The 60,974-nt window shown below is 36.9% G+C and overlaps 1 protein-coding gene across 2 annotated transcripts; it reads right to left on the minus strand.

Annotated features, from left to right (window-relative positions):
* Window positions 1-21,705: 21,705 nt before the first annotated feature.
* On the minus strand, window positions 21,706-59,326 carry IL33 (interleukin 33). 2 transcript variants are annotated; one of them, XM_026001362.2, is made up of 9 exons: window positions 59,210-59,326; window positions 58,752-58,854; window positions 34,940-35,047; window positions 28,908-29,033; window positions 28,222-28,347; window positions 26,819-26,926; window positions 25,958-26,008; window positions 24,991-25,088; window positions 21,706-23,602 (listed from the first exon to the last, which is right to left on the minus strand). In XM_026001362.2, exons 3-9 carry the CDS (start codon window positions 35,022-35,024, stop codon window positions 23,405-23,407), a joined length of 792 nt encoding a protein of 263 aa, XP_025857147.2. In that variant the 5' UTR covers window positions 35,025-35,047; window positions 58,752-58,854; window positions 59,210-59,326; the 3' UTR covers window positions 21,706-23,404. The 2 variants fall into 2 exon arrangements, with proteins under 2 accessions (XP_025857147.2, XP_072584503.1); XM_072728402.1 differs by lacking the exons at window positions 58,752-58,854; window positions 59,210-59,326 and adding an exon at window positions 37,932-38,067.
* Between the last annotated feature and the right edge of the window lie 1,648 nt (window positions 59,327-60,974).

A 60,974-nucleotide genomic window follows, 5' to 3' on the forward strand; every position in this document is an offset into this window, starting at 1 on the left:
TTATTTATTTATTTATTATTTATTTTATTTATTTTATTTTTTATTGGAGTTCAATTTGCCAACATATAGCATAACACCCAGTGCTCACCATCAAGTGCCCCCTCAGTGCCCGTCACCCAGTCACCCCATCCCCCACCCACCTCCCCTTCTGCTACCCCTTGTTCGTTTCCCAGAGTTAGGAGTCTCTCATGTTCTTTCTCCCTCTCTGATATTTCCCACTCATTTTCTCTCCTTTCCCCTTTATTCCCTTTCACTATTTTTTATATTCCCCAAATGAATGAGAACATATAATGTTTGTCCTTCTCTGATTGACTTATTTCACTCAGCATAATACCCTCCAGTTCCTTCCACATCGAAGCTCTAATTGTGATCATCTTTACATTCTTTCCCAAGTGTGCCTTTTCTGGCTCAGCAGTACTAAGGCAGGGCCTATAGTAGAGCTAGCATCAGCCAGGCAATTAAATGTCAATCTCCTCTGGCTGGCTCCAAAAATTTATTAGTGATTTTATGGGAAATGTTTACTTTTGGTTTCCAGGAGATGAAGGGAGTGGATTGTTTTTCTTCACAAGCTTAACGTGAAACAGATGACTTCCATCTCTTCTCAGTTCTCTTCTGCATTAAAGAGAAAGGGTGAGATTACTTGTTCAAATAGCTGAATTTCAAATATTGGGTAATTACCTGTTTTGTTTCCAGCAATGGGGACTTGGTAATAATCCAGGGGAAAATAGAAAAAGTCCTGTTAAATAAGTTACACTTGTGTGGAACTGAATACTGAATTAGTTCATACTATTATCCTTAAAATTCTATACTATAGTTAAGACTTCTCACTGAGAAAGACTGTGTCACAGAGGTAATGTGTCAGTGGAGGCTTATTCTAAAATTCCCAAGTGTTTGCTTAGATAATATTCAATCATTCTTTTAATAGGAGCAAAAGCCGGTATGATACAATAGTAGTATGTTATCAGCAGCAAAAAGCAGAAACATATTTAGTTTTCTTCTTGTCTATGTTTAATTTTACAAAGTACTTCTATAGGACGATCCCATTCAACTGCAATGTTTTGACCTGATTTAACCAGTTTTGTTTTCCTTGAGTGTGATTTTTTTTTTTTTTGAAAAGCAGGCCTTCCTGGAGGAGAAAAAAAGTTCTACTGGGCATCAAATTATAAATGCATGTGGAAGGGAGAGATAGGATTAACTTTTGTTGATCTCAGTATAGTCCAGACACTGTGCTAGGTGCTTACAACCATTTCTTTAATTGATCTTATCAAGATCCCTATCTGGGATATACATTAGTCATATTTTACAAATTATGACACTGAGCTATAGAGCAGCATGAGGTCCCATAGAAGGCAGAAATTAAGATTAGAACCAGGATCTTTTTAGAGCCAAAATTCATGCTCTTTGCTGTCCATCATGCTTCCATTACTATGGAGGTCTGACACAAAGGTAACCCACAATCCACTGCAGTTTTTATTGATTAATTTTGTGGTTTCTGGAATGTTATGCAATTGTGGTTGGCACAGAATGATATCTTTCTTTTTAGATTCACTGTTTTAGGAAAGCTTTGATCACACATTGTACCTTAAGCAGAAAATCGATATTTTGGTCTTTGATAAATTTGGCATTATATAATACTGACATCTCTTTGGACTTCAACCTTTATAAATGTTAGGTTTAATGTGAGGACTGAACAGAGAGCAGCTTAAGGCCTTTGATCTAGGCAAGGAGGGAGAATTAGGAAAGTTCAAAGTGTAGCAAGGTTGATTGGCCAGTAGAAATGAGAAATCTGGTAGACAGACAATTCAGGTATCAGAATTCAAGGCAAAACAGTTATCAGAGACCCAATTCTTTCTTGCTATAAGAAAGAACAATCATGCAGAGAAAAAAATCCCAAAAATAGGTCATCAATGACCATGCACTTGTATGAATTGGAAAATTGATTTTAAGATATGATTTTCTGACTAGCAACATTGCCATCACAATTAATTTGTTAGAAATACAACTTCATGAGTTCCACTTTGATTTATTGAATCAGAATCTCTGACTGGGGCTCAAGAATTCCTGCTTTAACAAAATTCCCAAATGATCCATATGCATGTTAATACATGGGAACCTCTGAACTAGAGGTACAGAGCAATAAGTAGCAGGAAGGAGCAAACCAAGTCATGGAAGCTTGACTCACTCCTTCATGTACTTAATAAAGAATTATTAGAAATAGAAGACATCTGGCTGGCTAACAGCCATAGGAAAAGATGCTCAACATTACTCATCATCAGGGAAATACAAATCAAAACTTCAATGAGATATCGCCTCATTCCTGTCAGAATGGCTATAATTAACAACACAAGAAACAGGTACGGGCAAGGATGTATAGAAAGGAGAATCCTCTTGCACTATTGGTGGGAATGCGAACAGGTGCAGCCATGGAATGGAGAATGGCTGGAAGAATGGCATGGAAGTTCCTCCAAAAGTTAAAAATAGAACTACCCTATGATCCATCATTTGTATTGCTGGGCATTTACCCAAAGCATACAAAAATACAGATTTGGAGGGGTACATGTACCCTGATGTTTATAACAGCATTATAAACAACAGCCAGACTATGGAGAGAGCCCAAATGCCCATTGACTGATGAATGGATAAAGAAGTGTGTATTATGCTAAGTGAAATAAGTCAGAGAAAGACAAATACCATATGATCTCATCATACGTGGAATTTAAGGAAGAGAACAGATGAACATATGGGAAGGGAGAAAAGGAAAAAAGGAGAGAAAAAACCATAAGAGACTCTTAAGGATAATGAACAAACAGTGTTGATGAATGGAGGTGGATGGGGGGAGGGTAATGGCTATTAAAGAGGGCACTTGTGATGAGCAGTGAGTATTGTATGTAAGTGATGAACTCCAGAATTGATGTTGCACTGTATATTCACTAACTGAAATTTAAATAAAAAATATTGGAAGTGCCAGGCATTGTGTTACATGCTGGTAAAGCAGAGATGAAGGGATAAGAGTGCCTTTGTTGCTGAGATAGAGGAAAATGATACATTTGGTTGTGTTGAGTTTGAAGAATCTAAGGCACATCTAGTGTCCCATAGGCAGTAGGAAGCACAGTTGGCCTGTACTCAGAAAAATATATGGTCTAAAGAGTTATCAGTCCATAAAAGAATAGCTAAACCCTTGGGTTTAGCTAAATCCTAATGGTTTTGGGTGGGGTGGGGTTGAGTTGGGGGGTGGCAATATGGAGTGAAGAATGAAAGGGTCAAATGCCCGAAATTCCTTGAGGTCTTGATAACCATTCCCTTCCCAACCAGCTACAGGCTGCCAGGTGTTCTGACTACCTTCTAGTTACTCTGTTATTGAAAGGGGGGTGGTGATCCTTTGCCTAAGGTAGTATAAAATAGTTGAATACACAACACCTGATGTGACTGGATGAGATTGGCAGCTGTTTATTAGTCACATATGCTTATAGCTTGGGGAAAGCAGGACACCATATACCAGGCAGGACCCACAGGGGTTTCTCTTGGGAGCAGAGTGAACCAGCAGGGGCTATGGGAGGCAGGATTTATAACGATGAGAGGGTGAGGTGACCCTTTAACCCTGTTGGAGGATGTGGTTTGTTTGAATAATAACTCAGGCTGGCAAAGAGATGAAACCAATTAGGTTGAGGACCATGTAGGGTGTTGTTAGCTGGGTTGATAGGTGAGATATCTGGGTGGGGAGCAAGGGAACTCATGATAAGCCTTTGGAACTCTCTCAAGGCAGCACATGGAATTTTAGATTTTATGATTTATCGGCACATGTGGGAAGTCCCACTTCATCAATAATTTTCTTCTTAGGGAGCTTCTCTGGACTAAAGCCCTCTTATTCTCTTTTGCTTTTCATCTCACAGCCTGTTATCTCCCTTGCACCCACCTCTCTCTCTCTCTCTCTCTCTCTCTCTCTCCCTCCACACACACACATCCTTCTATTGACAATGGGTTTGGACAATCATCCTGGCTGTAAATTCAGCTGGCAGTCAGATTACCATCCCATTCTTGTAGAGAAAAGTGCCCTGTGTTTCTTAAATGATTCAGATACCCAGACTTGGCATTCTAAGCCTGGGTCTAGAGATCTCAGCCTTTGTTTATCTGAGAAAGTGGACCAAATATGTGTATATAGGACACAAATACTTGAGATGGCAGAGAGAAAAAGGGCATAGAGGCAGCCAAGAAGAGTTGTAATAGAAATTGGAACAAAACCAAGGGAAATATATCATAGGAGCCCAAGTAAAAAAAGACTATGCAATAGAAAGAAACTGAAAAGTGAATATTGGATTTGTCATTTTGGAGGTATTTTATGTTACCTTGTTAGAATAGTGTTAATGGAATGTGTGTGTATAGATATGTGTGGAGAAGGGTTATAGGAGGGGTTGGAGAAAGAAAGATGAAACCATGGAACAATGAATTCAGAAAGAACAGATACTAAAGTATTCACAGGAGAAATGATGTCCTTTAATACTCCAGCAACATCAACATTTTAATGGAGTTGGATTGGGGAATCAACTAAATAAGAACAGAGGTCTAAAAATATGTGTTGTATGATCTCAGTCTTTGTACTGGTTGAGGTCTGATTTGTGACCAAGTATGTGGTCTATTCTGGAGAACATTCCGTGTGCATTTGAAAAGAATGTGTATTCTGCTGCTTTCAGATGAAGTGTTCTGTATATATCCGTGAAGTCCATCTGGTTCAATGTGTCATTCAAAGCCCTTGTTTCCTTGTTGATCTTCTGCTTAAATGATCTGTCCATTGCTGTGAGTGGGGTATTAACATCCTCTATTATTATTGTATTATTATCAATGAATTTTTTTAAGTTTGTTATTAATTGGTTAATATATTTGGCTGCTTCCAAGTTGAGGTCATAAATATTTAAAGTTGTTAGGTCTCCTTGTTGGATAGACTCTTTATTATGATATGGTGACCTTCTTAATTTTTTTTTTATTATAGTCTTGGTTTAAAATCTAGTTTGTCTGATATAAGGATGGTTACTCCAGCTTACTGGAGGTATTTTTGGGTCTAAAATGAGTCTCTTGTAAGCAGCATATCAATGGGTCTTGTTTCTTACCCATTCTGATACCTATGTCTTTTGATTGAAGCATCTAGTCCCATTTACATTCAGAGTAATTATTGATAGATATGAATTTAGTGTCATTGTATTACCCATGAAGTCACTGTTCCTATGGATTGTCTCCATTCCTTTCTAGTCTTGCTTTTGGTTTCTCTTTCCCACTCAAAGGGAATATTTAATATTATTTCTTGCAGAGCTGGTTTAGTGTTCATGAAATCCTTTAGTTTTTGCTTGTCATGGAAGCTTTTATCTTTCCTTTTATTCTAAATGACAGCCTTGCTGGATAAAGTATTCTTGATTGCATATTTTTCCTAGTTAGCATGTTGAATATATCCTGCTATTCTCTTCTGGCCTGCCAAGTTTCTGTGGAGAGGCCTGCTGCTAATCTTATGTGTCTACCCTTGTAGGTTAAGGATTTTTTTGTTCCTAGCTGCTTTTAGAATTCTCTCTTTGTATTTTGCAGGTTTCACTGTGTCTTGGTGTTGACCTATTTTTATTGATTTTGAGTTCCCTGTACCTTTTGGACTTGAATGCCTATTTCCTTCCCCAGAGTAGGGAAGTTCTCAGCTACAATTTATTCAAATAAACATTCTGCCCCCCCTTTCCTGCTCTTCTTCTTCTGGAATTCCTATGATACATATGTTATTGTGTTTTATGGAGTTGCTGAGTTCCTTAAGTCTATATTCATAATCTGATAGAGTTTTCTTTCTCTCTTAGTTAGCAAGGATTTCTCTGCAGCCTGGGTTTCTCTGATGTCTTCTATGCCTTTTTTATTTATTTATTTTTTTTAAGTTTTTTTTATTTTTATTTATTTATGATAGTCACACAGAGAGAGAGAGAGAGAGGCAGAGACACAGGCAGAGGGAGAAGCAGGCTCCATGCACCGGGAGCCTGATGTGGGATTTGATCCCGGGTCTCCAGGATCGCGCCCTGGGCCAAAGGCAGGCGCCAAACCGCTGCGCCACCCAGGGATCCCGTTCTATGCCTTTTTTAAAGCCCAATTAGTATTCTTATGACTGCTGTTCTAAATTCTTATTCAGATATATTGTTAATATCTGTTTAGAGCAATTCTCTTCTCTGTGGTTTCTTCTTGATCTTTCTGTTGGGGAGAATTCCTCTGTCTTGTCGTTTTGTCTAGGTTTCTGTCTTTTACATGTTATGAAAGCTTGTTATGTTTCCTGCTCCTGACAGTAATATTAAGAAGGGGTCATATACTCTCCAGGACCTAGCACTTCAGGAAGCGTTTCTGGTGTATGCTGTGTGCACTCTGCTGTTGTGTTTTGGTTGCTTTTTCCCAACAGGTCAGTCATCTGCAGAGTTCCTCCTTGCTTGCAGTGGGAAGTGTTTGGATCCTTAGCAAGATGTGCTTTGATTTGTTTGTTAAGGGATCCCTGGGTGGCACAGCGGTTTGGCGCCTGCCTTTGGCCCAGGGCGCGATCCTGGAGACCCGGGATCAAATCCCACATCAGGCTCCCGGTGCATGGAGCCTGCTTCTCCCTCTGCCTGTGTCTCTGCCTCTCTCTCTCTCTCTCTGTGACTATCATAAGTAAATAAAAATAAAAAAAAAAAAAAAGATTTGTTTGTTAAAATAAGCCCGGGGGGGCGGGAAGCCTGATCCAAAAAAAGAAAAAAGGAAAAGGAACAAAAGCTTCAAACAGACAAACAAAAAACTATAAGCCTGATTTCAAAGAAAAAGAAGGAAAGAAAGAAAAAATGAGAGAAAAGCGAAGCCTGATCAAAAAAAAAAAAAGTGAGAGAGAAAAGGAAATTAAAAAACAAACCAACAAATGAACAAGAAACTATAAGCCTGATTCTAAAGGGGAAAAAAACAAAACAAAACAAAAAAAATAGTCCTATTTCCATCAGAACTAAAGCTGATACTTTAGTGAACATAGAGTGATGGAGCACTCTATGTTCAGTAGACTTGATGCTTCAGGCTGGGGGCTGGAGGAGGGGGAAGTGTCTGGTGCTGGTCCTCTAGGGGAGAGGCCAGTTTTCCTGTCTCACAGACCTCTATAAATGATGCCCTCCTGGGTACAGGGGAGCAGGGTATGGTGTAAGTGTCTCCAGCCTCCACTGGGGGCGCTGTGTTGTAACTGAAGTCTGACTGTGCTAGTGGGTGGGAGGAAGATGATGTCCCAGGGAGGGGAGATCCACCTACTGCTGTTCAGGAAGCACTCACAGAAAAGAGAACATCTCCTCTCTTGTGTCCCAAGCCTCTGTCAGATGCCTGCTTTCAACCTGCCTGTGCCCAGGCCAATGGCATGCCTAGGGCCACAGTTCTCCTGTGTTTTATCTTTGGTCCTGGGCTGGGATTCAACACTCCAAATCTTAAAGGACCCAGCAAAGTGTGGACCTGTTCCCCTTCTCTAGAGGATAGCCTCCCAGCGCTGTATCTGATGCCATTTTGTCCCAGAAAGGCCGTTGCATGGCTATGCATGTGCTTGGAGTTTAGGGTAAAGTACAGTGAAAAACTGCAACCAGGTTATCGGCCCTCTGTGCATGCTTCTGTCTCTTGCTGATGAATGGCTGCTCGTTTGCGCCCAGGGGGTCTTTTGTCCTTGGAGAGGGAACATACCCTCTCCCAAATGTGCTCCAAGAAGGAGAATGTTCTCTCCCAATGTGACCCATGGGATCCCTACAACACGTTGTTTGCTCTCTGCTCCTGGGGCTCCATCCTCCCTCTCCCAGGGAACACCACTGCCTGCCTGGCTTGACTCCAGGGAATGGTGTGAACTTCTAAAACCTCAAAATTTGAGCTCCACTGTTTGTAAAAACTTGCAATAGTCAGTTCCTCTTGATTCCCCAGTCAATAGTTTTGAGAGAGTGTCTTTCTAGGGTGAACCTGAGGAACTGCTGTTCTCTCTCCCCTTCTCTCTTTTACTCTATCCTCTCTCCATGAAAAAGGGCTCCCTCCCCTCCACAGTACTGCAGTTTTTCTCTCTGATTCATGTCTCCACACCTTGTACCTCCTATATTCTCTCCCTCTAATTGTGCAGATTGTTCTCTTAATCCCCAGATCAATTTCCTAGGTGTTTAAAATAACTCGATGTTGATCTAGCTATGTTTGAGGGATGAGGCAAGCCTGGGGTCCTCCTACTACTCTGCTACCTTAACTACTCCCCCAAAGTGTCAAGAACAGAGGATAATTGGCAATTGTTGAACTATCTGATGGAGTCTCATTATTCTATTCCTAGATCATTTTCTAAAACTTATGATGTGTTCAGAATGATCCATAATAAATGTCAGTGTTTCTTATGGACCAGAAGGTGTCATGCAGGAAAGAAAGTCTCAAGGGTACATTTGGGAGAGGGTAAGGAGACCCCAGTGGAAAGAGGATGAAGGTGTATCAGCTAATGATGGGGGGCTGAGGAAGAAATTGTAATATGTTACAACTCTTATAACCCTCTAGCCTTTTCAGGAGAGCAGCAAGAGAGAGGAGCCAACAGGGGATTTTTAAAGCTGCCCTTTGAAAGAAAGCATCAACTTTAATCATATGCCAGTTTGGTTCAGGGATATCAGCTTTAATTGCCTGCTAAACCTGACAAGCTCAAAGCCACCCAACTATAAAGAATTGTTTTATATCTCTACCTTTCCTCTCTTCTGCATTCCCTTGGTTCTCCATTTCCTCACCAAACTTTAATCCTTAGGGAGAGCAAATCTTCAGGTGGCAAGAGAAGGAGAATTTGAGCAGAAGACCCAAGCCCCTTTCCTCTAGACAGGATTCTAGCCTGAAGCAGGATTTGGGTTTGGGGTAGGAAGAGTAGGGGTGGGAAGAAGATGTGATGCTAATAAGTTCAGAGATTTGACAATTTTGCTGAACTGGACATTCTAATTACTGAATTGAGACTGTGTTTGAACCTTAATATGACAGTAGGACTGTCTATTAAGAATGAATAGAGGGATGCCTGGGTGGCTCAGTGGGTCCCAGAAAGGCATATAGGCATCTATCTGCCTTTGGCTCAGGACGTGATCCTGGGTCCGGGGACAGAGTCCCACATCAGGCTCCCTGTTGGCAGCCTGCTTCTCCCTCTGCCTATGTCTCTGTCTCACTGTGTCTCTCATGAATAAATAAATAAAATCTTTAAAAAAAAAAAAAAAGAATGCCTGGGTGACAGGCACTGAAGGGGGCACTTGACGGGATGAGCACTGGGTGTTATGTTATATGTTGGCAAATCGAACTCCAATTAAAAAATATACATAAATAAGCAAACAAACTAACAAACAAATAAAATCTACATTAAAGAATAAATAAAATGTTATACTTGAAAACTTAAAAAAAAGGAAAAAGTATAAGAGGCAGAAGTTGAATCAAGGGATGACATATAGAAGACAATTAATGTTTTGATCACCAACTATACTTGAGGTTGTGGACTACACCATTTTTATTTCTGGCTGTATTTCCTTATCATGGTCATTTCAGCTCACACTCAACCCATACCAGCAAACTCATTCTCTTCCTTAACCACTTTCCTGTTTCCCACCTCCTCATTTCTGTTTCTGAGAGCATCATTTTCCCCAGTGTCTCAGGCTCAACATCTAGGAGTTAATCTTGATTGCTTAGGCATCAAGTCTTTTGAATTTTCTTTCTCATTGGATTCTCTGGCTCCATCACTCACTGATTGTGGGTCTGGCATAAAGTAGGAGATGTGTTCTGAGATGTCTACAACCCACTTTTCTGCTGTTTCCATGGTAGCCCCTGATGAAGATGTTTGTATTTATATTATGTTAATGTGACTCCATGACCATAGCTGAATGGACCAGCAATCAAGAACAACTTGACAAGTAGATATGCTGGGGCAATCTGATTCTCTCTCAAAAATGTGAAACAATACAAGTTTTTTTGTTGAGCAACTTTGAGAAAGTTTTTATTCCTAGTGACCAAACCAGCTCTAAAGGGAACAGAGTCAACATTTAATCCCTCTGAGTCTTAATCTTCATATTTATAACATTTAATTCCTACTCTATTACTTGTTCTAGTGGTGGCATACTAGCCAATTTACTAGTTCTAAGCAGGGTCATTTTAATTTTTAAAAAAATGTTTAATGTTTTTGTTTAAATTCCAGTTAGTTAACATAGAGTGTTAGTTTCAGGTGTACAATATACGGAGTCAAGTATACTGCACAATGAAGGGATAATCAACAAAACTGAAAGGCAACTAACAGAATGGGAAAAGATATTTGCAAGTGCCATATCTGATTTTTTTTTCTTATGGTAAACTTTTTTTCATTGATATTTCATTTGACATTATTTCCAGGAAGGTCCGTGCTTTAAGATGAACCAAAGAACAGAAATCCTAAAGCTCTTAAGAGACTTCTTCACACTATTCTGAGTAGGGCAATGTTGATATCTAACATTTTACCCCTTGAAGCTTTAGCTATAGATAGAGGAAGAAGAGATAACATCATAGACAAGAATCAAACTGTATGAGAGTATAAGAAGCTCCTCTCGGGTTACATACCACCCACCTCTTTAAGATTGTAGTGATAATTGACTGATTTCTTCCCCTGTAAAGTTCAGTGTGATTTTTGTTTTAAGTAAAATGTCAGAATATGTGAACATGCTGTACTTGTTTCTCTTAATACACTAAAAATAGAAGTTTTTAAATTCTTCATGAATCCAAGCTGGGACATGACCACTACTATAGTAGGACTACTACTACTCCTTTTTGAAGCTGAATAATATTCCATTGTGTGATTATTATCAATTGTTTCTACTTTTGGACTATTTATAAACAAGGCTGCTACAAACATTTGGTAGGAGGTTTTGTGTGTGTGTGTGTGTGTGTGTGTGTGTGTGTGTGTGTGTGTGTGTGAATGTTTTCATTTCTTTTTGGTCTACACCTAGGAGTAGAATATGGGTCATAGTATCTTTTTGAGGAATCAATAAACCGTTTTCCACATCGATTGTACCATTTTATCTTTTCATAAATATTGTGTGAAGGTCTCAATTTTTTCACATCCTTGCCAACAATTATTTTTTTCCTTCTTAACTTTTTTCCCCCGGTAGGTATAAAGTGGTTTTTTTTTAATTAATTTTTTTCAAACAATTTTATTTTCAAAATGGAAATAACTATTTTTCTCATTATCTTTGTTGTTAAAATGCTTTCAGATAATGCAAATAGCTACCAAGATAAAAATGAAAATTGTCCATGACTCCACTCACCCAATGATAACAACTGTTAACTTTTGGAGGAGGGCAATAGTTTGAAGGGCTATTTCAGCTAGGCTGTGAAATACCTACATTGTTAAGTATATCTTTGTAGGGACAGAAGTTCTTGTTTGCCAAAGTTTTGAATAAATACTGTCTAATTCTTGAAAATCACCCAGTTTCCCCTTCCCTACCTCCTGTTTACACAATCTTCAGATAATTGCTTAGAAACAGTTTTATTTAGTTAAATGCTTCTACCATCCAGATTATAGCTTACAAGTGAGAAAAGACATAGTCATTTATTGAGCTTGTATGAGACACCAGGCATGGTAATAAGGCATCTTCATTGTATTACCTTTAATAATCAAAACAGGTCTATGAGGAACGTCTTACTGTCATCCCACTTCATGGACTGAAACAGGGGCTGAATGATGTTAAAAGTAACTTACTAATAAATCTAAGGCATGACTTTCCAGCCTGGGTCTGGCAACTGAAAACTATTTGTTTTTTAAAATTTCAACATGCAACTTCGTTTGGTGGGTTACTTTATTCTATTACAGTTTTTATTAATTCAGTTAATCATATATTTTAAGCAGTCAGTGGTAAATAACTATAAGGACAGATCAATAAGAAACTGAATAAGCTAAAACATTATAAAAATACAGTTATTAATTACTGATACTGTAATGCCTATTAAATATCTTTAAACATTCTGACAGTTTTATTGAAACTTAATAGACAGTCAATAAACATAATTTAAGATGGACATTTAAAAAAAAAATAATAAGATGGACATTTTGATAAGTTTTGAAATATGAGTGCTCCTGAGACACCACCATAGTACAGTCAAGATAGTGAGCATGTCAGTCATGCCCAGAAGTTTCCTTTTACCCTATTGTTATTACTCCTTTCTTTTCTGCTCCCATGTACTCCTACCCTCAACCACTAATGTGCTATTACTATAGATTAACTTGCATAATCTAAATTTTTTATAAATAGAATCATTTAGTATGCACTCTTCTTTTTAATCCAGCTCTTTCACTCAGCTTAATTATTTTGAGAGTTATCCATGTTGAAGTGAATCTCAATAGTTTGTTTTTATTGGTGAGGAATAATTTTATTGTATAGATACACTGTAGTTTCTTTATCCATTTCTTTTATCATTCCAGTGGATGGATATTTGGGTTCCAGTTTTTTACTGTTATTAAAAAAACAGATATGAATATTCATGTCTTTGTATGGAGATATTCTTTTATTTATTTTGGGTATATACTTAGGAGTGAAATGGCTAGATCATATGATATATGTATGTTCATTTATTTTAAAATATTTTAAAGAAACAGCTTTATTGAAGTATAAACTACATGCCTTAAAATGCATCCATTTTGAATGTACAGTTCAATGAATTTTGATTTACAGAGTTATATATAACCACAGTCCAACATTAGGAAATTTTCATCACCTTAAAAACACCTGCTTCTATCCTTAACTCCAGGCAACCACTAATCTACTTTGTGTTTCTATAGATTTGCTGTTTCTGGCTTGAGGGCTGGAATTGGAGTGGACCAACAAGGATGTGTGGGGAGGGACTAAAGCAGGCTGTACTCAGCTGCCTGGTGGGGTGGGGGTGGGGTGGATAGCTGGGGTAGGTATGGGCCAAGGGCTCAGGGCAATCTGGGGTGGCCCTACTAGTTCTGCTAAAGCTCCTGGATCATGTTTCCTCTGTGCTATCAAGGTATAGAGGGAATGTAAAAAATAGCAGTTGCTAGAACCCCTGACCCAGGAGAGAGAGAGAGTTCCAGCAGTTTCTAGTTTGGCAGATGTTCTAGAGTTAGTATATAGATTTCTTTAACTTACTAGTTGTCCTTGTAACTGCTGTGTCTTACTGTGCCCAGAAAGGTGGAGTCGGTGTGACAATGACTCACTGATAGCCCTGCTGCTTCGGGTTGCTGCCTGAGGATATTACCGTAATTACTGTGTTGTCATCTCTCTTACCCTTCTCTGTGACTTCCCGACTTCCCAATCATCTGTTGTACAGAAGCTGTTCAGTTAGCCCTCAGTTCTTCAGGAGGAATTGCTATATATGTAGATGTGTAGATTCTGTGTTTCCTTGGGAAGGGATGAATTCAGGGGTTCCTATGCTGCTATCTTGTACTGCCTCATTTTATTTTTTTATTTTTTGCATATGGATACGCAGTTGTATATGTACCATTTGTTGATAAGACTATCCTTTTCCCACTGAATTACCTTTGCATTCTTGTAAATAATCATTTATGTATATATGATTAAATCTGTTTCTGAACTCTGTATGCTATTTCACTGCAAATACATGTCTCTTTATGGAAATACCATATTGTCTACATAAATGTAATCTTTTTAAAAAATATTTTATTTTTTTATTCATAAGATACACACAGAGAGAGGCAGAGACATAGGCAGAGGGAGAGCAGGCCCCATGCAGGGAGCCTGATATGGGACTCGATCCTGGGACTCCAGAATCACACCTGGGCCACCCAGGCATCCCCACATAAATGTAACTTTATAGTAAATCTTAAAAGTAGGTAGTAGAGACTTCTGATGTTCTTTTTTATTTTCCAAAATTTTTTGGCTATTCTAAGTCCTCTGCATTTCCGTATAAATTTTAAAATCAGCTGGGGATTTTGACTGGTATTATACAAAATCTATATACCAACTTGGAGAAAACAGACATCTTTACCATACTGCATCTTCTGACCCATAAACAAGGTATATTTCTCCACTTATTTAGATCATCTTTAATTTCTTTCAGTTGTGTTTGAGGTTTTCAGTGTATAGGCCTTGTACATCTTTGTTGGGTTTCTCCCTAAGTATTTAAAAAAATTTAATTGTTTTATAAATGGTATTTAAAAATTTCAATTTCTAGTTGTCTTTGGTTATTACATAAAATACAATTGATTTTTGTGTACTGATACTGTAGCATTCTGCATCCTTGCTAAACTCATTAGTTATGTTAGCTTCTTTGTAGATTCTACTGGATTTCTTACATGGATGATCATGTTGTTTTTATTTTTATTTTTTATTTACTTATTTATTTTTAAATAAGCCCCACACCCAGCATGGAGCCCAATATAGGGCTTGAATTCGTGATCCTGAGATCAAGGCCTGAGCTGAGATCAAGAGTCAGCACTTAATCAAATGAGCCACCCAGGTACCCCAATCATGTTGTTTTTAAATAAAGGCAGTTTTACTTTTTTTTTTTCTAATCTAGATTACTTATTTCTTTGTCTTGCATTATTGCAATGACAAGAACCTCTAGTAAAATTCTGGATAGAAGTAGACTGAAGTCCTTTTATTGTTCTTGATCTTAATCAATCTCCTATTCAGTCTTAGACTGTTAATTATGATGTTAGCTGTAAGTTTGCTTTGGTCTATGCCCTTTATCAAGCTGAGGAAGTTCCGTTCTATATTTCTTTAATATACATATCCTTATATATTATATATCAACTTTTTATATTTGTGGGTTTGATTAAAACTTTAGCATATAGATTTTTTAATTCTTGTGTCTATGGTCATGAAAAATATTGATCTGTATTTTTCTTTTCTTGTAATGTCTTTGGTTATGATATCAGGAAAATACTTGCCTCATAAAATAGGTTCAATAGAATTCTCTACTCTTCAATTTTTTGATAGAATTTGTTTCGAAGTCATACTCTTTCTTCCTTTAAATGTTTAAAAGAAATTGCCAGTGAAGACTGGAGATTTTCTTTATAAGAGGATTTTATTTTTTTTATTTTTATTTATTTATGATAGTCACACACACACACAGAGAGAGAGAGAGAGAGGCAGAGACACAGACAGAGGGAGAAGCAGGCTCCATGCACCGGAAGCCCGACGTGGGATTCGATCCCGGGTCTCCAGGATCGCGCCCTGGGCCAAAGGCAGGCGCCAAACCGCTGCGCCACCCAGGGATCCCTATAAGAAGATTTTAAACTACAAATTCACTTAAAAAAAATTGTTATGGGGCACCTGGGTGGCTCAGACGTTGGGCATCTGCCTTTGGCTCAGGTAGTGATCCTGGGGTTCTGGGATCAAGTCCTGTATCAGACTTCCTGCAGGGAGCCTGCTTCTCTCTCTGCCTATGTCTCTGCCTCTTTCAATGTGTCTCTCATAAATAAACAAATAAAATCTTTTAAAAAATGGATACAGAGCTATTCATATTGCCTATTTCTTCTTGAGTGAGTCTTAATATTTTGTACCTTTTAAGGAATTTCTCTATTTTTACTAAAATTACCAAAGTATTGTCCATGGTATTTTCCTTTTCATCCTTTTAATATCTCTAGAAACTATACTAATGCCAACTCTCTTATTGATATTGGTAATTTGTGTTATTTCTTTTTGTTTTCCCGATCAGTCTGGCTAAAGGCTTATCAAATTTATTATTTTTTCTCCGATCTCCAGCTTTTGGTTTCATTGATTTCTCTATTGTTTTTCTGATCTACTTAATAGTAACAAATTATTATATATTTTTTTTAGTTTTTCCTGTATCTTGGAACATCTATATTTTTATCCAGTTATCTTTTTGAAGAAATATGGATCTTTTCATTTTTACTGTTACATTTTTTATATTTATAATGTAATATTTCATACATATGAAAGACTATCTATAACTGGTAGGTTAAGAAGTACAATAAAATAAAAACCTATGAACTTGGTGGATTACTTCTATACCTGTCAGGTTGCAGGGTAACTTATATTAAAGTTGTAGAGGGGGGCATCTAGGTGGTGCAGCCAGTTGAGCATCCAACTCTTGGTTTCAGCTCAGGTCCTGATCTCAGGGTTGTGAGATCAAGCCCTGTGTTGGGTTTCATTTGAGCATGGGTTCTGCTTGAGATTTTCTCTCCCTCAGTTCCTCATGCTCATGCTCATACACTCTAAGCTGAATAAATAAACCTTAAAAAAAGTTGTAGAGGAAGTTGATTGTGTTTTTCTATGTACTAATTGTACCTAAGAAAAGTTGTTCTTAATATTAAGTCAGATTTGTCTGCCTTTTAAAGCTAACATTCACTGAGTGCTTTCTACATTTTTTATCAGTGTCCTAAGAAGCAGGTGTTACTATCATCTCTTCTATAGTTGAAGTTTGCTTCAAGCCACATTCAACAGAAAACCCAGCTCTAGCTTAAACACACATGGGTTTATTTTTCTCTCTCAATAAGTAAGTTTACAATTAACATTACAAGACTAGAATGGCAGAAAACAATTTTGTTTGTTTACGTATGTATGTAATCTCTATACCCAGCATGGGGCTCAACACCATCCTGAGACAGAGTTGCAGGTTCTTCCAACTGAGACAGCCAGTGGGTAGGGGAGAGGGTAGAAGAGAGAGAGAGAGAATCTCAAGCAGGCTCCATGCCCAGTGTGGAGCCCAACATAGGGCTTGATCTCCTGACCCTAAGATCATGACCTGAGCCAAAACTAAGAGTGAGGCACCAGGCACAGGCACTAGTTCTCTTTTTTCATATGGTCACATAATACTTTATGTTGATAGGCCCTGGATTTTCCAACCATTCCCTAATTATTATTAGTTCTTTCAATAGTTTTCTGTTGAAATACATCTTTCCTTGTATTTGAAAATGTGTCTTTATTTTTCAAATTTATTTTTATTTTTTAAGTTTTTATTTTAATTAGTTGGTGCTCATTACAAGTGCACTACTTACTCCTCATCTCCTATTTCACTCACTCCCCCCCCCCTCTCTTTTTGGTAACCATCAGTTTGTTCTCTGTACTTAAGAGTCTGTTTGTTGGTTTGTTTCTTTTTTTCCTCTTTGCTTATTTGTTTTGTTTCTTAAAGTCCATATATGAGTGAAATCATATGGTATTTGTCTTTCTCTGACTGACATATTTTGCTTAGCTTTAAACTCTCTAGCTCCGTCTATGTTGCAAATGACAAGATTTCATTCTTTTTTATGGGTGAATAATATTCCAATGTGTGTGTGTGTGTGTGTGTGTGTGTGTATGTGTATCACATCCTCTTCATCCATTCATCAATCAATGGACACTTGGGTTGCTTCCATATCTTGGCTATTGTAACTAATGCTGCCATAAATATAGGTATGCATATATCCCTTTGAATTAATGTTTTTGTATTATTTGGGTAAATACCCAGTAGTGTGATTGCTGGTTTGTAGGGTGGTTCTATTTTTAACTTTTTGAGGAAGCTCTATACTGTTTTCCAGAGTAGCTGCACCAGTGTGCATTCCCACCAACAATACAAAAGGGTTCCCCTTTCTCTATATTCTTGCCGAAACCTATTGTTTCTTGTGTTGTTGATTTTAGCCATTTTGACAGGCATAAAGTGTCTCATCGTAGTTTTGATTTACATTTCCCTGATGTTAAGTAATGATGAGAACCTTTTCATGTATCTGTTGTCCATCCGTATGTCTTCTTTGGAGAAATGTTTGTTCATGTCTTCTGGCCCATTTTTTTAGTTGGATTATTTGATTTTTCACTGTTGAGTTTTATAAGTTCTTTATATATTTTGGATACTAACCCTTTATTTGATATGTCATTTGCAAATATCTTTTCCCAATCCGTAGGTTGATTGTTTTAGTTTTGTTGATTGTTTTCTTTTTTTTTTAATTTTTATTTATTTATGATAGAGAGAGAGAGAGAGAGAGAGAGAGAGAGAGAGAGAGGCAGAGACATAGACGGAGGGAGAAGCAGGCTCCATGCACTGGGAGCCCGACGTGGGATTCGATCCCGGGTCTCCAGGATCACGCCCCCGGCCAAAGGCAGGCGCTAAACCGCTGCGCCACCCAGGGATCCCCTGTTGATTGTTTTCTTTGCTATGTAGAAGCTCTTTATATTAATGTAGTTCCAATAGTTTATTTTTGCCTTTTTTTTTTTTTTTTTTTTTTTTTTTTTTTTGCTTTCCTTCAGGAGACATATCTAGAAAGAAGTTTCTATGGACAATGTCAGAGAAATTACTGCCTGTGTTCTAGGATTTCTATGCTATCTAGTTTCACATGTAAGTCTTTATTTCCATTCTGAATTTATTTTTGTTTATGGTGTAAGAAAGTAGTTTAATTTCATTCTTTTGCATGTTGCTATCTAGTTTTCCCAACACCATTTGTTGAAAAGACTGTCTTTTTCACATTGGATATTCTTTCTTCTTTGTCAAAGATTAATTCACTATATAATTATGGGTTCATATCTAGATTTTCTATTCTGTTCTGTTGATCTATGTACCTATTTTTGCATCATTACCATACTGTTTTGATGACTACAGCCTGAAGTGTGGAATTGTGATGCCTTCAGCTTCACTTTTCTTTTTCAAGATTGCTTTATCTATTCAGGGTCTCTGTAGTTCCACACAAATTTTAGGATTATTTTAGTTCTGTGAAAAATGCTATTGGTATTTTAATAAGGATTGCACTAAATGTATAGATTGCTTTGGGTAGTATAGGCAGAAAATTGTGTCTTTACAAGTGATTTCTAGAAATAGAATTGAAATAAGGGCCATTTGCACCTTTTTTCTGTGACTTGTCCGTATCTTGTCCTTTTTTTCTTTTCTGTAGGGTTATTGGCTGTTTCTCTATTTTTAAGAAACTATATATTAAACACATAACTGTTCATGGTATAATTGCAATTATTTTTCTCGTGTAACATTTTACTTTTGATTTAAAGATTTTTATGATCAGTTTAACAATATTTTTATTAACTGCATCTGGAATTTGAGTCATAGTTAGCAAGGGCTTCTACTATTAACAAATATTAGAAGATTTTTCCATCATTTCACTTTTTATATTTAGATCTCTTTCTCTTAGTATCAGTATCAGTGTGATACATGAACATAATTTTATTTTTGTCCTTATGGATATCCAATTAACCCAATATCTCCATTACAAAGATTTCCTTTTCCATGCTTAACTGAGATGTCATCTTTATCATATACTAAATTTACACATGCATTTAAGACTATATAATGTTTTTCTATCTAATTTGTGTATCTGTCCACTCCTTCATCAATACCATATCACAGAGATTTTAAAACATAATTGAATAAGTTCTAGATATTTTAATATTTTAGAGAAGAATTTTTTCTTTTTCACTTTTTGTTTTTTCCAACTGCTAGATAGAGGCTGTCCCCAGTTTTGGTGTCACGGTGCCTTTCCATCTTCCAAGCCAGTGATGACTAGTCAAATCTCTCTCACATCATAAAGTGACTGACTCTTTCGCCTTCTTTTCCCACATTTAAAGGATCTTTGTGATTGCTTTCACTCCATTCTGATAAGCCAGGATAATCTCTTTATTTATTTTAAATTTTTATTAAATTTTAGTTAACATACAGTGCAGTATTGGTTTCAGGGGTAAAATTCAATGATTCATCATTTACATATAACACCCAGTGCCCTCTTTAATACCCATCACCCATATAGCCCATCCCCCACACACCTGCCTTCATCAACCCTCAGTTTGTTCTCTATCATTAAGAATATCATATGGTTTGTTTCCCTCTTTCTTTTTTTCTTTCCCCCATTCCCATATGTTCATGTGTTCTCTTCATTAAATTCCACATATGAGTGAGATCATATGATACTTGTCTTTCTTAGACTGATTTATTTCAGTTAACATAATACACACTAGATCCATCCACATCATTGCAAATGTAAGATTTCTTTTTTTTTTTCTGATAGCTGAGTAATATTCCTATATATATATTTAACACCTTTTCTTTATCCATTCAGCAGTCAGTGAACATTAGGGTCTCTCTATAGTTTGGCTATTGTTGATAATGCTGCTATAAACATCAAGTTGCATGTACCCCTTCAAATCTGTATTTTTGTATCCTTTGGGTAAATACCTAGTAGGGCAATTGTTGGATTTAATTCTATTTTCAACTTTTTGAGGAACCTCCACACTGTTATCCAGAGTGGCTGCACCACTTTGCATTCTCACCAACAGTGCAAGAGACAAACCTATATTTTTAATCTGGGTAGTGATTCATGTATTCTCTTTATGGGAGTAACTTATGGGCTAGGGACTGTAATTGGACGTGGACAAATATTTCATCATCTTGGCATCTCAACAGAAAGCACCTCATTGATTCTAACTCTACCAATTGGCTTTAACTTTTATCTCTTGCATCTGTTTCTCAGATTCCTAAGCCCCCTAACCCAAACCATGACTATTAAGGAATTTGTAGTAAGTGAATTGATCCTCTTTTGCCTGGGACCTGCAGAGGGAACGTATTTAACGTGAGCTTGGGAATGGATATATGAACAAACCAAGGTGGGTACTAGGATATGGGGATTGAGTATTCAGTCCTATGTCATTCTCAAATGAGAAACTCACATTGGTGTCTCTGACCTTTGGCAACTGTGTACTGCAGAGTTGGAGTTTTAGTACACAAATGGTACAGGTTTTAAGTCCCACGTAGACAAGGAGCATAGTTTAGTTTGTTTTGTTTTGTTTTTCTGGTGCTTTCGTAGTACTTAGCAAAGTCCAAAATACATGGCATGTGTTTAAGGAGCAACTGCTAGAGGACAAGATTTCTGAGCTATACAGGTCATTGTACGATGGGGGGAAGGAATTTTGGGACAAGCCTGGCCCAATTCCCACTTGAGTACCCCAGCTTAAGATTCCTTTATCTATCATACAATTTCTTGGCATGAGGCACAAGGGTTGAAATTGTTTTTGTTTTTTGACTTGTTTTGTTTTGCAGATGTGGGGGTTATAAGTCAATTATTTTTAGCTTTAATCAAGCTTTTGCATTCTAAATAGCAACTTTTTTCAAAATTCCCTGAATTTCAAATCTTACTTTTCCTTTCCAATTCCAAGCCATATTATTCATTCAAATAAAATTTTCTTGGTAGTATTTCAAGGTATCCAATAAAGGCATAAAAATCTAAGAAATATATATAAAAATGAGGGAAAAGTAAGTTTTGACATTATTGTTATTTCTGATACAATGAAATGAACAAATTCCTTCCAGGAATGTGTGTGTTATGGGCCATCAAAACACATGAAAGTAAGTCACAAAAATCCACCACACATTTGAATATTTTAATCAAATAATACTCCCCATAGTGATGGTGGAAATTATTTTTTTAAAAAGGAAAATTGAACATGAGAAATCAAATACTCAGGATGAAAGATACCTAACTGAGTCAGAAGTCAGGTTAAAGTTCCTTTTGCAGGTGTATATTGACTGTTTGATCTCAGGTACAAGTGGCTGAATAGCTCCTTTGTGCTGGCCACTTATGATGGGCACTGGGAGTACAAAGGTGAAAAAGACACAATCTCCTCTTTGGAATATCTTATTTAGTTTTGAATTACCAGACAAATGACCTACCCCAGATACCAACATCAGTGGATTAAGGTAAGATTGCTTTGACTTAAAAATTTCAGAATAGTTATTTTATGATAAAATCATCATGACCTCACATACTTTTAAAAAAATACAACTTGAGAATTTAATGTAATTAATATATTTAGTTACTTAAATCATTTCGAGTATATCATACAGATGCATATGGTCAACATTTAGTGTTTTTCAGAGAAGATGATATATATTCTGCTTTTATTTTTGTCTTCATAATAAAACTGACAATGTAATGAAAGCTATATTGTTGTTTACAATTGTTTACCCTCACTCAGTAATTCTCAGCCTTTCTAATCTTATGTTCCACCATCATTATATCCAATAGATCTCAACAAATTAGAAATTAAAAAGCCAACACTTTCAGAAACAGTTGTATTTCATAAGTATTCTGTTACTAGTTTATCACTTATTGTCAATGTTAAGCCTATGAAAAAGTTATAGTAGAATTTAAGACTTAAAATAAGCAAAAATTATTCCTTTAGTAGTTGAAAAATCATATATGGTTGAGAATAAATTTTACTACCTTAGTAATGTAAAATACAAAGATGTTTAATAAAAAATATTCCCATCAATAGGCTTATGTGAAATTCTACATCAGAGAGACAAAATAGAAAAATATGTTGGTGTCCAGAGGTCAGGTGATATGGAATGAAGCTCATGGGGCACAAAATGTATATCAAGGACAGAGTTGATCAAAAGAAATGAAGGAAGAAAAGTCAATAAATATTCCATAGTAAGCAGACTAATCAGGAAGGTGGACAAGAAAAACACTTGTACACATAGTAAGAAAGGATTATAAGAAATTTTGTGCAGGATGACATGTATATCAAGTTACAGATCCCTGGAGCATAGTGTCAGAAAGACAGTATACAATGAACATAAGGCATAGCCAGTTATTAAAATTGTAATGTTAATGCTGTGTCCAATCTAGGTTCTAGTAGATAAGGGAACTTGTGGCCTCACCATGGTACTTGGATCCCATGGTACTTGGATGTCTTAAGGTATGTTGTGTCTCAGTGCTTTAAAATAATGTTTTAGTTTGTGAGATATTCCCAATGATTCAATTATATGTCTGAGATAAAATTTATTTTACTTCCTAATGTAAGAATGTCTTGCTAAATTTAACTCCATCTATAAAAATCAGCATTTTAAAAATGAAACAATTAGAAGTAAAATTATTTACTTTACAAATACAGGATTTATTTTTCTTAATTTTTTCAATTGTCTCTGTCATTTCACATATTTATATTATCTGCCTACCTGTGTAAGTATCTGAAATTTTGGGCATCTTCAAACAAATTTGGTGTTTTATTCCATTTGTGAAATGTTCAGTCTAAGTAGAGCTGATTGTCTTTTCACCAACAGCTCTACTGTTTGAACTTGTTTGGAACCAGGGAAAATTATGTCTCTATGTGGCTTTTTGAAATCCTTGTCTAAAATGAAACTTGGATTAAGGCCCTTCCTTGTCTCCAGAGGTCTCAGAAGAGCTTAATTAGATATTAAGCTCTTTCTTGACAGCAAGTAGAAAAAAGTAAAAGTCAGGTTGTATATTTTCTGAGGTCTCCTTAATAATACACTATTGAATATGTAGTGAGACAAGGGTAATAAAAAACAGAACTGAAGGATTATAAAAATATATTTTACATAATAAGAAAAACATTCCATAGCATACTAAGTACTCTTTATTTCCCTTAAATATTGTCTATCTCTTTATCTCTTATTCTTTCTCCAGCAGTAGCTATCTAGGCTACCCAACCCATGATTGACAACTTTTTTCATCCCATTAAATTTAAGAGAGCTTAAATATGGTTTTCTCTATATATGAATCCTTAGTTTGGTCTCCTACTTTAATTAAAGCAAGGTGGTTATCCTTTACTCCTATAAACACTCCAGGATTGTTCTTACATTCGAATGAAACACATTTGGAAGACTTCCTATGAAGGAGAAAGAAGGCCTGGTCTGGCAATTGGTTTTCACATTTTTGTAGCTGAGGAAACAAGAAAGAAAGCAATTGGTATGTAAGTGGGAAGTCCAAAGTCACCTTACCTCCCTGTATTAGAAACTAAAGGGGAATGATTATAACTTAGTATCTTTGGCAAGACTACTTACTAAGTAGGGGATGGGAATGGTAGAGAAGGAAGAAATGAGTAGGGAGGGCTGAAGTGGAGGGGGGTGATTTGATTTGATTCCCTGATAATCAGTATACCTTGAGAAACATTATAGCTTAGAATGACTGGATTTGGATGCAGCAGCTCAGGATTTGTGTGAAACTTTTGCCATGTACTATCTCTGAGACGTGCACATTGCTTTACTTCTCAAACCTCAATTTTTTTAGTCTAATCGGTTTTCTAGATTAGTCAACCTCCAACTTACCAGCAGATATGTGAATGATATAAGTGATTATTATTTTAGGTTGATAAGTTTTGGGGATGGTTTGTTATACTGTAATATTTGAACAGTACAACAACTCCATTATAGAATTACTACAAGAATGAAAGGAAACTGCATGTAAAACATTTAGTACAGTAATTGGCATGTAATAGAGCTCTGTATAGGGTCAGCTCTTATTATTGAGTAGTTATATATGTCCAACTGTTATATACATTTAGGAATGTTTATTAAGGGAGATGCTGGTTACCATCCAGTGTTTATGTTAATACTTTAGCTGGCTGTATTAATTAGATTTATAATTTTGTATTTATGTCATTTGTCATCTGTATTATAGTCTTATGTTTTCTTCCTGGTCCCTATCTTTGGCTTGTTTGTTTCTGAAGATGTTTATAATTTTTCATCATGACCAATATTACACTGTGACTTACTAGCTGAAAAAGACTATGCAGTGAATCCTATGATTAGAATGTGATTGTTATGCTTTCGTTGTAAATATCGGCACATGGAAATGTTTATGACTTTCCCTTTAGCAGGCTCAGAATGTAAAATTATTTTTGAATTTGCCTAAGAAAACTATATTTTATCAAGAAATTCTTCCTGGAAGAACAAAGTTGTTCCTCAAGTCAAATAAAGAGGATTTGAGATAATTCTATATAGCAATGCTTCTCAAACTTTAACGTGCATATGAATCTCTTGGAGATTTATTTAAATGCTGATTCTGATTCAGTTGTGAGGAAGCCTAAAATTCTGCATATCTAACAAACTCCCAGGTGATGCTGCACTGCTGGCAGAAACCAGACTTTCAGTAGCAAGGCTATATATGCCATTTCCTTCCCTTCCCTACTCCAGAAGCAAGTTATTAGTAGTAACTTACTGTGTTTTACATATAATACACAAACAAAACTTCTTTGAAATATTCTGAATACGCAAATCTGTACAAATGTGTGGAATAAGTTACGGCAGTTAAATGCATATTTCTATTACCTCCACAGAATGTTCCTCGTTGTTGGCATGCAGCAAAAAATCTTTATCTTTTGTAGGACTCAGGTTTACCAATAACGTCTGGCCATCAACATCATCACCTTGCAATTAAAAAAAATAATTAAAAATGTAAATTATAAAGTTAAGAATTAACTCACTTTAATTTAAATAAATTTAACACCTAGGAAAAGAGTTCAAAATATGATGGAAAACAATTGCTTCATTACCCAACATATCCTTTAGAAGTATTTGTACCCAAATGAAACCAAAGAGTCATTGGACAATTTGGGGGTAATTTTAAGCTCCTTAATTTTCTTATATCCTTTCTGATTGTAGAACTGTGATTCTATTGGGTATTTGTCTGGGTGTCACCTTCTCTGTCTGCATGTAAAGCCACTGATAGTTGTCTCCCAATATCCATCTACCTTCCTTGTATAATAGAACATTTCTCAGTCTGTTTTCTTGTAACTAAGTGTAGCAATGTGACTAAGTTTTGACCAAGATGAGGTGAATGGAAGTGTCAGGCGCAACTTCAAGGTTTTATCCTTTATGGGAAAGAGAACTCATGCACCTGTCTTCCTCTGTCCTGCTGATTGGGCATTGCCATGGTAGCAAGTAATCTTAAACCATGTAGGTATTGGCAGAGTCAAAGAGAAGGAGCAGGGTTAGTTGCTGGACAATCTGTTGAGCAAAACTGCCATTCCAGTCCTGGCTAAGATAGAAATAAAATTTTTGTAGCTTAAGCCACAATTATTCTGGATCTCTTTTAAATGTAAACCTTTATCCTAATTATTAAACTGCACAATCAATGGGAGGGAATAAATCCTCTAAGAATCTAAGATTTTACCATGAATGTGGGCTGGAGAGAACCTTATGAGGCTGCTTTCCTTTTTCATGGAGGATTTTTGGATTTGTCCTCACCTCAAATTCAAGAATTCAAGCACTACAGCTACCCAGCCCTCCAAATTACCTGTTTCACGTGAGGGGGATGGGGAATCATAATAACGGAATAACACCTTATCTGAAAGAGAATGCATAAAATCCCTTTGTTGAGACAATTTTATCAAAAGGTTTCAATTTCAACATACATATAACTTCAGAAAATACCTTATTTTATTATATATCAATAAAAGCAAAACTTTTGTGATTTTAAGGTCTCAAAAATGTGTAAGTATGCTCTGATAAATTCTCTAACACAGTCATTATTAAAATATTTAGCATATTGTTTATAGCACTGGTATATTCCTTTACTTGAGGTTGTACTTTGGTGATATTGATAAGGCTAGAAAGATCTAGTAGGTAATTTAGCAATAGCAAATATGTGCTGTCTCTCCTTTCATCTTTTACAACAAATACCACTTCTCAATATCAGCATTCTTCCCTAAAAAACCCTGACTAAGCTTCTGAATCCTCCTCAACTTAGTGGTATTTAGGCATTTGCTGCCAATTCATTGGAGTTAGTAGACAGCATTAAATCTATTTGCCATATCTGAGGTAAGCCAGTGTTTATGGTTTGGTAAATTTATTATTATTATTATTATTATTATTATTATTATTATTATTATTTTATTATTATTAAGAGAGAAAGAGAGTGGGGTTGGGTGGAGCTGGAGGGACAGGGGCCAAGGGAGAGGGAGAGAGAATCTTAAGTAGGCTTCATGCCCAGCACAAGCCTGATGTGAGGCTTGATCTCAAGACCCTGAGATCAATGACCTGAGTTGAAATCGAGAGTCAGAAGCTTAAACTGGGCCACCCAGGCACCCCTTGGTAAATTTATTTTTTACTTTATTAGTCATCATTATATCATTATAGACAAAAGGAAATATTCTACCTTTCTCTTGGCCTTTTCTCAAGTCTTCTACATAGATCTCATAACTTCCATCCTCAAAAACGAAAGTAATAGATTGATCATTGTATGTGCTCAGAGAAGCAGAATATTCTGTAACAAGTGAAAAGCTTGTCATTAAAAATTCAAAAAGACTTGTTCCCATGAACAATCTTTCACAATTAAAAGGAAATGCTTCCTTAAAGGCTTTTTTTTTTTTCTTTCCAATTTGAGCTGCACTTTGCTCACCACTGTTGGATAGATAAAAGCCTTTGGCACAAGCTTAATGTAGCTCAAAGGGTAAGGTGTGCCACTTGAATGGGATTAAAGATGGTAGTCTCTTGCTTGAAAATCATAGGTATAGGTCATATTTGTGTGCTTATGGGAGGATTTGGTGGGGAGAAAGTAGCTGGAAAAGCGACATACTTTGCCTGAGGAAGCCTCTGCTTTTTTGCTTCTTACGGTCAGGGGGACTATGGACAAGAAGAGACTGTATTTTGATAGACATGGTTACATGAATACTCATCTGTAAGGTGTGGAGTTGCTGAGGAACTTCCAACAGTTCGGGAGGGTGTGTCTGTCCTCTGGCTAAATAATAGTATTCCTAACTTTTTAAAAAATGTCCCAGCACACATAGAAAATGATAATATTTCTATGGCATGCTGGGATAAACTGGTGTAGAATTAGGTACTACCTATGTTGGTCCTGGAGAAAAAAATTATATTTTCTTTATTTTATAGAATTATGCTAGGAAAAATAATATACAAAACAGAAGCATGTTAAATATTGAGTCTGTATATGAACTTCTAAAGTAAAATGATTTAAAAATACTTAATGAGAAACTTGAGTATACTTTTTGGAGCTTAGGACATTTATAACATGATTATGCTTGAAATAGCAATGTGCAATTCCTGGTCAAATTAATAATCTCTTCACTTCTTGATGGTCAGCATCAATTTGGACTTTATTTGCACAAGTAGGTAATACAACTTAAAGCAATTTTAACAATTATTTAGAATATCTAAGAATTGAAATTATATTTTAAAAAATATAATAGTTCTTCATTTTCTTTTAGTGTCAAAATGATGAGGTTGCGGGGGCGATATGGTTGCCCGCCCGACCCCAAAGGATAATATATTTTCCCCAGGAATAATGTATATGAGATTCCAATCCATAACAAGCATTTCAAAATAATGATAGAGGGCCAACTAAAGTGTACATTCATTGTCAGGGCAGCTACTTTGTACCTAGTTTGAATACCACTAAATGGGTATGTGGGCAGCAAATAGGCAGAAGTTTCTGTTACACAAATAAGCATAGACATGGAGCTGCTTCCTAGAGGAGCACTTGCTGTGGTCCTGTGTCTATCTCCCTCCTCACACCCACACCACCCCTATCAGCAGTCATACCTTGGATACTTGGAACATTAGCTCTTCCAAAACATTTCTGTAACATAGGGACATCAGAGGTGAAATCTTTGTTCAGCTGCTGATGACAGGCAGTGAATACCAGACATTGCTTTCTGCACTTTTCAGCTACAGGACAGGGGGAGAGTAGGAGTGGACTGTCAGTTCCCACTCTGCCCAAACCTCTTTACCCCTCTTTGAGTCAAAGATACTTGCTGAGACTGACCCCAGGACTATAGCCTCTCCACAGTCTGAAGTGATCAATACCTCCTGCACACTTAAAACCCCAGTGGGGCATACCCATTGGAATCCAGGTGGAAGAAAGCTAGTTACTCATGGTCTCAACACCCCAAAAAATAAAACTGCTATTAACATTTTAGTTTAATTCCTTTAAATGAAAAAAATCTCTTAAAAATATTGTAAATATATTTATAATTTTATATCCTCTATTTTCACTTAATATTATAACATACCCATTTCTACCATGCTATAAAAACTCTTTATATAAAAAAAAACTCTTTATATGTCCTATTGAAAATGGCTAAAAAATAGTTCAATATCCTTACTTTTTTTCAGAAGGAAAATTTGCTCAAGGGAAAAATTATATATCCAAAATGTTGTAAATAAAGGCAAATAGATGCCCATTAATATATTGAAGAAATACCAGGAAATGTATAGTTTCCCCTTACCTGTTCTTGGTGAATACCTTTTGGTGATTTCTTTCCTAAAGTAACAGGATGTCTTTTCTATGATAAGGCCAGAACGCAGTTGCATAAAGTACATCTGGCAAACTTCTTCAGGCTTCTGTTGGGATTCTAAACAATTGAAAAATTTTGAGACTGTTTCACTCCATCCATTTTTATCCTTTTATCCTTATACAAATCCTGAGCATACCAAACCAGGAAATCAACTAAAGGTCTGCAGTATCTTATCAGAAACCTTGGGGCCAGTTATGTTTCAAAATTCACAGTTTTTTTAGATTTTAGAATTGTCATGTAGAGTATATGCTGTTATATATGTCATACTCCCAACAGGGATTAGGGCAGTACTCATATCATAAAAAATTAATACTGATTTAATAGTGAAATATAGGAACATTTACATAAGGCGAAATAAACATTTCATGTTGGTTCAGGTCAGAATTTAACTGTCAAATATAATAAGTTCAGATCATATTTTATTACCAAATAAGTTATGAAAAATTAGGTCTTTAGAAAAATTTTGGTTTTCAGAATTCTGTATAAGGGAGTGTGGATCTACATCCAACATAGATCATTCTTTGTCTCAGGGGGAACTTATATGACCATATGAAATCTATAATCTTTTTTACGTATCTGGAATATACTTTTAATAATTTTACAGGGATAGCTATAGTCTCTAGAGTTTATTGATATTAAAAATAATTGGTCCATGTTAATTAAACAGGAGGAAAGGAGCCTTTTCCCCTAAACTCCTAGGAGTTTCATGGTTTCAGGTCTTACATTTAAGTCTTTAATCCATTTCAGGTGAGTTTTTGTGAGTTCTTTTACATGTGAATATCCAGTTTTCTCAGCACGATTTATCGAAAAGACTATCTTTTCTCCTTTGAGTATTCTTGGCTCCCTTGTCAAATGTTAGTGTGTCCACAGTGGGCCAAGCACTGTGCTAGTAATTTTATATACTATTTCACTTAATCCTTTACACTAATATTACAAGGAAGTTATTATTCTTCCTATTTTGCAGATGATGATCTAAGGCTCTTAGAAGTCATGACACTTGCCCAAGATTACAGGTTTGGTGAGAAGTTTTGACTCAAGTATGTCTAATATTAAAGCTACTCTTTCCATCCTTCCACCTAAGGAAGGATGCTTGCTTTGTAATTGCTTTTACAATTACAAAGAAAATTGTAACACTTGAGTCATGGCATCTCAACTTTTAACATAGTAAGTGAATTATCAAGCAATTTGTACAATAGAGCCAAATTTCAATTATTCACAGTAGTTCAGAAAATGAAAATAGTTACTTGTGACTTTGAGATCCATTCTATGATTTTTTTCTAATTCTCTAAAAGATTTGCTTTCCTGATATGCTTTTCAAGGTTAAGTAGAGTTAACCTCTGTTATAGATAATTCAAAATAACAGCTATCTTGCCTCCAGTTCAGATGGGCATCTACCTTTAAGTATCTTCAGCTGTCTGAACAGGGCAAGACCCCTTAATTTTACTCACATTTATCCTGAAACTTCCCAACATTACATTACAGCTTATAAATATCAACTATAGTATTTCATATTTATGTAGTGCTTTTACAATTGCAAAGATAATTTATAAAGCTAGGCCTGAGCCAACATTGAACTTGGTCTCCTGATAAGTAATCTAATATAATACTTTATTAACTGTAACACATCGTCTCTCCAGGCCCAAAGGGCATAAGGTGATATTGTAAGGATGCTCATTCCTTGTATGCTTATCTTTATGTTATAGTCAGAATCCCATGGGACATGACTGACAGGCATGTCTAATATTAAGAATGGACTCTCTGGAGAGCAGGATGTGGGTCTTGGGTAGTTAGAAGTAAGGGTCATGATACTGAGGAAGCATTATAGGCGTAGAAGTAGAGAGGGGCTAAAGATATTAATGTAGGGGCTAGCATCTAGTGGGACAAACACTGGGTATACTATATTGAGGCGTGATTACATTTGAAGTATTGAAGCTACTTAACATTGGGGAATTTGGAAGAAGGTATACTTTGGTGTTTGGGGAAGCTGAAAGTGTGATGTGAGGGTTGTGTTCTCAGATGGGAAGCACAAAGCTGGCATGGCCTTGGGGACTTTGTGGGAGAGAGTGCTCCACTGGGGTCAGAGGGTCAACTCAAGCTTATGTAAGGGCTGTTGTCACTTCCTATGTCTATATCTTGCCTGATGTCTGAGGGCAGTGTCTTAGCATGGCTTGTAAGGAAATTCTCATGAGTAATTTCATCATAGCAACAGCACGATGAAATCCCTCACGTAATTCTGGTGAGTAAATGGGAAGGGGCCTGGAAATCTTCCTGTAGTTCTTCCACTGAAAGAGCCAGACTGTGGCTGATGGGAACAACATAAGTGAATCACTCATCTTTCATTTCTTCCCCAAACACCTATTTCACCAAGGTTTCTTCTCACTGCTTACTACCCTTGATTTATCTGTGGCATTTGACTTTGGGAACCACATATTTCTTTAAAACTCTTCTTCCCCTATTGTCATGTCACCAGTCTTCTTAGGTTCTTGTTTTTCTCTGATCATCCATTTCTCTTTCTCTGTTAGTTTTTCCTTGTCTGACTGCTCCTAAAATGTTTGTGCTCCTCAGTATTTGTCCTTTGCCTCTTCCTCTACTCAAGACTTTCTTTCTGGGCAATACTGCCTGCTCCAATGACTTCTGTCACCCCTAATATGCTGATGCCTCTCCAAACTGCAACTCTACCTTTGGTCTCTCTCTTGAGGCTTGTGTCTATTGCTTTTTCTTCACAGGGTATTTTGACTTCAGTTAGCTTGAGGCATCTCTGTATCTATCTGTGGAGAGCGTTCAGAATTCTGGACCTCTCTACCTAAATGACCTACATTTACCCCCATTCAAATATACTCATAATAAAAAAAATCTTTTTTTTTTCTCTACCTACTATGTATATCCTTCCTGAATTCCTATCTTGAAAAAGTACCACTTTCTACCATTGTCTGCCCAATTCTTAGGTCATCCTGAAAGCTGAGAATCATCTATTTTTTCCTCTCTGTCCATCCTTCAATTTATTTGATCTGTCATTAAATCTTACTGATTTCACTTTCTGAATGTATCTGACATTTAATCCTTACTTTCCAATCTGTTCTCTTAGGTCAGGCCCTCATCTTCAGTCCCTTAGATGAATGCAGCAGACCTCTAACCAGTTTTTTCTATTCTTGCTCCCTCACTCCATCTTTACACCAACATCAATGTGATCTCTCTAAAAATATCTTGTTATTCCCCAACTGAATGTTTTCTATGATTTCTTACTGTCCATAGAATAAAGTTGAAGCTCTTTCACTGTAACAGAAGATATTCCTTGGACAGACCCAAATTAACGGGTGTGACCTCTACTCATTTTGTATGCAATTATTGCCATGTAGGGATATGTGCCCAGTGTTGCTAGGTTTTCAGGTTTTTCAAGAGATTCAGATTTTTATACACAGTCTTCTAATTTTAAAATGTTCCCTCAATTAAAAAACAACAATAATAGTGTTAAGGCCAAATAAAAGGTTTCTGCTGGATGGATCTGTCCCAAGGCCTCCATATTTTAAGTTCTGACTAGATCCCTAAGGAAGCTGGATTATCAGGGCAGGGAAAGGGTTGATGGATGTAGAGGACTTAAAGTAGCAGAGAAAAATGCCCTGACTCTGGGAGCAGCTTCCTGGAAACTGGGAAGAGAATGAATTTGGGGAGGGGCTTTTCTCTAGCTCATTAAGTCTTGTACCTTGTTGGCACTAGAGGTGAAATACTCTGGTGATGACCCAGACTGATATGGAACCTGTTTGTATGTGTACCTCTAGTGGGTGGATATTGGGTTTTGTGATGTTGTGATTGTGTCAGATCCTGCTAGCCCAAAGTTAGGAGAAGGAACTAAAACAAGCTTTCTTGCTTTGTTGCTTGGGGGCTCAGAGCAGTTCATTTAGAAAAATGAGATATGACGTTGCTGTACCTTGAATTTTGAGAACTGGTTCATACCTGCCACACACTTTATAGATATCTGGAAATTTTGGCCAAGAGTATCTAAATAATGACAATCTTAGTGTTAAACTGAGCCAGTATCTTTGGAAAAGAAGATCTGCTAAGAGACAATGAAAAAAAATGTGCTACATTCCAAAGCTATATAAATGGTTTGGGGATTATCTTTATCACTTTTTAAATGGTATAAATGAGCTGTTAGGGCCATAGCACCCTTAAAGGAGGGGTTACATTTTAATTTTTGCATCAATGCCAGCAACTCTGACATAAACTCCAGTCTGCTCCCTCATGTTTCTTTTTCTTTTTCTTTCTTTCTTTCTTTTCTTTCTTTCTTTCTTTCTTTCTTTCTTTCTTTCTTTCTTTCTTCTTTCTTTCTTTCCTTTTTCTTTCTTTTTCTCTTTCTTTCTCTCTTCTTTCATTCTTTATTTTCTTATTTTCTTTTTTTTTTTATTTATTTATGTATGATAGTCACAGAGAGAGAGAGAGAGAGAGGCAGAGACACAGGCAGAGGGAGAAGCAGGCTCCACGCACCGGGAGCCCGATGTGGGATTCGATCTCGGGTCTCCAGGATCGCGCCCTGGGCCAAAGGCAGGCGCCACACCGTTGCGCCACCCAGGGATCCCTATTTTCTTTTTTTCTTTGTTTATGAGAGAGAAAGAGCATGGGGCCCTTAGAAGGCTCAGTTGGTTAAGTGTCTGCCTTTTGCTCAGGTCATGATCCCAGGATCCTGGGATGGAGCCCCTGCATCGCACTCCCTGCTCAACTGGGAGCCTGCTTCTCTCTCTCCCTCTTCCTGCCACTCTGCCTACTTGTGCTCTTTCTCTGTGTCAAACAAATAAAATCTTTAAAAAGAAAAGAGAGAGAGAGAGGGCATGCACATGACAGGTTGGGGGAGGGCAGAGGGAATTATTAAGAGGGAATTTGAAGACACAGAGTCAGTTCCACTGAGTCACTGCTTCTATACACAGCATTTTGACTCAGACACAAATAAAAGGACTAACTTAACTGTGATTTTCTGGCCATGCAAAAACCATAGTCAAATGAATGTTTTCCCTGGTTACTAAAACCAGCACGAGTGGGCCAGAGCCTTAGAGAAGACTGAAAATGATATTCTTTAACATTGCTTTCTCTTCTAGCCTTAAAGAGGTTCAAGGAAATGAAGAGAACAAAGGACAAAGGCATACCAGTTCCTGCCATCATTCCTCATCTTCTATTTTTCTCTCTAGTTTGGTCAGGGTTCCATTACTTTCTTTTGTGTTCCCTCTTTTGTATGAAAAAAATGTGAGTATAAATTTGCATAATTATTTTCTAGGGTATGTATTTTTAAAGATTTATTTATTTACAAGAGAGAGCACATGGGTGTGTAGGCACATTCGAGTGGGGGAAGGGGCAGAGGAAGAGAATCTCAAACCAACTCCTGCTGAGTGCAGAGGTTGTTGTGGGACTGGATCTCACCACACTGAGATCATGACTTGAGCAGAAACCAAGAGTCGGGCACTTAACCAAATGAGCCACCCCGATCGATGTCCCCTAGGATAATTTTCAGCATCAAAGATATAGCCGTTTCATCTTAAAGCTATGGCTACTACCTGACTTTATTTACCCTTCAATTTATTACAAATCCTTTGAGTTTGCAATTGGATAGACTCGAGCATCATTTGATCATTTCTGCTTTATTTGAAGCATGGATATCTTCATGCCTCTTCAAATATCTTCACTTCTTATTCTCTCCTTTATCAGAAGTTGCAAATCAAGACCACAGTTTGATACATCAGAGGTGTATATTTTATATACAATAAATGTTGGTTGAATGAAGATCAGTTTAAAATTTTGTTAATCTAGGAAAAAGATTTTGAGATTAGTTGGAAAGAGGTGGGTAGAGAGAAGGAATTGATATAAAGGGCTATGTATGTTTATCACTATTAGCAGGTAGCATATATGAACATCAGAATAATAAGAATTTGATAACAGATAAAAATAGTGTGTAAACCAAGAAATGCTTAAGTCCTTACTTCTCAGCTTAGGAGATTTTACCAAAGCCTTGTCTGCTGAACTGTTCATCTTTGCTGGGGGGATTTTCGTGGTTGAATACTTCATTTTAGCCTTTGTTGTTGAAGCTTCTGTGGATTAAAATGTAATATTAGTTCAATTGCCTCAATTTGAAAATAAACAGAAACAACTGTGACTAACTCAAAATAACATTAATAACATAGCTACATAAAGAAAATAATTATTTCAGTGAAATTTGAATATAGTTTTCTGAAAGTATATCCAGAATACATTCAGAGGACAAAAAGAACTACAAAGAATTCTTAAACTTCACTTAGTGGGCTTATTGTTCGTAGTATTGTTGATATTGGGATTCTGAATGTTTTTGCTATACTATAGGATGGAGCAAATAAGTAGATGTATTGATATTATAGAATTTTTACTGCAGGATACAAATATAAAATATAAGAAGTCAAGGGAAAATCTCTGTAATGTTAAATCTGAATCAGCAATATTAGTATGCCCATATCTTAGTTTCTAAATACTTTTTCCACTAAAGAGAACCAGGACTTGCTAGGTCTGGGCTCAGAATGTAGAAGTAAATATGGAATATTCAGTTATGCCAGAAAGTAGTCATTCAAAAATGTGTGAGTTTGTGTCCAAAGGACACAGGAGCTCCCTTAAAGGGTTTCTCACTGGCCAAATTTGGCACAATTTGAGTATCAGAAAGAATAATGATAGTAACTCACTATAAAGTATTTAATGCAAAAGGAAACCCACTAGTCCATAGCATTCCTCAAGAATGAATAAACAAGGGATTTATTCATTACAGAAGGAATGATAGAATCAGAAAAATAAGTCTCGTACCCCCCAATGTAATATTTGATTCAAGCAAGGATCATCAGTCAATGTTGTGCCTTCAGTATCAAGCTGGGTCAGGGTACCTTACTGTAAGAATATTACATTTTCTATTATAAATTGTAGGAAGCCCCATATTAATTCAGTAGGGTACCACTGCCTGGCCTCATCATCAAGGTAAGGTAGTGGTGCTTTGAATTGTGGAGGGAACAGGACTTCTCCAGTCTTAATTCTCCTTTACATTGCTTGAAATTCTAATAGTTACTTCTACTTGGATTAAGCATTGCCCTTTTCCCCCTAGATTAAAAAAAATATATTCAGTTTATCCCAGGAGTGGTTGCTAATTAAATCTTTTACAAACTTTAAATGAATTGGCTCATCTAGAGGGATAAGGGACATTAGAGGACTCCTTGGAAGATAAACTTCATGCAACTTTATTTTTTTTCTGAACAACCTTGAATAGATTGAAATTAAAAATTGTCTTGTTTAGATAGAACTAGAATCTTACATGCAACCATCCTATTTATAACTGGCTTTATGAACAAAAATCTTTAATGGAGAATATTTAGAAGCAGAGAACCTTAGATATCATTTTGTCTGAGCCCATAAATCTATGAATGATTAGGCTAAGACTGAAAGATAATGTGCCTTACCCAGGATCACAAAAGCAATACTGGGACCAGAATCTAGTCTGATTTCCATCTTTAAGCTAGAGCTTCCACACAGTGTCTTCTATTTCTCTCCTCCAAATGTAGGAAGGAAATAATCAGAACCGGGAATTTAACTTCAAATGCTTGGCCAGTTGTCCAACCTCTTCAGAAATAGTAAATTTCTAAATATGGTAGTTAATTGGTAATCATAATGTAGAATAGTGCAGTTAGGTAATCTTACTGTAGTTAAATTTTAAGTTTTACAGAAAATAGTTCAAATAATACCCTGCACTCAGTGGGTATGCAGCTAACACTTTACTGAAAACATGAACATTGTAATGCTGGATTGGTTTTTGTTTGTTTGTTTGCTTGTTTTCTTTTTTATCCAAGGATCCTTACATCCCAGAGAGAAGTTGTCCTGGATGGACATTTAAAAAAAAAAAAAAACCCACAACATGGGGATCCCTGGGTGACTCAGCGGTTTGGCGCCTGCCTTTGGACCAGGACAGGATCCTGGAGTCCCGGATGAGTCCTGCGTCGGCCTCCCTGCATGGAGCCTGCTTCTCCCTCTGCCTGTGTCTCTCTGCCTCTCTCTCTGTTTCTATGTCTATCATGAATAAATAAATAAAATCTTTAAAAAACAAAACAAATCAACTTCTAAAAATAAAAAAAAATTAAAAACCCGCAACAAACTGTTGCATTTTCAAATAAATCTGGGAAATGTTTCTATCTATATTCCAACTCTTGTGAAGTCAGAACCACATTAGCATAGTAAAGATGTTGATGATTCATGGTACTTTTGTTTAACTAATTATTTTTGGTAATTATTTGATCTTGTAACTTCTCCCTCTACCTCTATGAACACCCCAGTTAACATGGACTATCTATTAACATAGACTAATTTGAGATAACACACGTGGGGATCTCTGCTCTAAACCAAATTAGCTTTCTGATTTGAGCAACATAGATAAGAAATGAATACATTTACAATGGAATGACTGACATAGAGAAAATCAGATGCTTTTAAAGAATTGAATGATGAGTCAAAAAGCATAGTGAGGAAATAAGTATTTTCAAACCCTATTCTAAAAACAAAACATTTTCTTTAAACCTACAAATCTTTTACTTTAAAAAAGATTTTTAGGGATCCCTGGGTGGTGCAGCGGTTTGGCGCCTGCCTTTGGCCCAGGGCGCGATCCTGGAGACCCGGGATCGAATCCCACATCGGGCTCCCGATGCATGGAGCCTGCTTCTCCCTCTGCCTGTGTCTCTGCCTCTCTCTCTCTCTCTCTCTGTGTGTGTGACTATCATAAATAAATAAAAATTAAAAAAAAAAGATTTTTAAATTGTTTTCACTATTTTTTCAGACTTAAAATTTACTCTTTACTTTCCTATTTTTAAGTCAGAGATATTTCAGAATAAATAGCAATATAAAAACCACTTGTTCTTTCATGCTGTTTTTCCCAATAACAGGCAAGTATAATGCACACTGGTTATGATAACTTACCTTAATTATAAACATGAGGGGCTGGTCTCAAATAATGAAGTTTCTTGTCATCAGCATTTGATAATATTTGATGCTATATTCCAACTCTACTTATATATATGCACTTGGATTAAGCAACATTGGGTGGCAGTGTTTGATGAATGAGGCAATGCAAATAGTGCTAGTTGAATGGGTTAGAATGAGTGGGAGTATATCTTATTTCCACAGCCAAATACTAAACAGACCTATTAGATTATTTTAACTGCAACACTTTCAATGAATTATACTCAGTTAATCATTAATTTTTATGAAGTCTCTATGACATGGATTCTAGGTACTGTTTATTGCTTAATGGAGAGCATGCAAGGGCACAGACTTTCATTACCTTTCTCTTTTCTTTTGGGAAGTCGAAAACTTTAGGTAATTTTTTTCTGATTATAAAAATGATGATGTATATTCAGAAAATGGATAAATGATAGGAAAGCAGATATGCTTTATTTCCTGACATTCTTTTTCCAATACAGAAATACTATGCATACCAATTTTTTTTACAAAAGAAGAGAATCTACTGCAAGTATTATTTTGTAAGCTGCTTTTTTGATTTTCCAATTAATGTCAGAAACATTCTTATACAAGAAACATTATAACTAACATTCAATCATATAAGTATACTATAACCAATCTTTTATTGATTAACACTTTGGCTGTTTCTGTTTTGTTTTTTAAAGATTATTTATTTATTTATTTATTTATTTATTTATTTATTTATTCATGACAGACAGAGAGAGAGAGAGAGAGAGAGAGAGAGAGAGGCAGAGGGAGAAGCAGGCTCCAAGTAGGGAGCACGATACGGGACTCTATCCCAGGTCTCCAGGATCACACCCTGGGCTGAAGGCGGCGCTAAACCGCTGGGCCACCAGGGCTGCCCTGTTTTGTTTTTTTCCTTTCTTTTCTTCTTTCCTAATATCACCAATGTTGCAACTGACATCTGTGTGTGTGTGTGTGTGTGTGTGTGTGTGTGTGTTGTGATTCTTGGTAAACTTTTGTATTTTCATTGGTGGCACAAATTCCTAGTAGTAAGATTGCTGAATCAAAGACTTTGTGCAGGGGATCCTTGGGTGGCTCACAGGTTTGGCGCATGCCTTTGGCCCAGGGCTCGATCCTGGAGTCCTGGGATCGAGTCCCATGTCAGGCTCCCGGTATGGAGCCTGCTTCTCCCTCCTCCTGTGTCTCTGCCCCTCTCTCTCTCTGTCTATCATAAATAAATATTTTTTTTTAAAAAAACCAAAGGCTTTGTGCATCTTATATGCTGATATTACCCCCTTTGAATTTCTAAAATTTGTACTGGTTTATAATTTTTTCAATGATCCAGGTGAATGCTCTTTTTACCATTGCCTTAGCAGTAGTGCATCTTCAAAATGTTTGCCTTTCTAGTGGAATTTAAGAAACAAAACAAATGAAAAGAGGGGGAAAGAAAAGAGAAAGGCAAACCAAGAAACACAGTCTATAGTTAACTATAGAGGACAAACTGATGGTTACCAAAGGGAGATAGGTAGGGAATGGGTTAAATAGGTGATGGGGATTAAGGAGGCCACTTGTCTTGATGAAAATAAAGTGATATATGGAAGTGTTGAATCACTATATTGTACACCTGAAACTAATTTTACACTGTATGTTAACTAATTGGACTTTAAATAAAAACTTTTTAAAAACTTGCCTTCCTAAAGAGTAAAAAATATCTCATGGTTTTGAATTTTATTTATTTAATGAAATTAAGCATCTTTTTAAAAATGTATTTATCAATTTCTATAAATTATTGATTTATATGAATTCTTTGTAACTTAAGAAATGAAACCCTGTGACATGTGTTGAAAAATTTTCCCCAGCACCATTTATCTTTAGACTGTTAATAGCATTTTTTTTTTGGCCATACATAAATTTTCAAATTTCATGTGGTCAAATTTAACTATTGTTTTAATTATATGGTCTCATTCATTTGGGGAATATAAAAAATAGTGAAAGGGAGTAGAGGGGAAGGGAGAGAAAATGAGTGGGAAATGTCAGAGAGGGTAACAGAACATGAGAGACTCCTAACTCTGGGAAACGAACAAGGGGTAGTGGAAGGAAAGGTGGGTGGGGGTTGGGGTGACTGGGTGACGGGCACTGAGGGGGGGCACTTGATGGGATGAGCACTGGGTGTTATGCTGTATGTTGGCAAATTGAACTACAATAAAAAGAAATTAAAAAGAATATTGTTTTAGAATTTCTGGATTTTGTGTCCTGCTTCAAAAGACCTCCACTCCTCTAAAATAAAAATAAATTTATCACACCATTTTCTAAAATTGTATTGTCTACTACTTAATACCTAAATCTCGGATCCCTGGGTGGCGCAGCGGTTTGGCGCCTGCCTTTGGCCCAGGGCGCGATCCTGGAGACCCGGGATCCAATCCCACATCAGGCTCCCGGTGCATGGAGCCTGCTTCTCCCTCCGCCTGTGTCTCTGCCTCTCTCTCTCTCTATGACTATCATAAATAAATAAAAAAAATTAAAAAAAAATACCTAAATCTCTGGTCCACTATTACTTTTAGTATAAAGAATAGGATTTCTTCCCCTCCAGTGCTTATCTCAACCACACATGTAATCCAATTTAGACAAAGTGAAGTTTCATACATTTTATTGAGACTAGCATGTAAAGGGCTGTGAACGCAGCAATAAGGAGTTCAAATTTTATCCTCTAGCCAACAGGAATCTTTTAAAAGTTTTTTAAGCTAGTAAGAAGTATTATACAAATGTGTTTGATGAATGTAATTTTATGGTTGTGTGAAAGACCATCTGAAATAATGAAAGAAGAGAAAAACAGGAAACAAAGCCAGTCAGGAGGCCAATTAAAATAGTTCAGGCAAAAAGCAGTGAGGACAGGACCAGGACAATGTTAGTGAAGCCAATAAGGAAGGGATGAAGGTGATGAGTGCTGCAGTCATTGTATAGAGTCCTTGAATATTAGAGTCAGAAAGAGCCCCAGAGATCCCTGTTCTAGCTCCACTAAGTCACTCAGCTCCTTGGTGGCTAAATCAGGATTTTAATGCAAGTTTCACTCTCAGTTCAGGATTGCGTCCATCACAAAGCCTCCACAGCTCTTTTTGGATGTGTTTGTATCAGTTCTGGACTGGGGAAGTGAGGAGGTGAAAATGGAAGTAAAGGGGGGTATCAGTGGTTCAGCATAGGAAACTCAGGAGTCCATTGTCAGGCACGGGTAATGAGTCTGATGTGAGATAGACGGAGTTTGAGATACTTGAGGAACAAATATGGAAATTTTAGCACTTAGCTGGAATTAGGTTGTGGGTGGGTGGGTGAGGCCAGAGTTACCCATGTGGATTTGCTACATGGGTATTGCATTTGTTACAGCATGAGAGTTGATGATGCAGGAACAAATGAGATTGTCTCAGCTAGGTGTGGAAGAGGAAGAACAGGCTATGTCTAGATGGAACTACAGGGAATCTTACATTTAAGGGGTAAGAGAGGATAAGGAAGTAGCAAAGAAAACCAGAAAGAGAACCAGAAAAAAGAAGAGGTCATATATTATTAAAGCTAAGAGAGAATAATAGTGAAAGGGAATATAAAGGAAGGGAGAAGAAATGTTGGGAAATATCAGGAAGGGAGACAGAACATAAAGACTCCTAACTCGGGGAAACGAACTAGGGGTGGTGGAGGGGGAGGAGGGCGGGTGTTGGAGGGGAATGGGTGACGGGCACTGAGGTGGACACTTGACGGGATGAGCACTGGGTGTTTTTCTGTATGTTGGTAAATTGAACACCAATAAAAATTAATTAAAAAAAAAAAAAGAGAAAATCATCTCAAGAAGGAACATTTGATGATGAGCACTACAGAGACCCAGCTGGAGATTAGAGACCTTGGAGAGAGTCCGTTAAGCATGGGACTCTCCAAGAAACTGCTGTGGATTGCACAATGTGGAGGAGAAACTGAGACTTTTTAAAGAAATACAGTAATGAAAAGGAAACAAAGAGAAAATGGTATCTTGAAAGAGTGGCATGGAGAAGGGAAAATGCTGCTGACTAGTTAGTCTTGGGAAGTTACTCAATATTTCTAAGCTCTCAGTTTCATTATCATAATTTGAACTCAGTGGCTCATTTCAAGAATTATGCCAGAAGGTATGTTTTAAGCAGTTGGCACAGTAGCTGGTACATAGTGGGAACTGAATACATGCTATTATGATGTTATTGGTTTGTTTGTTTTTTAATTGGGATGTGGGACTCTCGGGCTTGTTTCAATGTAGAGATAAAAGGAGAATGAAAAAAGAGAAAAGAAAAGGAAAAAACTGATATAATAAAGTCCCAGAGGAGACAGAGAGAGGGGAAAGAATATTAGTGGAGGGGTGGCTTTGAAAAGGAAGATGCATACTTTTTCTGTAGCAGAGGAGGAAAAGCAAGAGAATGGGAGAGATGTGAAATTTTAAGCTACACAAACTTGATAGTTTTGTAAAAATGGCCTGAATCTTCATAAAGTAGGTTGTGAGAATTACAGAAATTAAGAGAAATAAGCATGAGTTTTAATTTTTGAGGGTAAATATTTGCTTGAAGAATGCAAAAAGAATTTACTGAGGAATGAGGAACAAGTATTCACGGATATGGAGTTTCAGCTTTAGAAGACAAAAATGTTTTAGACATGGATTGTGGTAATGGCTACTCACCAATATGAATGTACTTCATGCCACTGCACTATATACATAAAAATAGTTAAAAAGATAAGTTTTACCACAATTTAAAAAATGATTTTAAAAAGAATACAAAAATGGGAGTGGGAGAAGTAGGAAGATGAGGTTGTTTGTACACCAAGCAATTCCAATATTCCCGATCTTGGAGTTAGAAAAGTTCTGATGATAATGGTTGTCAGGATGAGGTTTTGTGGGTGAACTTTGGAAGAGTATTAAAGAGTCTTCAAAGCAAGCACTGGAGTCACCAATGGTGACATCAGCTAAGGCAATATCAAACAGAAAAGGACATCAGGGTCCCTATGTATGTAAAGAAATTAAGATACGTAGTTAGACCCAGTAGAAAATGAGAAATGTGCCACTTCTTTGTTAGCCCTGGGAGATGGGCACACAAGTGGAGTGGATTTTGATAATAGTGGTGTTGCCAGGGGAAAGCCACGTTTTAGATAATAAAATGAAATAGAAGAAGCTTTTTAAGAAAAAAGGATGGAGAAGACATTCCAGATGAAATGATACACATTAAAATTAAAAAAAGAAACCCAAACAACTTGAAAGAAGATTTTAATCTAACAAGAAATAACATAGAAATACATAGAAATTCATTAGTTGGTGATTCCCATCTGAGCAACAACAATAGAAAATGTATGAAGGGTAGTCATTTCCAAAGTTGCAATGTGTGTGTTTGTTTGCCTGGAGAAGGTTTCCAGAAATTTATACTCAACAAATATCTAGTGCCCATAACTTGTCAGGGACCATGTAGTCCAACAGCATTAGCCCATGGGAGATTGCATGAAAATTTTCATTTCACTTTGTCTTATTATCTACATCTGATCAACTGAAGTCATTTATTAAATCACTAAACACCTTTCATATGTCAGGCAATGCCCTTTGATTTTAAAATACCAATACACTTTATCATGTTAAACCTATTGGTCTTTCTTTCTTTATTGTGAATTTTGCTTTTAAAATAAGTTCATTTCATTAGATTTTCTGTGAGGAGGCTTGTTGTTAACCTGCAGAGTTTATAAGAAATTTTATTAAAAATACATGTTAATTATGGAAAATTTGGATTATAAAATATAAAACTCAACCTTTGATGCCCTGAAAAGTAATTAAATGCTTTGCAAAGAAAGATACCTAGTAATCATTGTAGGGAAATTCTGCCCTCCTAAGATCCCAAGGTCCCAAATGATGCTGAATTTGCATCTATCTGTACTACAGCACAGAGTGCTCCCTACTAATGGTCACAGTAATAACTCAAACACTTGTCTAGTGCTGGGCTAGATGCTGGGGGCATGGTAGTGAACAAAACAAACTTTTTCCTGACCTCCCAGAATTTACTTTCTTTTGGGGAGATAGATATTGAGCAAATAATCATACAAATAAATCATTTATAAACAGTGATAAATAAGAACTAGGCTGGTAAAAAAGATAAAGAGTAGTACTAAAGTAGTGTGGTCACAGAAGGTGACATTTATGCTGTACTCCTAAGGGTGTAAAGAATGAAGGGAGGGACAGAGGGTGCCCTCTGGGCAGAGAAAACCCCAGGGCCAAGGGTCCTGACAGAACTTGTAATATTTAGGATGCTGATCAAGCTAGTGTGGCTGGGACGCAGGGGCCAATGAGGATAGTATAATGTAAAGGATTTGGTGATGAAAGGGGACAGAAGCCAGGTAAGGCTAAGCCCTGGGGGCCAGGAGAAGGAGCTTGTATTTTACTCAAAATGTAGTGGGAAGCCAAGGAAGGATTTTAAGTATTATGAGATGTGACTTGGTTTTTGTTTTTAAAAGAGCACTCTGGCTACCATATGAAAAACAGATAGAGGACAGATAGAGGGAAGGAATGAAGTCAGCAAGGATTGTGCATTAGTTCAAGCTCTTAATAATGGTGATGGGCCTCTTCTGTGGGCCAGATGCTTTACATATATTATCTCTAATTGTCACCATGACTCTGGTCTTTGAGTATGATTGCTTTCATTTTAAAAATAAGGAAATAGAGATTGAAAGATTAAAAAATGTAAGTACCAAAGCTAGGATCTGAACTCAAGTCCATCTGGTTCTTTCTTTTATTCCATGGGACCCATTGGTAGAATGAGGCGTAATTAACATCACCTTATGAAGCTTGCATGCTCTTGCATGGGCAGAGGACCTATGAAGGTATTGTGTAATTATGCAAACCCATTGTTGGGTACTAGAAAATTACTGGAAGAAGACAGTGTCCCAAAACTTGTCCTGGCTGGTAGGAGGGAGAGGAAATGGGCAGTATGACTAAGCTTGGCAACACTATATGACATCATGTTGGGAGACTTTATAGAGGAGGAGGAGAAAGAGGGTGAGATGAGAGAGTAATCACATTATCCTCTGTTCCCTTGGGTACACTGGTTTCACTTCTTTCTTGAGGGAGATCAGAAAAAGTGATGTGGAAGAAGGAGAGGTTGAAGTTTGAGGAACCGTGAGATAGCATTGCCTTTCCTCAAACTGAATCACTTCCTGTCTCTGAGTCTCTGCCATTCTGAAAGTTTCTACATGCTCCTCATCCAGACCCAGAAGACAACATTGTCCCAAAGAGGAAGCAACTTAGCAAATCAATGTATAACTCAAGTCAAACCACTATGAGAGGAGGGTAGAGATGTTATGTTTTTAGGAAAACTTTTTTTTTGTTCTTCACTTAGCATTTGTGAATACTTCTATGCCTTCCCACAGTTTTCCTGGATGTAGTCTTACTCCATCATTTTTATTCACTAGCACTACCTGTTCCTTCAACTTTTCTAACATCACACAACACCCCCCATTCCCCGCTGTACATTTTACACCCACTGGACTTCTCACTGTTCCACAATTCACCACACACTTACATACCTCCATGCTTTTGCTCAAACTTCCCCTCTTGCTAGAGATGCCTCTTCCTCTTTGTCTGGGAAACTTCTATTTAACCCTTAGAGCCCAATTCAAATGCCTTTGTTTCCTTAATCACCCACAGTCACGCAAAATTTATTGCTTCCTTTCTTACTTGCTTATCACATCAAACTATATTCAATTTCCTAACTCCTCAGCTAGACTGCTAGCTCCTCGGGAACAAGGGTTGTACCTTAGTCATCTTTGTTTCCCAAGCAATTATCAATAGCAGCCATCCAGGAAATACTGGGTACTTTGGATCTGTCCTTGCAAAAACCCTACATACTAGGTAAAGAAGGTATTATACACTGAACAGATGTGGAGACCTTGTTCAAATCCCAAAGATCTACTGACTGGTGGAGCTGGAACTGTGGATTGAGCAGTGTGGGATTGGTACTACTACATTTTGGCCTACAAAGATGACAGTTTTATATGACTCACCCTAATAGAACTCAGGTCTTCTCATTCCTGGGTCAATGTTCTTTCTAAATAATTTAAGGAAGCTGACTTTCTGTTTGACCTAAAGCCCTGTGGTTTTAGTGTGACCAAACATTTCAAATCATTCATTTGAGTGTGTTGTTTTATTCCCCTCTGGTGCCCCTCCTCATGTCTCACATACTTTGGAGACCTAACTATGTGTTGAACAAAATCTTTAATGATTTTTGAAGAAGAGGTAGAATGACCTTCATTCTCAAGCTTAGACTTAAGATTTGCTCCTGCCCTGCAGGGCTCTTCAGCTCTTTAGGTCTTAGTTTCCTCATCTCAAAAATGAAGAAGGTGCATGAAAGCCAGGATCTTCTTATCCCTTTGACTCTTTCTTGTGCTCCTATACAGGCTCCCACTCCAGCCCCTTTCTTTCCCTTTCCCTGGGTTACTTCTTCAATAACAGTAGCTGTACCAGCCCCATGCTCCCCAAAAGATGTCATTCTCAGAAAAATGCACAAGTTCTGACTCAGCCCTGTGCCTTCTTCTTCTCCTTTTGCTACTTCACAATGATAGGATGATAGAGTTAAACAAGGGGAGAATTAAGTAACCTGGAGCCATATCTCAGGCAGAGACAGATTTGAAATCCAGGTGAGCCATGGACTTGGCTACATTCTGTCTTAGGGCAAAACTGCAGAGAGAAAGTCTATAGTGTAGTTTTTTCTTTTTTTTTAATGGATTTGGGAAACTCTTAAGTGTTTGAGGAAAGCAATATATGGGAAAGAAGCAACATGTAACAAATAGGTCTTTGGTTTTGGTTTAATTCTGAAGTTTAAAGTTGAGATCATTTTCTTTTACTAACAAAATTTTTTAAGTAAAATTAGACAAGTAATACACAAATTATGGATTTTGTAAAAATTCAGTGGAACATAAAAAATTCAATAGGAGTATGCAGAGTTAAAAGAAAAGTTCTAAGGAGTATGTAGAGTTAAAATAAAAGTTCTTATGAGAGACTCTTAACTCTGGGAAACGAACTAGGGGTGGTAGAAAGGGAGGTGGGTGGGAGGTGGGGGTGATTGGGTGACAGGCACTGAGGGGGGCACTTGATGGGATGAGCACTGGGTGTTATTCTATATGTTGGCAAATTGAACACCAATAAAAAATAAATTTATAAAAAAATAAGAGTTCTTCTGTGTTTTTAAAAAATTTACCCTTATATAATATTTACTGTGTGCCAACTACTGTACCAAGTGCTTTATATATTTAAATCACTCAATCATCAGAGCAATTTTGTCAGGGAGGTACTATTATTTTCCCCATTATATAGGTGAGAAAACTGGAGCGAAGAAAGATCAAATAATTTGCCCAAGATTCCATGGCTAAAACCTGAAGCAAACATTTTCAGAATTCATAAGGTGCTCTAGAAAAGGGTCGAGGAATCCAAACCTCTTGGGTTTCAGATCTTCCTGCCTAAACCCCACACCCAGAGCAGAAACTCCTTATCCATAGTTGGTTTCTGCTTAAAGTTTACTTGATCAAAACGGTTTTGCTACAAGAAAACAAATTAAAGTTTTGATAATCTGGCATAAATCCCTGCCACCTGGATTATTTAGCCCTATAAAGAGAGAATGAGATTAAAGCCAGTTCATTGACAGTGGTCATCATTGGTGGTCTAGTTGGTGAGTAGATTTAGCAGCATCATAAGAAAAAATCATCACAGTTTAAGGTTGGAAGAGGGAAGTTTCAAAGACTTTTTTAGAAGTGGAAAGTTTGTCTGAAAAAGTATTATTGCATAGAACCCCAAGAGATTTTTAAAAATCAATTAAAAATCTTAAAAAAATAAAAATAAGTAATTTATTTATTAATAAATCTGGCTTATACGTTTAAATTTTAATATTTGCCCATTATAAAGTTAATCAGAGACTTTGTTTTCATTATAATGATGGATTAGTTACTATGACCAATCCTCCTGCCAAAAACAATCAATATTCTGAAAGAAATATGCAAAAAGATCTTTTCAAACTCATTGTTGAACTGGAATGAAAGTAAAGAATGTATAGTATTCAAAATACTGGGAGGCAAGAAACCCTGGCTTTTTCCTAAAGTTGTCTGCTACATCCTGGAGACAGGGTAGACAACTACATGAAGTGCAGGGCCCAGGAGATAAAGCCCAGGATATGCCTAACATGGGGATTCTAATAATGCATGGCCTAAGCCTGAACACCCAAAGGGCTGCTTCTTTGCAGTGTAAGGGTGATTGAGATAAATAACCTCACTTGGCAGAAGGGGACCACTAGGAAGCATGTTTGACTTAACTTCGGCAATAGATAGAAAGTAAACCATTCTTCTGAGGATTTCTCTCCTCATGAGAAGTCAGCCCCCATAAGGGTTTGCAGTATGAAATCACACTATCTGTGTGTTTCCAAAAGTCTGAAATAGAGAATTAAATAAAAAATAGCTTTAGGTTGGTAGTGTCTCAAGAAAAATGGGAAAGGCAAACACAAATCTTATCTTGATGAACTCAGCTATTGCCCAAGCCGCAAAGTATTCATTTACAGAAAAATTTCCAGGGCAAATGAGTAGTTTGCAATCAATAAAACAAACAAGAACACTAGGCACCATGGTGAGAGCCACAGTAAGAACAGATGGCAGGACCCAACTTGTAAAGTTGGTTAGAACTATCAGAAATGATATATAAAACAACTGATTTTAATATCTTTAGATAGAATTCTAACACTATTGAAAACAGGAGCAGAAAAAATTAGATTTAAGGAAGATCCAAATAGAATCTCTAAAAATAAAAAAAATTTAATATTGAAATTAAAACTTCATTAAACAGCAGATTAAATAGCACCTGAACTTGATGAAGAAGACTCAGTCAACTAGAAAATATATTTGAAGATTTTCTTTGGGAAAAAAAGATATTATTTGGAATACAATTCAAAGATACATAGAGATGGAAAAGGGGGTGAGAAACTTGGAGGATAGATAATGTGTATCTATTTGGAATTTTAGAAGGAGATGACAAAATAGGGAAGGGAAATATTTGAAGGTATAAAGGCTGAGAACTTCCAAAATTATTGAAGGACTCCAATCTTCAGATCTAAGAATCCCAAGCAAGTTTAAAAAAATTAAAGAAATCCATATTTTGATAAATTAATTATGAACCTGCAGAACATTTTAAAAAGAGAGAAAGTTGTATTGTCAGTCATTGAGGAAAATTAAGCTACTGGGATGAGGAAAAAAATTTTTTTATTTGGTTTATGGATACATAGGAAGTCTTAGAGTAGCCCCTAGATCTGTGAAATTAACATTAGGTATTTCTGGAACGATTAAGAGCAGATCTTTACTCAAAGTCACATAGCTAGTGAATGGGTACATGTGGAGTCAGGACAAGAACTCTGGTTTCCCAGCTCACAAGGTGGTAGCTGTCACTGCTCTTTCCTCTCTACCCTTCTGCTGTTTACAATACTGAACAATAGCAAAGAAAAACAAAGTGTGAAGAAAGTACAGAGAACAGTTTTAGTTTATCAGGGAATTTTTTGGCGCTGTCCTTATGTTTCATGTATGGGATTTAATAACTGTTTTAATACATTTTTACATAGTACCGTGTCCCATCTCTAGGAACCAGTGAAGCTGCTCAGTTTTCAGGTGGGGGTAAGGAGATGAAGCTTTGTTTCCTTTAAGCTTATAATATAATGTGAGGGTAGAATGAGAAAGGTTTTAGAAGATGTAATTAAAGCAGAGTTACAGAAAATAGTTCTGACACAGCATTCTGTAGAAGGTGGCAGAACAAGTCGGAATAGATGCAAAAATCTCAATCTGGAGAAAGGCTTTGCTGAGAAATACACACAGAGAAAGCAGGTGCCAAGCCACAGTATGTATATATACCTGAGTCACTGAGTCATGAATCAGCACCCAAAGCTGGAGATGAAGTACAATCTGTTTTGCTTCAGTTCACTGCTTTAGACCTGACTTGTTTTGCTTTCTAAAAACTTTATTTATGCTTAGATCCACAAAGAAAGATAACTTGAAAGGGTTGTGTCCCAAGATAAATGTATATATCATTTGTATATATTTTAAAATCTATCATCTCTGTTCATGAAAAGATAGTCATTGCACCTATGTATATGTATGTATGGAAGAATTATTCCTGAGTCTTGCCTAATTCTCTACAAATATATACCAACATGTGTAAGAACATCTGGAATTGGCAATAACATAAGTAGATTCCTTAACTAAGAATAAAACTTGCACATTACTGTTAATTTTGATTCTGAGGATAGTGCCCTGACTCCAAAGCCTAAAGTACCTTAATATTTGCATAATTTGAGATCCTAACAAGTATACAGTTCTTTGTGCAGTATCCTAAATTGTATCAGATGACTTGCTGTTTTTTAAGAGAAAACATGAGATTTTTTAGACAGGCATATTTACATTTTTGAAGCTCATCTTCAGAGTAGAATGTAATATATATCTTTAAAATGGCTCATTTTTAAAGAGGCAGACTTGGGTATGGTACATTTTTCAACCACATAAAGCATTGATGAGAAATTTATTCCAGATGCCACCAATATATATTTAAAGCCAAGGAAAGTATACCTAACTTCAATTTCCAGTGCATAGGGATGCCGCTTAGATACTTCTGGAATTGATCCTGGGAGCTAGTAGGCTTTGGAAAACTAAGGAATAACAAAAGGAACTTCTAAAAGGATGAGCCAAATATTTATGGAAATGGGGAAAGAGGAGTTCTAATCTCTAAAATTTAGAAGCAAGAGAGGGCAGCCTTAAGCAGTAACTGAGGTAACAAAACATTGCATTGGTGGAAGATAAATGTAGCAGACCTCCTTTAAAAATAAAAACATGACAAAAAAAGTTTTCTCTTTAAGAGCAAAAACCAACTACTGGTTAGCCAAGTACTTACAAATTATATTATGAAGACTAAAGATAAGTTTCAAAAATAAATTCCAGGCTCCTGACACCGAACCAGAAGATAAGAATTGTCCTTGTGCTAAAACAAAAACTGGTCAGCTAGTCAGCCTTTACTATTTTGATGTCACATGTGATCTTGATGTGACCTGCTTTATCAGGTGCTTGTGATACATTTCACAAAGCAGATACTTTGTTAAATTATATGTCATTTGAACAATGTTTTAATTAAGAAAATTAATCAGAGTAGATTTTTAGCTCATAATGATTCAATAATACCTTGAGTAATTTTTTTTTTTTTTTTAGTTTGTTGTATAGTCTATAAAAACTAGATCTTCCTCTGTCTTGGAAACTTTGGAGGCCTGGTAGGAACAGGAATCCTAAAACGATGGATGTCTGTGGTCCACGGGCATTTTTGCTGGCTATAAGTGAGGTCTCTGGAACCAGAAGGAGCACACAGCTCTTTTTGAAATTGAAAGTGTTTATTCCAGAGATGAAATTGGATTTTATCTAGGCAAGAGATGTGCTTATGTGCACACAGCAAAGAACAACACAGTAACTCCTGGTAGCAAACTGAAAAAAACTGAGTAATTTGGGGAAAAGTAACTCATGCTCATGGAAACAGTGACACAGTTACGCCAAATTTGAAGTAACCTTCCTGCTAAAGCCACAGAATCCGTGTGATGCTGTACCCTTCAAGGATCTAAACTTACTGAAAAGTAAATAAATAAAGGTATAGGTTTGCTTAAAAAAAAAAGTCCATAAAAACTAAAGTTGTGACCATGGGGTTAAGAGAATAATCCTTTGTTTTTCTTCTATGGTATGATACTTAAAGTGATTCTTGACTTTTTCCCCCCTGGAATGCAAATACAATATGATGATTTGTTTTGTTCCCTAATTAATGTTGCTTTGTAACTGGGAAACAATAGACAAATGCATCAACTCCAAAATTACAGTCTTAGGGAAGACATGTTTTTTTTTTGTTTTGTTTTTTTGTTTTTGTTTTTTTCTAAATTGTGTCTGCTTAGCTAACTCAAGTCTGGGGGGAAATTACTAGCTGCCTTACACTAACATAATAGATTTCTAGGGAAGGTAAAGAAAATGCATGCATTAAAGGAGGGCCACAATGCCCACCTATCAGAATGGCTAAAATGAAGATGATAGAAAATATCAAGTATTTACAAGGATTTGGGACAAATGGGATTATTATACATGGCTGATTAGGGTTCATATCGCTACAACCACTTTAGGAAATAATTTGATGGTATTCACTATGGCTGAACATGTGCATACTTTTGGGCCAGCAATTCTACTTGAAGGTATATATGAAAGGTATAAAAATGCCAAAAGACATAATAAGGGGATGTTCATAGTAGTCTTAGTCATATAATGCTAAGCTGGAAACACTGAAAATGTTCATCTACAGTATAATAGATAAACAGTTGCACATTTATTTAGAATTGGAATTCTAACCAAAAATGAGAATAAACAAGCTACATCTATGTGCAGCTAAAAGATGGATCTCACAAACACAATGTTGAGTGAAAAGCTAGAAGCAAAAGGGTAAATACTGTATGAATTCATTTATAAATAGTTCAAAAACCCCACAGGCAAATTGAATGTGACATATTAGAAAGCATAATGCTATTCTTGAGGTACAGAATAGTGACTAGAAGGGGACATGAGGAGGATCTTAGAGTTCTATATCCTTGTATTTCTTTAAATGGTTACTTACATTTGTTCACTTTGCGACAGCTTATTAAGCTATACAGTCATGATTTGTGCAGTTTTGTATGTGTGTTATATGTGAATGAAAAAATATTAAGTTAAAAACAGGGAGACTGTCAGTGAATTCTAAAATATATATATTCCACGTTCTTTTTTTTTTTTTTAAAGATTTTATTTATTTACTCATGAGAGACACACAGAGAGAGGCAGAGACAGAGGCAGAGGGAGAAGCAGCTCCCTGAGGGAAGCCTGATGTGGAACTTTAATCCCAGCACCCCAGGATCATAACCTGAACCAAAGGCAGATGCTCAACCACTGTGCCACCCAGGTGCCTCTACATTCCACATCCTTAAGTGTAGTGGTCAAAGGGACTCATTGACAGAATTAAGTAAGCACTCTATATTATGGTTAAAATAATTAAAGAAGTGTCAGCATCTGTGTTTAAGAATGCATTGAGCTATTTGGAAAATTATCAGACAGGAAATGCACACATTCTCTTCTTAGTACAAAATAAGTGGTTCTGTTATGCCCAATTAAAGACTTAGCTTTCTGACCTGAAGAAATTGAAAATTAGATTAAAAGAGATTTTTGAGGTGTTTTTTGAAATAAGGCAGACTCCTCATGGTAATTTTGAAGAGTTTGGCTGCCCTTCTCAGAAGTTCTTTCTTTTCTTTTCGCAAAGCTCTCAAAAACAAAAAAGGTTGAGTTCTGCAGGAATTAGAGGATGTTGAGAGTTCCCTGGGATGAATGTTGTTTCTTAGCTGACAAATCTCTTTTCTTTCCCCAAAGAATAAATTTAGATATGCAGAAACATAAGCCATTCACGTCAATCCTGTCTGTCTGCCAATAATGCATCTGGCAATAGGCATGTGACTCAGATCTTGCCAGTGAAACAAAGGGGAGTTGTGTCTGGGGCTTTTGGAAAATTTTTTTCCTTAAGGGTAAGCACTTTTTGGCTTGCACTGGCCTCTGTGAGGATGTGATGATGTTCAGAGCTGGGCCAACCATCTCCCATAAAGGGAGAGATCAGAAGAGCCTGGGTCTTAGGGGATGACTGATTCTTTGCATCAACTGTGGGACTGCCCACTTTAGAACTTCCTGTTAAGTGACCAACAAGTGTCCTTATATTTTAAGCCATGTTCAATGCATTATTCTATTTTGGCATCCAAAGCATATCAAGTGATACAAATTATCTTTCTTTTTTGTCTAAATGTAATCTACATTGGTTTCTTCTAAATCCTAAAATGAAATGGCAAACCACTAATGTATTCTCAACACTGATTTAATAATATCTTTAAATACAGCTGGATTATTTAAACATTTTCCCCCTTCCCCCCATGCTCAAAGCTCTTCTTTTTTTTCTTTTAATTTAATTTTATTATTTTATTTTATTTTATTTTAAAGATTTTATTGATTTAACATGAGAGGGAGGAGAGACAGAGGGGGAGGGAGAACTGATTCTCTGCTGAGCAGGGAGCCTGATGCAGAGCCACCCCAGGACCCTGAGATCATGACCTGAGCTGAAGGCAAACGCTAACCAGTTGAGTCACCCAGCTGCCCCTTAATTAATTTGTAATTAAATTTTATTAAATGTATTAAATTCAGTAGTGTTAACTAAATCTGTTCTGCAGCAGATATCTAGAACTTTTTCATCTTGCAAAACTGAAGCTCTATTCATTGCAGAGCAACTCCATGTTTCCCTCTTTCTCAGGCCCCTGGTGACATTGTTCTACTGTCTGTTTCTATTTGTTTGACTACTGTAGACACTTCATATAAGTGACATAATATAATATACAGTATATGTATCTGGCTTATTTCACTAAGCATAATGTCCTCAAGATTCATCCATGTTGCAGCATGTGACAAGATTTCCTTCTTTTCAAAGACTGAATAATATTCTATTGTATTTATATGCCACATTTTCTTTATCCATTTATCAGTGAATGGAAATTTGCGTTGATTTTACCTCTTGGCTATTTTGAATAATACTGCAATGAACATGGGTATACAAATATCCCTTTAAGATCCTTCTTTCAATTCTCTTGGTTATATACCCAAAAGTCAGATTGCAGGGTGATATGGTAGTTATATTTTTAATTTTTTGAGGAATCATCATTCTGTTTTCCATATCAGCTAGTTTAAACAGTTAAATATTTAAATAATTTTATATTTAAACAAAATTATAGCATAATAGTATGGACATACAAATTGATACATTAAAACCAATAAAATATTATGTATGAAAGAAAAAGCATGATATAGGATAAACTGAAATTTTTTTGTATCAGGACAAGATTTTGAAAACTTATAAGTAACTAAAATGCATTTTTAAAAATAAATTCAGATGGCCAGGGTCACCTGGGTGGCTCAGTTGGTTAAATGTCTGCCTTTGGCTCAGGTCATGATCCTGGGGTTTTGGGGTGGAGCCCCACATTAAATTCCCTGCTCAGCAGAGAGTGTGCTTCTCCCTCTCCCTCTGCTCCTCCTCCTGCTCATGTTCTCTCTTGCTGTCTCTTTCCAATATATAAATGAAATCTTAAAAAAAAAAAATTCAGGCAGCCCTGATGGCCCAGCAGTTTAGCACCTGCCTTCAGCCTGGTGTATGATCCTGGAGTCCCGGGATCAAGTCCCACATGGGGGCTCCCTGCATGGGACCTGCTTCTCCCTCTGCCTGTGTCTCTGCCTCTCTATGTCTCTGTGTCTCTTCTGAATAAATAAAATCTTAAAAAAAATTCAAATGGCCGATAGCAGTACTGTTAATTTTTTTTAAAGGATTTTATTTATCCATTCATGAGAGACACAGAAAGAGAGAGAGAGAGAGAGAGAGAGAGAGGGAGAGACACAGGCAGAGGGAGAAGGAGGCTCCATGCAGGGAGCCCGATGTGGGGCCCGATCCCAGGACTCCAGGATCACGCCCTGGGCCAGTGACACTAAACCCCTGAGCCACCTGGGCTGCCCTAGCAGTACTGTTATTACTATTTTTACTATTAATTTTACAGATTACCAATATAGTAGTATTACTACTATTTTATTTTTGAAAACATCAGTTGGGTTTGTTTACCAAAATTTGTGTGTGTGTAAACTTGTGTGTAAAATTGATTATAAGAAAAATTAAGTAAAATTTATTATGAAAATCATATACATATGATACATATTCAATAGGTCATTGTGGTTGGACAGATAGTGACGAATGAAATGACTTGGAAGGACTTTGAATATCACACTTCAGTTAACATTCTACTTATAAATGAACTGTTAGACAAGTTTTCATTTCCTCCAGTAACTAATATAGCTAATTAAAAGTGAAAGCAGGCAGTCAAGTTTGTGGGTCGACTCCTCTTGGTTCTGGTAATATCAATGGGAAAGGACGTTGCATAAGAAAATGGTGGCTGACAGGGAAATTTTCCCTCAGATGGCAATGAGTGTAACCCTAAAAAAATAAGTGCAGGGTTTTAATGTCATCTCACTAATATTTTTCTGTTCGAAAATTATGGGAACTTTAAATAGAAAATAGCTTTACAAATTAAAGTCTCACTAAATGAAGTGTTTGGAATCCATCTTCTTTTTTCTTGGTTCTTTTCCCTCATGGGGCTTAACTGTGGGTTTTAACCTCTGATTTGAAAATTAATGATTGGGTCATCTTGGGTCAGTACAATCTTTCCAAATTTTTCTTGCTGAATTTTATAAATGGAGGATATTATCTCACAGAGATGCTCTCAGGATTAAATAGGTAATACAGGGACAATACCTAACATTTAGTACATGATCCATGACTAATAAGTTACATTTAATGACTTCTTCTGACTTGCTTTATCTTCATAGGTACCGTTTTGTTTGTTTTATATTTTACACCAAAGGGAAAAGAAATCAGGGCCAGGAAAGTTAAATAAGATCCCAAATCACACAGGTAGTCAGTAGATAAATGATGGATTTAAAGCCTGTCTGACTTGAAAAATCTGTGTATTTTTACTATTATGTTATATTGCACTCCTTGCATAGAGCAAAACAAAAGCAATTATGTTCACAGATACAGCGTGATCTACGGACAATAACCGGGCCAGCCTGTGAGTATCTGCCAGGAGCCTGTCACAGGGAGGAAGCGCCCGATCTCCTTACTTCCCCATATTCTGCAACAGTGAACTCTGCCTGCCCAGTAAGACTGTGTTCTCTTAAAGCTTACTTTTGCATATAAATATGCAAAGAATTCAGAGGGAAACTGAAAAAGAGCAGAGAACCTGGAGGGAAACTGAAAAAAGATGAGAGGTTCTACCATAATTTCCTGAAATCCTTGAACTAAGTATCATTTTGTTTGAAGGAATTAAGATTTCTTTCTGCTATTCAAGGAGATGATTTTTGGTCTTAATGTTTCTAAATGTCGCTACAAGCTGTGATATAAAAAAAAAAATCTGACTTTTGATTTCCACCGTGTTTGCCAAAATTTCAACTTGTTGAGTAAAAAATGCATTGATTTTTGGCACAGTCATACTCACATCTCCAAAAATGACTTCATACTACCAGATTTACTGACATAAAAACTCTCCCATGTACATTTTTTTCTTCCCTCAATGCAGTTCCCTCTGCAGAACTTCTTTGTAAAGAGTTAATTCTGCAGGCATATCTCCAAAAAAGGCCTTGTGCTATGATTCTTCTCAAGATTTACTGGCAAAAATATTTGGTGTTTATTTTTCTTCTTCCCTTCAGTGCTACACATGCATACACACGCCACAGTATTTCCCTGTAATGATTTAATTCCCCCACGGACGAACTTTTTACAATAGAATCTCAGACACATTCCCAGAAGTTAGTTCTGGGAAGAAGAAGCTCTGTTCCTTGAACCCTCTGCTGACCCTAACCAGAGGTGGCAGCTCCCATTTCTCAATCTCTTGCTTTACTTTTGGCTCTGTTTCAAACTCTAAGAAAAGTTATCCTTAAGTAGTTACGAACTCTCTGTGCAAGCATTGCTCTCTGCAGCTCAAATTTCACATTTTTTCCATTTTTTTCTGAAAGGATCTTAGATTTCCTATAGTCCTCGACTTGTAGCAGCCTAGTTCATTTTCTCAGCAACAACCCAGATCGTTTTCTATTTCCCATCACTATTTAGCTTATAATATCTACAGCCAGGATGTACCTCTTTCTCTTTCCCATTTATAAAGAGGGAAGAATTTTCAGGAGACTACTCAACTGTATGATTCTTTTCAAGCATTCTAAACTTTGGGAAATAGAGGATTCTAAAGTTTACTGAACACAGAACTATGTCTTTTTAGGGAAAAATTTTAAAGAGGAGCACAAATATTCTAAAGACAAATGTAAGAAGCAATAGGTAGGGATTTATTGGGAACAGCATTGGACCACAGTGGCATACAGGGATGATTCAAGCTGAAGAGGCACAGTGCTGAGAAGGGATCAGGAAGACCCAACTACACCTATTCCTAAACTCTCAAATTCCAAAGACCTGAAATCAACTTCGTGCAGCCACAATTCTTTAGGATTCATGCCATTTTCTTTATTAAAATAGTCTGGAGGCATGTATTTATGAGTGGGAAGATAAGGCAGAGAAAAGTGCAGGAGAAAAAAAATTGCCACAAGGCAGACAGCAAGAAATAAAGCGAATAAAACAATCTTATAAAGAAAGTGTTTAAATGAATAGTAGCAAAACTATGAGCTTTTGAATTTACTCACTTAGGATACCAATTCCTTATTTTTTCAAAAATTGTTTATTTTTGAGCAGATTATTTTGAAGGGATGGCCCCTCTCAGTTCTTCTATTTGTCCCCCTTTTTTAAGCTACGGGTAAATAATAGTGAGTAGGTTTATTTTGGATAAGTGTTAGGAATATGAAGTAGAATTATCAACTTGTTTTATAAAGTTTTGTGGTAGAGGAGGGAAGCTTACTATAAAGACATTTTATAATCAATTTTAGCAACTTATTAATAATTTCCCAAATCATCCAAAGGAAATTGAAGTGGAATTACAAGTTAGTAGCAATTATTATTAACAACTTTTACTGGTATTGGCAATAAAAAACAAATCAGCCTAATCCTTTATTTTATAGAAAGAAAAACCAGTTCTATGTGGTTCCCAAGATCTTATTTTACCAAACCTGACAAAAAAAGTACCAGAATATTATTTTTATTCTTACCGTGTAATCTTGTTTTGATTTCTCCTCTGAAAAGCTGCAGCTCTGTGTTCAGAGAGCTTGCAGATTCTATTTATTACCCAAAGTTTGGCAGAGAACCAAATCACTGTAAGAAAGAGATCTGAGTAAGTGAGATTTTGGTAGGTTTTTAATTGCATTCAAAGAGCCAACAGAGTTACAATCCTGTCAACATTCAAGATTCCCTGTTTTCTGTCTTTTCCCCATCTCCATCTTAAAATTTAATACGAGAATTGTAGATTTCATGGTTTTTAAAAAATTTCCAACTCACATCAGAATTATCTTATATGCAACCTCCCACTCCCATTTCTAACTCACAGTCCTCCTCTGCCCCCACACATTACAATTTGGCTCTCTTTAGAGTTGAACTTCACCTTCAGCACTGTCCATATGGAAATTCTTGGAGAGGGTTTTATTTGTTGATGAGAAGTTCCTGAACTTACCTTTTCCCATGAACATACCAAATCTACAGTTACATATTGGATCGATTCCCTATGAAAAAGACCTGCAAACTAGAGGAACTGCTCTCCACAAAAAGAATAGCAGCAACAGTATACAACAAAAAGAACCACATCAAGATGGGTAGGAGAGGTACAGACAGAATCTCACAAAAAAATAAATCTGACCCCTGGCATGGCAACAGACAATAGAGAAGGAGACACCACCAGATGGGTGCTTTTCCCAGAGGAGTAAAAAGTTAGTCTCCCATATTGGGTGCCCCAGCCTGTGGGATCTGCACTGGAAAGACAAACTCCAAAATCTGGTTTGGAAAACCAGTGTGTCTGATGACAAGGAGTCCCAGAATACAATAAAAAACTGAGACTCTTTTCTTGGAGAGCTCATATATAGTCTTACTTGTCCCAAGACCCAGTGAAAAAACAGCAGTTTGAAAAGCACCTATACTATATGAGGAACATTCATTTGCCAATTTGGAAACATTGGCTGAAGAGGCAGGGGACAGTTAAGGTTCTTCCTGGAGATGGAGATACTGGTGGACACAGTTATTGCACTCTCCAGGTAGCCTGCAAGCATAGGCAGGTGAGCTCAGATGCAGCACCCTCTTACAACCTTGCTGTGATGGAGGGGGGGAGCACTTACACCATGTGCTGAGGCCAGAGAGCACAGGGGCAGTTGTAGTGCCCCTCCACTTCCTGGCTGGAGTAGGCAAGAGCAAGTGTTACTACATTCCAGCTTTCAGCCCAAAGCTGGTATTTTGCACTGCATTACTGAAGGCTGGGGGAGGCGGGGCAGATATGTAGTGAAAACATCTGCTCAACTGCATTTCTGAAGCTGGTGAGGACAACCCACTTCCTACACTCTCTAGCTGTCTTGCCCAAAGCAGCGGGCATGCACAATCCATACAAGGGACACTCCTTGATTGCCTGACCCTGGTGGCCAAGACTGTAACAATTGGAAAGATAGTTTTTGGTGGGCCATCAACCCCAAGGCACTACACAGACAGCAAACTAAAACACAACCCCAATCTTCCTGTGAAAAAGATCTATTTATTTAGCCTGGAGCTTCAACCTGAGGGACAGGCTTTAGGTATCCCATACATCTAGAGGATGAGGAGTGCATCCGGGCAATATAAACAAAGATACACCATCCTTGCATACCCCCTTGGCCTTGCTAGAGATTGATAAGACTTCCCAGAAAAGAGTTTATACACTCTTCTAGAGCCCCAATTATTGCAACTGCCACCCAGGGGACACTTCCATATCTCCTGGTCTGGAAGCCAGCAGGAATTATGATTGTGACCCAGAGGACTATATATTTGCATACTTTAATTTTTTTTTAAATTTTTTATTTATTTATGATAGTCACAGAGAGAGAGAGAGGCAGAGACACAGGCGGAGGGAGAAGCAGGCTCCATGCACCGGGAGCCTGATGTGGGATTCGATCCCGGGTCTCCAGGATCGCGCCCTGGGCCAAAGACAGGCGCCAAACCGCTGCGCCACCCAGGGATCCCTATTTGCATACTTTAAAAGCTGACGCCTGAGAGTGTGGTTTCCAATCAGCTTGAAACTAGATGCTAAATGAGATTCTTCCCCTTGAATCACTGACAGGTCTTAGCACACTCTCTACAATGGGGGAATATCAAGAATAAATCAGGTTATTTTGAGAATCACAAAGGTTTGAGAGACAACCAAGAGCTAGGGTGAAGTTGAATGAGGTCATCACTTATACAAGGCTTCAAGGCTGAGAGAG

Source organism: Vulpes vulpes, chromosome 12, assembly GCF_048418805.1.
Source record: "Vulpes vulpes isolate BD-2025 chromosome 12, VulVul3, whole genome shotgun sequence".
Lineage (NCBI taxonomy): Eukaryota > Metazoa > Chordata > Mammalia > Carnivora > Canidae > Vulpes > Vulpes vulpes.

Coding starts and splice junctions, on each gene's coding strand:
- IL33 (XM_026001362.2), bottom strand. CDS start 35,024: ATGAAGTATTCAACCACGAAAATCCCCCCAGCAAAGATGAACAGTTCA. Junction 29,034..34,939: donor AAAATCTCCTAAGCTGAGAA/GTAAGGACTTAA, acceptor TCAATTGTTTAG/AATCCCAACAGAAGCCTGAA. Junction 23,603..24,990: donor ACGAGGAACATTCTGTGGAG/GTAATAGAAATA, acceptor TTGTTTCCTCAG/CTACAAAAATGTGAAAACCA.